The following is a 60,948-nucleotide window of genomic DNA, read 5'->3' on the forward strand; positions in this document are numbered from 1 at the left end:
AGAAATGCTATCGGCGGATGTCTCCTCTTGCTGCAGTCTTGGGCATGGTATCGATTGCCCTTTTTATGTCCCGTTGTGAAGAACTCATTCTTATTTCCGCTGTGAAGAACTCATTCTTATTTCCGCTACTCTTGAGGTAATTATAAAACTGATTTCGTATATTAATCATTTTATATAGCGTATAATAAAAATAATTCGTGAATAGGTGGTCGACTGATATGAAAAATCATCAGGAGCTACCTGATGATTTAGAAAAAATTAGGGTGCTCATTGATCAGAAGGCTGGCACACATGTATGAATTTTAATGTTTAAAAATCGATTTTAGATTATCGTTATATAATTAGATTATTATTTTGATAAAAACTTATATATTGTTTTAGTGTGAATGGGCTCCATATTCTAATGATGATGTGAGGACGGTGATCCTACCTGAGTTTAGGGCCCATCAGATGTTTGGATAGTGATGATCCATTTGATATGTTATGTGACCGTCGAGTGGCACTCCACTGATCGCGTGCTCCGGCAATTTGGTTGTTTTAAACCAATTCTGGAAGCACGTCGCAATATGGACGAGTTGCATAGCACAGATAGAAGCGGCAAGACCGATACAGATTGGCTGGTGAGGCATCATGAGTGGGTCGTGTTGTGGGAGGATCGACATCGGCGCCTTCCCCATAGAGAGCGTATTTATGTTGATGACTTAACGGTTGGTGATGATTATTATGAGTGGTTCAACAGAAACGGGAAATCGTTTCTACTTCCCGATGATACACGAGGGATAGCTTTCCACGACGTCGATAGAGACGTTCACCGACACAGCACCATCGTTCCCCGACTCGTGGACGGATAACAGGTGCTTCCAGTTCATCCTCAAATACACCAGCATGACCTTCACAGTAGCCACCGTCCGCAACGACTTACATACCGCAGCCATATATAATGTCGTCACCGCCTTTCCATTACCAGATGCCGTTGCCGCCTTCACCTGGTTTTATGACCTCGTCGTCGCCACCTTCACAGAGTTTTATGTTTGTAGATCTGACTTAGGGTTCATATGCTGGATATTCGGCAGGTTCAGCCTCATCACCCATGGTCGCAGCACAGACACCTCCTGTACAATTTTCACACTCAGCGATGTCTAGGTTTTATGAGTTTTCCCAGTTTTCGTAGGCCGGTGGGATAGTCAGTCATACACCTCCAGGGTCCTCATTCTATGGAGGTGCTGCATCGTCATCAGCTCCTCATCAACAAAATTTAGATGCTCAGGACGACGACGACGACGATGATTATGGTGATGATGATGACAGCGAGGAGTCACAACCAGTGATACGAAGAAATCCTCCTCGAGACCAACAGCCACCGCCCTGCGGAACACATTCGCATTGCAGGCATCGATAGATTTTGTTTTTTTATTATATTTGTATTTAGTACTTTTTATTGTAGTTGTTTATTGGACTTTTTATTGTAATTTTTTATTATTTATCATTTAATGCTTACTTTAATTCGTTAATATGGTTGGATTTATTTTAATTTATTTTGATAAATTTGTTAGACTTTTTGTTAATTTATTTTGTTTATTACCATTTAATATTAGTTATTGTAATTTGGTTATCATTTACTATTTAATACTTATTGTATCGTTAATATCAGTTATTTGTTAATATAACACCAACGTCCAATCTCGTATAATTGTATCGTTTTTTTAATCTTCGTCAGCGGTTATCGAATAACATTAACTTGAAGTAAATGTAAATTAAAGTACAATAATTATTAATTGATAAACAACTACATCATTTCCTCATCAATTGTTACTTGATGACAATAGAAGTGGACATGTTTTTCTAGTGTGTCCTGGGTTTCTACAATGCCCACATCTTTTGTCTTGTCTAGATCTTTCTCAAATATCTAATGAATTCGATTGGATTTTGGATGATCACGCTCCCTCAATAAACTCAGATTTGGTACAATCGGAAGCCAATCTTGAACCTCATCAGGGTCTTTGTCATTACCTATGGGGGGAACTCAAATTCGTATACCTTAAAAACTTCAGATAGTAGGTATATGTTATCCAAAAAATGGTTATAGTCTTGACGTGTATGCGAGCAAGCTGCTATCACATGAGAGCATGGATATTTCAGAGCTTTAAAAAACCCGCAGTCACACGTTCTATCCCTTAGATTTACTCTTAACGACACAACTTAAATCCCTTGAAGAGGTCGCGGCAACTCTGTAACACGAAACATTTCATGCCTTCTAGAGAAACTTGTTACAGACATCCCATTTGATGCAATAATTTTTTTCTATAGATCTGCAACTAATCTAGGGTGATACACATGACCGCCTTGCATTCAGGTTTGAGTTTGTCCCTCGAGCTTTGCAAAAAGCGCCCCCAAACTAAAATATGTAGTCTTTAACAAAGCTGCTACAGGTAAGTGACGTGCACCCTTTAAGGTTGAATTGATTGCCTCTGCCAAGTTGGTCGTCATGTGTCCATATCGATATCCACCATCATATGCGTTCGACCACATTTCATTATCGATGAGGCTAATGTAATCGCATCCTTCCTCGTTATTCGCCTGCAAATCTTGAAGCATTGATTCAAAGATTCAAAGGAAGTAGTTCGTAACCTGATCAAAAAATGTATAACTTACTAACCTGATCAAAATGATCGAAAGAAAATAAACTACATCAGTTTCATTTACCTATGCGCACAAGTAATTGACGCTCATCATTCTTCTTGTATCTTCCATGGTAGTTCGCAGCAATGTGTCGGAGACAATACCTATGTTGGACAAAGGGTGGTTGCCACATTGGACCCAAAGACTCCATTGTTGCTTTGATCCCAGCTCCGCGATCTGAAATGACGCATATTTTTTCCCTCGTGATGTCGGAACCGTCTTTCGGTTGGACCCCGAAATTGGGCTTCGACTTAGGAAAATGTATTGGAGTCGCCACCGACCACTTTAAAATGAATTTAGGTGGGTCGGATACCATCTTACATGATCTGCGTTTTACCAGAAATGTGTCAGGTTCAGGAGTCGGTTACGGTCAACGAAGGATTAGCACCCTTGAACCGCCCTTTCGGTACCAATTAATTTGTCAGTTGTCTTTATGGCGTAAATTTAAATTTAAATTAAAACTTAAAAACTCGATTTAAATTACTTACCTTCGATCAATTAAAATATCCCTAAAAATCAGAAAAATGTTAGACAAGGAAAAAAATTAATGTTAAATAAATGAAAGAAAAAAAATAAAATAAAAAACAATAATAATTGATGATCCATACAAGTTGTTGACAAACCATTCTTTGAAAGCAAACCACACTTTGAAAACAATAATAATAAAATAAAAATTAATGGCGTGAACCTGGCAAGTTATTTGGTATTGGCCTACCAATGAAAGCAAACCACTCTTTGAAATTTTTAGCACTGGCACTAATAAATTCCATAGCTATTTGTAAATGATGACAACCCATCAATTCAAAACCTATTACAAGTCTAAAAGCATATTTTTATATTTTCCTTCCCTACTAGTTTTCAACACGCATACAGGTAGTAACAAGGCGTTTGGGTTTTGGTCCAAGTGTGACTCCAACCAAATCAACAAGCTTGTTTACGCCAGTTTGCAGTTTCTTTATAGCTGATCCATCCTTGTTGAAATGCAGCTCTTTTGCTGCACAAATCTTGGGCAGACGAGACCTTCTAAGAACAACATTTCGTCTACTACCAAAGGAGGACGAGGAAATGGAAGCAAAAGATGACAATCTGTTTGAAGAAGATGGAAGCTTCTTGTCCATGACCAGACCATTAGGTGCAATGAATGAGCCAACTGAAGACATGGCTGTGAAAGTCGATGCCATCTTACGCTACTATCAAGCTTCTAGGGTTTTTTTTTTGAGAAGGTTCCCTTTGGAGAAGATATCGTGAGAGAGGTTATTGGAGAAACTGGGAGTCTTAAAAGCACTGAGATTTCGATGCAAAGCATTAGTTGAAGAGTTCATATTGCTTTTGAGTGAAAGGGTTTTGAGCTTAGATTGAAGAGTGAAGCATGACGAAGACAAGGAACAATTAACTGCTGCCATCGCCTTTTTTCCTCCTCCCCTGATTTTTGCACGTATTTATAGTACTTATGGAGTCTATTTTTAGAGCTTCCCATTATAACTAGAATGCTAATATATTTTCAGTTTTCTTGACTTGTTATGGCCGGATTTCTCAGGTTGTTACTGTTGGTGTATGACTGCTCTGAGAAAAATGGGTAGTTGACTGAGGAATTTAGGACACCACCGTATGCGCGCCGAGGCTATGGAGCTATTGGGACCACCATTACTGCTCACATGGGAAGTTGATATGGAGGCAGCAGCTAAACGTTTGGCTTAGGGTTTGGTGCCTCTCAAATGTTGTTAGACTTCAGTTGGTAGGCTTGTATTCGTTGGACCTGACCTGTAAATGAATGAGAAAGAATAAAAAAAAATAAGTTAACATATATGTAATTAACGTGCATAACGTAGATATATCATATAATATAATACATATATATTGTATACCATAAATCATAATACATCAACATATAAATGTCATCTAACAAAAATCGGACGAAAATGCGTGTCTACACGTGATAATATGTGCACGTAAATTTCAGAGGAAAAAAACCCAAGAATTTGTATCTTCTCAACTGGAAGAATGTTGCGATTGCCATCTTGGACAACTGCCAATAATAAAACTTGCTTGTATTTTTCATACAAGAAAGTCCCGTCGATTTGGACCATAGGCTTGCAGTATTTGACAGCATTAACGCACTGTGGGTAAGTCCAAAAAACCCGGTAGAATTGGCATCGATCGCGGAGAACTCGATCATTATGTTATGCATAGGATGTTTCGAAGTCCACAATTGTCCTAGGATTCAACCTCCGTACCAACCTAAACCAGCCTGGAAGTTCGTTGTAAGATGAATCTCATTCGCCATGAAGTTAGACAATGGCATTTTGTTTTGCCAACCAAGCTTTTTTATAGGAGACAGTTACCCATACTGCGATTGTATAGCTGAAATCAACACAGCAACAGCTATATGAGAGCTTGCTTTTACCATGGGCATGATGGCTTGACATATCACTTCAAAGTCCAAGTTGGGATGATCTTGGTTCACCCCTCCAACACCACATGTGTAAGGACCGTTGTATACTGTTAGTTCCCATCTGTTGTTTTTCCTCTTCCTATTCGATACACGAACCATCCAATTGCATCCGTTTTCGCGTCGGGCACAGTAGCATACATATTTTTCTGTCGTGGAGCGGTCAACTCTCGATTGAACAGAATTACGGATATTGTAATTTTTTATAGCCATCATCGCTTCTTCTTTGCTTGAAAACTCCATGCCTAAATATAAATCACCATTATTTATTGATGATTAATATCCATAGTCACCGAGATGAGGCATATCCGAAAATTCTGGCCCATACATTGCACCATAATCAGCTTCATACATGTGTGCTGGAGGGTTAGTTTGTGCCACATTTGCTGGAACTTCATCCACATCATCATCATCATCGGAGTTGAATTGCGGTTATTCTGGGTGAATGAATAGTCCAGTCTCAGCACCATCCGTACCAAGCTCACGAAGCGGTTCTTCTGGTGGAGATGATGGTTCTTCCATGCTCTCCACATTTAGGTCGAAGAACCTACTACTTGCACGCCTTCCCCTTGAACTGGAAGGCATATCGACATTCAGATCGAAAAAGCTCGCAGTCGAATGCCTCCCCATGGAGCTTGAAGCCATCATGTCAAATGGAAATTGCACAGATTGTTGCATCGATGGCATCTCCATATTAAGGTCAAACGGATTTGCAGATGAATGCCTTCCCCTTAAACTGGACGCGATGTTGCCATACGGATTGTTCGTCGACCCACCTCGGTACATATCGTAAGGAGTTGCGGATGAATGTCTTCCCATTAAAATCATTATACATTACTGTCGTCGGGCTATCAACTTGTTCAGCCAGCCCATAGTGGGAGCTTAATGATTGACCCCGAACAGCACACACTTGAATAAAATTTGCATACATCTCAATATCGATCTGTACTGCAACGACGACATTCTTCTACTACTTCCAACATGAATATTCATCGAAATCTTCGTTATCAGCTCCTCAAGAGTTATGTTTCTCTTCAATGATATTTTAACACGCTCATTTGATACGAAAACAACGCCGGTTTCATCTTCACGAATTTCACCATCATAATAAAAAATAGCTGAAAGTCGGGCCATTCTTTGAGTTTAAAAGTGCGACAATATTATATCTGCAAAAAAATAGCTGAAACAATGTTGATTAAATAAATAATATATGAACGAAAATATAACAGAATAAAATTGTTACACATAAAAGTAAATAATTTAAATAATATAATTTTATATTATTATTTGTACCGCAAAACTATTTCGAAGTATATTCCCACTTTCTAATTTTACAAACACAGAAATTAATTGACAATAATTAGTATAATATTTTTTCAAATAATCATAATAAACAATAAGTATAATAAAAAAATTTATCACAAAATTACCTTATAACGAAAAATCGCACGAACTTCTGAATCAAATATGAGAAGATTGTCGGATTGTTGTATTAATTTTTTTCTAATCGAGAGGAGATGTGAGGAGTTACCCCGGGGGAAGGGTATTTATAGTTGAGAAAAGCTACAAAACACGGTACTTGCACCGCGTCTTACATAATTATATCAGATAAAGCTAAGGCGCAGCTCCTGTTCTGCGCCTAATATAATTGTGTTAAAGGTAAAGTGTGGCCCTTATCCTGCGCTATATTCCTAGGTGGCCTAAGGAGCGCTTCGGGGTCGCGCTTTACACATGTCAACGTAAGGCGCGTTGCAGGGGCGCGTCTTACCCCACGTGACACCAAATCAACGTAACACGCATTACAGAAGCCGCATCTTTTGCAAAGAGTATTAGATCGAAAATATAATCTGAACGGTACCTGATCGATAATTATACTATTTAACGGTGATATATAGGGAAAATTGCCCGTTTTACACTTGTTTCTTGTTTAACATTTTTTTCTTTGACAATAATAATCACTCATTTTCCACGGTTAACGAGGCTTTTCTTCTAGACTGCAAAGTGGGGGAAGGTACTTGCGAGTTGACTATATATGCGGCAGCTCCACCCACCTTCTACCCGGCAGAGACAGACTCATTTTTTCAGAAACTTTTTTTTTCTTTGAAGAGGTTACCAATGGAAGAAGAACAAGTGAATCTAGGTAGCTCTATCCTGGTCCCATGCGTTCAAGAGGTGGCAGAAGGAGCCCTCAACCAAATCCCACGACGCTATCAGCGTCCCGATCAAGACCCCATTGAAACACCGTCGATGCCACAGCAAGTCCCGGTCATCGACCTGCAAAAGCTGCTCTCTGGAGATTCAATGGATGTCGAACTAGAAAAGTTGCACCATGCTTGCAAACACTGGGGTTTCTTCCAGGTATACTTTATAAATGTTTGTGTGAAAACTGAAAACCATCTATTTATAAAGCTCAAGGTAATTAACCGTTCGTCACCATGGATGAACCTTAGCTGAGGAATCATGGGGTGAGCAGTTCGTTGGTGGAGAAAGTGAAGAAAGGGATCGAAGGATTGTTCAAGCTGCCGATGGAAGAAAAGAGGAAGCTTTGGCAACGTCCGGGGGAGCTTGAGGGATTCGGACAAGCTTTTGTTGTGTCTGAAGAACAAAAGCTCGATTGGGGAGACATATTCTTCATCGCTTCCCTGCCAACCCATCTCAGAAAACCTCACCTCTTTCAAAACCTTCCTCTCCCTTTCAGGTTAGTTTTATTATCTAACCTCACCTCTTTCAAAACCTCGCCTCTTTCTGGCAACTCTATTCATATGTATGTATATGTATACTATATGTTTCGGTTGCAGAGATGACATTGAAGCATATTCGGTAGAAGTGAATAATTTGGCTTTAAAAATACTTGGTTTCCAAGCAAAAGCACTGAGGATGGATCCTGAAGATATGAAAATTTTCAAAGGAGGATACCAAACATTTAGGATAAACTATTATCCCCCATGCCCACAACCAGAACTTGCCATAGGGCTCACCCCTCACACCGATGGTGTCGGCATCACCATTTTGCTTCAGATTAATGAAACGGAAGGTCTTCAAATCAAGAAAGATGGAGCTTGGATTCTCATCAAACCCTTACCCGATGCTTTAGTTGTTAACGTTGGCGATATCATGGAAGTAAGCTTTTGTTTTATTATCTAAGACCCTAAAGCTTAAACCCGAAGATGTCGATGTTTAAGGAATTGATTTTGATATTTGCAGATAATAACGAATGGAACATACCCAAGCATTGAGCATCGAGCGGTGGTCAACTCGGACAAAGAGAGGCTATCCGTCGCCACATTTCTCTGCCCCAGACTGGAAGCACAAATGGGACCTGCTCAAAGCCTGATTACTTCTCAGACTCCACCTCAATTCAAAACATTGGTCGTATCCGACTACTTAAAGGGGCTGTTTAAACGTAAGCTCGAGGGAAAATCATACCTTGATGACTTGAGAATTGAAAATTAACTGGAAATGAAGAAAATAAATTACTAGTTATAATTGTTATAAAAAGGGACGAGAAAGTAAGTGAATAAGGGCTTAGTCAAGTGAATAAGGGCTTAGTTACCATGTAATTTGATCAAGTAGCAAAAATATACAAATATCTAGAAGAGAGATAAGTAGGAGGGATCTCCATTTAAATATAAGGGGCATCCTCCTTTTATATTCCTGTTGTTGTATTCGATGTCCCGCGATAATTCTTGCTAAAAGGATTATAACAGTGGCGGAGCTTTATATAATTTAAGGTGGAAACATGTTTATCCTGATATTTGAAATTTTTTAATTAGTTTTTTGTTGTAGTGATAATATCACTTTAAAATTTTATTGTGTCCACATAATTTAGACTTTTTTGTGTTATTAATTCATATTTATCAACTCTTCAAAAGTATTTTTGAATGCACCACTATTATATATATAATACTCAATTATTGGTGACCTAAAATCATTATGGGTTCTACACACTTGTTTATTGTCTAGCATATTTGTTTGACAATGAAGTGATTAATTTGAATTCGTCCTTCATTATCTTATATATTGACTATCAAATTGATACAAAATCCTATTGTAACGAAATGTAGTGCGAAACAATATCTACGAGTGGTCGATTTAGAAATATTTTTTAGGGTGGATACATATATTTACAACATAAAATTTTTAAATGAAACGAAAATAAATAAAATTTTAGAATAAACACCGTATGTAAAATAAATAAATAAATAAATAAACAAAGAAAATTTGAATGGCAGTGCTCACCCTCACCAAAGTATGGCTCTGTCCCTGCCTACAATGATGGCTACTTGTAATGTTGGATGTTTGTGATACCATAATCTTATCATTTTAAAATAGCTTAATGTAAAAAAAACTAGGGTAAATTATACATTTAGTGCCTAAACTATCAGTTTTGATTCGTTTTAATACTTAAATTTTCAATTTTTTAAAATCATATCTAAAGTTTAGTTTTTGTTTCATTTTAGAACATGTTCAAAATTTAAACCTGAAAGTTTAGGTATTAAAACGAACCAAAATTGATAGTTTAGGTATTAAACGCGTTAAGTTTTTACTAGGGATACTAGAATGAAACAAAAACTAAACGTTAGATATGCTTTTTAAAAAAAATTAAAAGTTTAAGTATTAAACGAGTCAAAACTAATAGTTTAGATACTAAATGTATAATTTACCCAAAACATTATTTAAAATCTCTTTTTCTGTTTAGTTGTTAAACTTTTTTTATTAATATTGGTGTTTAATATTGTTAATATTATCATTTTAAGTATCTTAATCATAATAGATGTTAAAAAAAATCGTCAACCATTCAAAATACAACATGTGATAGATTTAAAAATTTTATTTAAATTTTTTAAAAAAATTAATTTTTTAGAAAACCCCTAGATTTTTTAAAATTATAAAAACACCACAATCCTTTAAAATCCTTTCCCAACAGCCCTTTTCTTTGGAGGCACTTGAAGAATCCAATGAAGGCCAAAGTGGTGGCTCCGCTCCCTACGGCAGATACCAACTTCGACAACTCATTTTCAAGCCCTCAAAGCTCTGGCGACATTCTCTAATTATCGTTGATTGAATGTCTATAAGAAAATCAAATAGGAAAACAAACTGCTCGGCAAATTAAAATACACCAGGAAGGCTTGTCTTCCTCTTCTGATTTGGAATTCTTTTTCCAATTGAAAATGACAACTTTTCTTCAAATGGAGCTCCCTATGGATTAAAGGATACTCATTCTCTTTCTGCTCATATGGTGATCTCAACGACGTCTCTCACGTAGTCGGTTCTTCGTCGACAGTCTCTTTCGAGTGGGATTCGAAGCAGACCCCAAAAAGAAAAGGCTTTGATGGCAGGGATCAAAGCAACGATGGTGATGATTTCGAGTTTAATTTCGGTTTCATTGTCGGCTGACGAGATTTTCGACGGCAAAAAGATTAAGCCTCTTAACCTTCGTCGCCTTTGTTCGAACAAATGGCGGAGAATTATGGTGGCGGCTTCTTCGATAGTGAAAGAAGCACCACGAGATTGAAGAGTGAAAGGGAGGAGAGGAGAAGAAGTGGTGGGGTAGAGAAAATTTTGGGGAGGGGGAGGGGAATAGAATCATAATTTACACTTAATACAAAAATAAATGTCAATAATATATTTAAAATTGATTTAGTGCTTAAAGAAAATTTTGTTAAAAATAACTGTCCAATGTTATCTCTGTCACACTTTTAGGTACTTACCGTTAAAAAAATCGTTAAGTGACGTGTCATGTTTATATTTTTTATTTTTTTAAAAATATAATATTATTTAAAAATATTTTTTAAAAAGGCTTAATGTAACGTCCTAATCCAGTACGATCCGAAGATCGACGAACCATGATGTCACATGGACTATCGAAGTAGTCGACCAAAATTTTTCGTTTAAAAGCAACACATTCATTTGCATAAATCCATATTTTGACAATCATAATCACATAAATTCATAATACATGTTTACAAATCGGGAGCCCGAAAAAATAACTTGAAATTAAAGTTTACAAAATAATTTACATATAAGTTTGACTCGAAATACATAGATTCATTTACAATACATGTCCACTATTACATAAGCCGAGATGTACTCAAAAGTTGGCAACTGATGCTAAATGGTCTAGGCAAAGGCTCCTTCAAAAGCTTCTATATCTAACCTGTGTACGAAAACAAATTATGAACGTTGAGCTCACAAGCTTAGTGCCAAACTAATAACCAAATTACAATACATGCATACTCTAATATACATACTTAAAACATACTTAAAGCATATTTGTTAGCATATGAATAATCTAACCCAACATACATACATAGGTAGGCATCATGGTGCGACTAAGAGGCTACATCTCAGAGATAATGCACCCATCTATCCTACCTACGGTGGAAATCTGGAATTCTACATTAGATTGTGTCACCCGCTAACTTGCTCTATCAAGCCTTAGGGCATCTAAGCCCAGTTATCAAGGATGTGCCTAATGCAATATCTTAGGGTTGGCCATATCTTAACATACAAACGTTCTCTTATTCTAAAATGATTCAGGTGTTCGATTCGTTTCTCAAACACCATACAAGGCAAGTCTTATAATTCCTTGGAGTATAGGGTTTCTAAGTGAAATTAACTTTATTAATATTACTCTCACTTGATATCTTATTGAATGAGTAAAGAGTGGTTTGGATCCCTCAATCATATTTCTAAATTCCCTGAATTTCTTATCTTTTCACATGAAGTGGCATCGATACTGACTTATCAGTATGGATACTGACACAAGAGTATCGATAACCCATAGAAGTATCGATACCAACAGCTTAAAACAATCTTGAGAAAAGGGGTAGTATCGATACCCCTATAAGGAGTATTGGTACTCAATCCTTGGTATCGATACTCCTATGAGTATCAACACCAAAATTGTATTATGGAAAATCAGTATCAAAATCTCTCCTCCAGGTATCGAGACTGAACCTAGAGTGTCAATACTCCATACATGAGTATCGATACTTCCACCTAAAAATGTATATATTTTTTGCTCAGTATAAGAACAGTATCGATATTGAAACATACAATATCGATATTGGTACCTGAAAATGCCCTATTTGGGCATCTTTAACCTTTCAAAACCATTCTAAATGCCCTAAGGAGGTCCCCAAACATTATTAAAGTCTTATTTGAATTTATTAGGGTAATAAAGAGGCATCATATAACAATAAAACACATAAATATGAGATTTACCATGAACATGCTCTTAATCCTTAAAAAGCTAATGCAAGCTACATAAATGCATGGTGAGGCTTATAAATGGTATAGGAAGGTTAGAAGGGTGTTACCTTACTCTTTTAGTCGATGAAAACTCCCCAAAATCACCCAAGGGTCAACTTCTCTATACCCTTATCTTAGACCCTTCTCCAACTTCTTTCACTAATGCATGAGAAAATATGTTACTAACTTATTTATGAGACTATTGAGAACTTAAAAACATTTCTTGAAATTCATCCTACCCCCAAACACAAGCTAGAATCCTTAATTTCATAAACCCTCACTAAAACCTATTTTTGGTTTAAATCTTAAAACTTGACATATGGGGCTTGAAATGAAGCTCTTGAAATAGAGAGTGATTTCCTTACCTTAAATAAATTCAGCCAAATGATGAACTCCTTAAAGCTTCACTTGAATGAGAAGAAAAATAAAAAGAGAAATGGGAGAGATGAAGAAAGGTGTTTAGTGAGGAAATATGAGTAGTTCACGCTATTAACTTAGAAAATAAGAGGGTTTTAGTTCTTGATTTGAAAAGGGAAAATCACACTTTAGGTCTTCTTCCTTTTTACTTTTTAATAAACTTATCCCAAAAGTCCAACACTTGGGCCAAACCAAGCCCAATTCTTACTTAATATGTATCCAACAAATCTAATGGGTGTTTCTGGGCTCGAATTAAAGGTTTCGGGTCAATTCAAACTACTAACCTGGGGTTTGGGGTATTACACTTAATACACTTTTAGGTATCTAAACTATATCTCAAATTGACTTTTGGTGCCTAAAGAATTTTCGTTAAAAATAGGTGTCTAACATTTTCTCCATTAAACTTTTAGGTGCCTACTGCTAAATTTTTTTAAGCCTTAATACACGTTTAGGTGTCTAAACTATACCTCAAAATGACTTTTGGAGCCTAAAGAATTTTTGCTAAAAATAGGTGTCTAACATTTCTAACGATACACTTTTAGGTGTCTGGACCTTTAGGATCGTCAAATTTGAGCAATATCACGTCTCATGCATATAAAATTTAAAAAAAATATATTATAATAAAAAAAATTAAAAAAGCCTACAATTTCACCGTCGATTGCCCACCGTCAGTCCATGACTATCACCGTTAAGACCATCAGAACCATCTCGCCACCGCAACCAAAAGTCAGTCCTCCACCCACCATGAAACAATGACGATCGTCATGAAAAGCACTGCAAAAGGTCACTAGTATTTCTAAGTTTTCCTTTGCTGTTTTCCAACGATTCTGATGACTACATCAAGTTGTACGTTACATAGAGACCACCATTGAGTTCTTCTCCCTGTATCGAATAAAACTCAGTCGCTGGTGATCCTTCATTATCGTTAAAGGTAAGGGGATGTAAGGAATATGGATGGCGAGGGGAAGTGTTTATTTATTTATTTATTTTAAAAAAATACGCTTAATACCAAAATAAGTGTCCAAACTATATCGTTTTTTACGAATAGGTACCTAAACTATTTTTTGACTCATCTAGGTGCCTAATGTTGCAAATGTTATCACTTTAGGTACCTTGTCCGTAACGGCCGTTATAAAACCTCGTTAAGTGACACATGTCACAATCTTAAAATTTTGAATTTTTTATTTTTCTTAAAAATAAAAATAGTATTTAAAAAATTAAGAAAACAACAACAACAACCTACATGCATCCCCCTCCCATCTCCTTCCCCTCCACTGCAATACTCGTGATTTCAGTTTCCATGGCCAAATTGTTGGGACCTCGGCGCACCCCATGGCGCAGCGAAAACAAAACTCGACGGTCTCCCCAGCGATCCAAGTATGAAAAACCGAAATCGGGAGGAAGAGATGCGAATACTAACAGTGGGTTCCTTGAAAACAACAAGAACAGTAGTGAATACGGTGGTGTAGATCAATCCGAATCGAAAGCCTCCACGAAATCACGTCTCGGCCTCTACTCAGTTCACCCGATTGAGAGCAATATTTGTTTTCCCCAAAACTGTTTTAAGAGAAAATGGCTGAAGGGTTTGTGTGTTTGTTGCAAAAACGGCTGCTACCTAACACACCCTTTTATAGCCAAGTTACCCTAATCATATTAGGGTTTTATTATTTCAAATTAATTAAATATATATTTAATTAATTGGAATTTAATAATCCTCTTATATCCAAGTTACCCTAATCATATTGGAGATTTTATTATTTCAAATTAATTAAATCTGTCGTAACCGGTTTTCGTCCGAGCACGAATTTTTTACTTCGGCGGGAAAAGTGATATGAATAAATAGTTTTAAAATGTTTTGGGAGTCGCCATCGGCCTTTTGGGTCAGGTAGGTCGAATACCTAAAAATTATCTTTTAAAAGAGTTTTTAAGAAAACATCAGTTAAAAGATAAATTGATCTGCGTATAACCAAAAATTCATTCTTTTTTAGAAATAAAAAGGGATTCGTGGTCGGTTACGTTTAGGGAAGGATTAGCACCCCTATAACGCCCAAAATTGATACTTTTTAATTATAAATTGTCTCTATTATTGGAAATTTAAAAATTCAAAGATATATTTAATTCATAATTATGTTATTTCAAATAATTTAAAGAAAATATATTAATATGTATAAATAAAATATTTATTTATTTAGAAATATCATAAAAGGACTTATAGGTGCTTTAAGACAGCTCTTTTCTTCGATATTAAAAAAAATAAAATAAATAATTAAAAATATTTTTTTAAAATAATTTATTTTAATATAATAATAATGAAAATAATAATTTAAACATATAAAATTAAAATATAAATAATGAGTAAGATAAATAAATTTTAAAATAAGTATAAAAAAGCAAGCAATAAGACTTATAATTAACATTAGTGACTAAAACATATAAAATTAAAATAATAGGATTAAAATATAAAATATTAAAATTTATAGCCCTTATTTATAGTATTATAAAAATATAATTACTAATGATGTAATTAACCCTAATTATTAATAAGTGATTAAAATTATAATTATTAAAATTAAAGACTCTAACTCGAATAATAAAAAGATCTAAGTGCTAATAATTTAATTTAGCCTTATTTAATTAATTCGGGTTAAAATGATAATTACTAAACTATAAGGGACTAAATTAGGTATTTATCCTAAATATATATATATTATATTATGTAAAGGACTAAAATAAAATGAAATAAAATTACTAGATCAAATTATAATATATAAAAACATGCTATAAGGATCAAATTGAAACTTTTTAAAGTTACAGTAGCTGCGGGAATAGTTTATCCGAAAGCAAAATTACAGATATACCCCTCCCCAAAACGTGTCGTTTAGGAAGGGGTATATACTCCCCTTCCAGCTGGCCCGAAGGGCCAGCGTTTCATTTCTCTTCTTTCTCTTCTCTCTCTAACTGAGAGAGAAGAGAATTCTCTCTCGCTTCTCTCTAGCTGAGGAAAGCCGGTCATCGGCCGGCAGCCGTCTGCTGCCGTAATCCCCACCGCCGGCCACCGTTTCCGGTGGTCGGAAAACACCAAAATTTCCCAAACCCTAGATCCAAGTACCCTAAACCCGATTTCACCCTTCTTTTATCCTAAAAAGTTATGGATTTTCCTAGATCTAAGGAAAATACCTTCGGTATTTTTGGTTCTCAGGTGACGTTTGGGGTTCTCCAGTAAGGTAAACTCTTCCTTCTCTTCTCGATTTGATTGATGGTTGTTGTGAGTTGGTCTCTATTTTTTTTTTGTATCTTTGCTCTCCGTTTGGTTGCTCTGTGGCTGTTGGTTGCCTCCCTGTTTTGGCTATCTCCGGTTCTTCCTCCCCTCGTTTTTTGTTTGCAGGTGAACCGAGGCTTGATAGCCACTCCGGTGTCCTTTTCGGACCGGTCCCAAAGAGGGGTTTTGGTGAGTCACCGAACTTCCAGTGGTGACTCACCTCTAGAGCAGCGACGTGTATGACCTCGGAATGCTTTTGGAGCATTCTGGTGAGGTGGTGTCAAGGCAGCAAGGCGTCGCCAGCTGCTGGTTGGGTCACCTGGCATTGAAGGTGTCGGCTGGGGTTGGTTGGCTTCAGGGGCGCCGTCGCGTTGTCCCTAGGGTTATCATAACCCTAGGGTTTCTTGATGGAGTCTCTGGGGACCGTTGGATCAAGGACAGATCCAACGGTGGTGAGCAATGGCGGCTGGGAGTGATAATACAAACCCTAATTGGGTTTAGGGTTCTGTTTTGGCCATTTCTGATCGGGCCTGGTTGTAATCGGGCCAGAGTTGGGCCTTGGGTTTTATAATAATAATAATATTAATAATAAAAATAATAATAATAGTAATAAAAATAAAAAACCAAATGTAAAAAACTAGTGTCTTCAGCTGCCCCTCTTTGCTCATTCTTGTGTTAACAAGAATAGGGAAAAGACGAAAAGACAATAAGTTTTTTTCATTTGACTTCATTTGATTATGATGGTAATGTTGAACAAAATCTTCTTTGGGATTAGTTCTTCTCATTATGAACTTTTCCACTGGGGATGATAATTTGTCTCCTTTTGTAATATAATTTAGCAAAAAGTTAACAAGTTCTTCTCATTATGAACTCTTTCACTGGGGATGATAATTCATATCCTTCTGTGATGTAATCTGGAAATGTTGATGTTGATCTATCTCCTTCTGTGATAGAATCATGCAAAAGATTGAACAAGTTCTTCTCATTATGAACTTCTTCTTCCTTCTTCAGATGAGTTCTTCTCATTATGAACTCTCTCTGGAAAAGTTGATCCATCGAGTGATGAATTCGAGCAAAAAGTTGAACAAGTTCTTCTTCTTTCTTCAGATGAGTTCTTCTCATTATGAACTCGCCCTGGCAATGCTGATCCATCGAATGATAAATTCAAACGAAAAGTTGAACAAATTCTTCTCATTATGAACTTCTTCTTCCTTCTTCAAATGAGTTCTTCTCATTATGAACTCGACCTGGCAATGTTGATCCATCGAATGATGAATTCAAGCGAAAAGTTGAACAAGTTCTTCTCTTTATGAACTTCTTCTTCCTTCTTCAGATGAGTTCTTCTCATTATGAACTCGACCTGGTAATGCTGATCCATCGAATGATGAATTCAAGCGAAAAGTTGAACAAGTTCTTCTTATTATGAACTTCTTCTTCCTTCTTCAGATGAGTTCTTCTCATTATGAACTCGACCTGGTAATGCTGATCCATCGAATGATGAATTCAAGCGAAAAGTTAAACAAGTTCTTCTCATTATGAACTTCTTCTTCCTTCTTCAGTTGAGTTCTTCTCATTATGAACTCTTCCAGAAATGTTGATCCATTGAATGATGGATTTGAACTTTGCTAAAATCTTTGAAATTCCTGTCAAATATTCAACATGGATAAAATGAATGAAAATGCTCATATTTTGCAAATGTCTAAATATGATGCATGAATGTTGATGTAATCTTCATTTGACTTCAAAATGGTGAACTCGTTTTCCTCCACTTCATCATTTATGGCCAGGGTCACCTCTGGATATCAGTGTAGTAACTTATGCTATCAAGCTTGCATTTCTGAAGAACCATCTGATCAACTTGTATCTTTATGTCTTCTTTGCTTCATGAAAGTCTAAGAAGAATTGTTTCATTTGTGGAACTCTTGTCGTAGTCAGAACTATGAACTTGATGCTCCATTTTGTCTTGGATAAAACCAACTTTCTTTGCTTGGAGTTGTGCAGAAATCCGATAAAGCTTTCATCTTTGAAAAGAGAATCTGTCATCATTAAAAAGGGAATCTATCATCTTTGAAGAGTGTAGATGTAGATAAGCCTGACTTAGCAGGGATTAATTAGGAGAGTAGAGTCTGTTCTGATTTGACTCTTGAAACATATCACAAGGAAGATTTATCCCAATTCCTTTCATGTATCAATATATAATCAGATCTTGAATACGGCAACTTGGACCATATCATATCGAGATGCTTAACAACAACATGTCGTTCAACCATAGTTGGCTCCACTAGTTTCTTGTTGTTAAAATTTCTGTTTCCCTTCTGTGGAAAGAAATCTTCATTATATCTCACTTCTAATCTTGGGGTTGAAGAAGACAGACTTCATCTTTGATCAATAAATGGAAACCATATGATCGCAACATTGGTTCAGCATCAGAATAGCAGGTTCGTAAAACATTTGACAGCGCATTCATCCTTTCTTGTGGCTTCTGCTCAGATGTTCGTAAAACATTTGACAACACATTCATCCTTTCCTGTGGTTTCTGCTCAGATGTTCTCAATCATTGAAGCTCTTTGCCTAGTGTTCAAAGCTTTTGAATGGAGTCACAAGACCACTTGAGAACAAAAATTAATAGGAATACAAATGAGATGCTGGTGTGACCAAAAAGTTGATCAAATTCTCAAGATATGCTAGTGATGAATTGAATAAGAGATACCAATTGATCTTGATATTATCTCAGGCAAGGGTAAGTGTGATATTGATCATGTTTTCTTCTGTAATGAGCGTTGTAGGAATTAGAAACACACCCACTATAAGAGCCATGTATGGAAAGATATCTGTAGAATTCTTGATGCTGGGGATGAAACGCACATGATAAACCAAATAGATGAAAACTCGGTTTAGTCTAGCTGGCAATGATAACCCAGTAACATCGGGAAAGAGCAATATACATGAGCTTCTCTCTTCAATGTCATCAAGTAAACAAAACTGATGTGAAAAACAGCTTCGTAACCTCAACAGTATGGTTGAAACTAACTGACAGGAATCTCAAAGAAATATTTTCAATTATCACCGACACATAAAAGGCCAAATTTAGATTTCGAGGTCTCGAGGAACTGATCTTTGGATCGAATGGTCTACAAAGGGACCATCTTTATTCATGCAACCATGATGTAGCTTATCAAAGAACACACTGTCATGTGATACATGGTTTAAGAACATTGGGTATTTGAAACCATGCTTGCTGAATAAATATTTGTTCAACAACAGGACCCTAATGCAACTGCCTGATGAACGAAGTAATTATGTGTAGTCAGATTGACTGTTATTGTTTCACCATTTTCATTCTTCATATTTTTCTGTCTCATTGGAAATATCTGCTCAAGTCAATGATTTTTAACACATGATGATGTGGGCCTTCAGCATACCCCAGCATTTGCTGATACGATCGTTCAAAAATGCATCAATAGTCCTAATTCTGATTGAAATGGGCTTTCAGCATGCCTCGATATTTGCTTCTTGTTAATCTGAGCCTTCAAAATGCCCCACATGGATCTGTCTGAAGAACCTTTAAAATGCCCCAACATTTGCTGATACAGATGTTAACAGTGTGCTCAACATTACTTCTTGTTGAGATGAGCCTCCAAGAATGCCCAAATAGTCATATTGTTGTGAGCCTTCAAAATGCCCCAATATTCTGTTCCTGGTTGAAAATGGGCCCTCAAGATTTCCCTCTAGATCTGTCTGATTCACTTTCAATGTCTATTTGACTGAAATGTTATGATCCCCACAAGGTTCAATTTTGACAATGCACTGTGGTGGATACTTGTGGCTTTATTCGTGCTCCAAATCTGTTTATCTTGAATACTCTCATTCTGGTGTCACTAAACAGCAGTGTTGTATGGTAACTGGAAGAATTCTTTTCATATTGTCACAAACTTAAGAAGTACTCAATCATTCTGACAGAAACGTCTGAGATATGTGTCTTCTAAATGAGGTGACTATTTTCTGTATCTGGAGGGATTTAGTCAGACAGAGCAATATAAATAGCTTGATAATCCGTTCCAGGCTGACACAGTGGCTTATCATCTTTCAGTGAAGGCCATCTCTGAATTATACTTTTCTATGGGAGAAAAACCAATTTATGCGAACAGTAATCTGATGCAATAGCAAGACTACATATACAGTGGTACAGCTCATCAAAAATCCACACACATGTAACATGTTGATTCTGATAACAACTCATCTGATTATGAAGCGATCTTTCAGGATGATTTCACAGATATTGATAGTTCTTCTAATACCGAGGAAATCTTGAATTCTGATTCTGATGAGGAGAATAAACGGTTATACTTGACAAAAACAGGATATTCATAGGTTGAGGCTTCAATAGCCATGGAGAGATGTGGTTCGAATTCATCAATTACAGAGTTGATAGATTTTATATGTGTTGCTCAAATGGCTAAGGCTGCTGACGCACTTCTTATGGTAGAAGATAGGAAGACATTATGCAATGATCCCAATTACAAGCAAAGGCAAAACTTGGGCTATGATTTTTGAAAAGGAAGAAGCAGAGGAAGCTTGAAAAGAAGCTTCTTAATGAAGACGATCATGCAGTTCATCTTTCAATTCCAATGATTGGTTTTGGGGTTCCTACCAAATCAGATTAGATAACTCAAAGAATACTTCCAGAAGATGCTATTGGGTCTCCTTATTTCTACTATGAGCAAATTCATCTTTCAAATTTAATGATTGGTTTTGGGGTTCATACCAAACCAGATCAGATAACTCAAAGAACACTTCCAGAAGATGCTATTGGATCTTCTTATTTCTACCACGATAACGTGGCACTTGCTCCAGTTAATGTTTGGACTGGAATATCACAGTACTTATTCGATGTAGAGCCAGAATTTGTAGATTCGAAGCATTTTCATGTTGTTACACTGAAAAGGGGCTATATTCATAATCTGCCAATTGAGAACAAATTTCCTCTTATCTTGTTTTCTCCACGTACTATACATGATATTTTTCCATTGACAAAGAAATGATGGCCTTCCTGGGATCCAAGAACAAAGTTGAACTGTTTACAAACATGTACAGGAAGTGCCAAATTGACAGAAAGGATCTGTAAGGCTCTTGAAGCTTATGACGATGAACCACCTTCGAGTGTCCAGAAGTATGTTCTTGATGAGTGCTGAAAATAGAATCTAGTATAAGTTGGAAGGAATAAAATTGTTCCACTTGAACCTGATGAGGTGGAAATGCTTCTAGGTTTCCCTAAAAACTATACATGAGGAGCTGCTAGAGACAAGTTCCCCAATAATATCAATGTTCTGTCTCTTTTCTCTGGAATCAGTGATGCAGAGGTCGCCTTCTACTGTCTTGGAATACTTTTGAAAATAGATGTGCAAGAACTGAATGATGATCGGTTGGAGCAATTGATGAGTAGTTTTGTCGAATTCGACCTTGTTGCCGATAGCATCCAATGTAACAACCTTACTGGAAGAAATAAACATCATCAGGATGAACTAGAAGATTTTTGTTGGTGCATTTTCTTGCAATGATTGCTACGAAAACTGTCCCTTCTGCTGCTCCAATATATCCCACTCTTTTCAAATCATGGAACGGTTTAGTTGACAGTAAAACTGGTCATCTCAACTTTTGGAATCCTGTACGGCATACAAGTGTAGAATCTGTTCCAATGTCTTATTCTGTGCCATAAGTTCTCAATTTCAAATTCAGCAATCTTTTGAAGGACATAATGGATATAATCCTGACAAGGAAAATAATCGGCATGGAAGAAGTAGCAATGATGTATCAAGACTTGAGCCAGCATCACGGTATAACCAAAGTGCAGGTAGTGACTTGTTCATGGCTCTATGATGTAATCTTCTAAAGAACATGAATTTATGGTTGGGGAAAATAATCTGTCTGGTGATGCTTATCGCCCTAAACGATAATCTTTCTTGATGACCTCAAATAATGTTATAGGAGAGTGTCACAAGTTCAATTCTCCAGACTTTCTGGCTTCTTGGACCACTTGCCTTCAAAAATGTGAAGTGCTTCATTATTCTGGCCTCGTTCATTGTTTTTCTACAACAGAGGTAGAATAAGCAACAATTGCTTCAAGGACCTTCCTTATTTGAGATTGTCCTGTTTGAAAATGTTTTTTCTCCTTTTTTTATTGAAGAATGAAAGAATTTCGCAAAGTATTACCCCTTTCAGGTTCACAATATAATCGAATCATAAACAATGAGTTTAATGAATATTCAATAAATCAACTACACTTTTAAATCATTCAAAAATCATAGTCCTATGGCAAGTGTCAAAATTATTGACTGATTTGAGGTGTAGGTTGATTTTGGTAAAGTAGGTTCTTTCAAATTGGTTCAGTATGTCGCTTCGGTTTCCCCTAACTTGAAGAAAAGGTTGTTATGCTCATCTTGTAAAGATGCTTCTCGTTTCCAAAATCTCAGGAACGTCTTTGGGATGTGTGATGCTTTATTAAGAGCTTAAGATCGTCTCTTATGTCGTTGTTGCCATTCAATATTCGAGCCGTCTTTTCAGGTTTTCAACTCGAATCCTCCTTTGGTTCTAAGATGTTATTTAAAAATTTATATCTTGAACCCTCCTTTTATCATTTTTCATATCATGCATTAAAGATTTTAAAAACCAATTTTTGCAAATAAAAATCAATCTTGAGAGGTGAAATGAAGTCTGAAGATATTCTCTTTAGATGCCTTCAATCTTGCTTTGCTTGACTTGGATCTGCCTTGCTGGGGATTTTTCTATCATCTGGATCCCTCTAGACTGCCGAATTTTGGGTTCATTTCCATTTTCTCATATCTTCATCATTTCTTTCTCTTCTTGTTGAATCTGAATTAATTGTACTTGATCTATCTTGTAACTTGAGGCTTCCTGGAGTCACCCATCTTGATTCAATTTCTCCCCTTCTTCTTTTTTCCTTTTTTTTCTTTTTTTTCCCTCATTTTTCCTTTTTCATCTTTTTTTTTCTTTCTTTGCTGGATTTTTCTTTTTTCTTTCTTTGCTGGATGAGTATAAGACTTCAACTGTTTTGAATACCTCTGTTTTCTTTTTGTCATTTTTCCTTTTTCAAGTATAATATTTCTTGACAGAATCTAAGTTTATTTGGTTTCTCAAAACTTTCCCATCCATTTCTGCCAAGATCAACGCTTCTCCGAAAAAGGTCTTTTTTACAACGTATGGCCCTTCCCAATTAGGCATCCATTTTCCCCATAAATCTTTATGTATAGGCAAAATCTTTTTCAGCACTAGATCATCCTCTTGGAATCCTCTTGGATGTATTTTCTTGTCCATTTCTAATGCATTTGCTCATGGTGAATAGCTTTCAATTGATTCTCATCAATAAGGTTTAATTAATTAAATCGAGCTTAGATACATTCAGTATTCTTCAATTTGTCCTCCTTTAGGATAAAAATAATGGGATCTCAACTTCAATTGGTAATACTGCTTCTATCCCATAGACTAAACAATAAGATGTTGCCCCAGTAAATGTTCGTACAATAATTCAATATGCATATAAGGCAAAAGGTAGCTTCTCGTGCTAATCCTTGTAAGCTTCAGTGGTCTTTGTAATGATCCTCTTAATGTTCTTATTTGCTCCTGCAAATGCCCCATTCATCTTTAGGTGATATGACACTGAGTTGGCGTGCTTGATCTGTGCGCGAAGTTAGTCATCTCATACATAGAAGTCTTTGTAAAAAGAGGTATCTCTAGGGGGATGAATATTCAAGATTAACTTTACTTACAAAAAAAATGTAATTAATGCATGATATATTTATTTCAATCAATCATTTTTCTTCTCTGAGTATGCTCCAATCACTCAAAATTATGTTCGATAAGCTGGTCCATAATGCCTCATCTCGTCTCCTCTTACAGGAAGATTCTTGGATAATTAAAAGTTTGGTTCTTTTGAGGTTATTTGGTTTATGATGGTTTTGTATTTAGAAGGAAAAATGTGTGACTTTTGAAGTCGTATATATGGTGGAATGTAGTATCATCAATCAACTCTACCCGAAAAGGTAAACATCTGGAGTAGGTGTCTCAAAAACAGGTGGAGACATTTCTTCGGAATCTTTGTAGTGTTAGGATTTGGTTTGAGTAATTGGCATTGGATGGGATATTGAAGATATAATTTTACCACTTGCCAATAGATCTATAACTCTTGAAAAATTAAAAAAAAATATTTAATCTACTTGATACTCAATAATCTCAAGATTAAAATTTGACTCCTGGCTCATAACCATAAAAGAAACACATATTTATTTGTTGCACAAAAGACGGAGAAAGGAACAAAAAACATATTTAAACAAGATGCTGAAAGTAGAAAAGTACTACAGTGGTAGATATCAACTTCCACTTGTTTATCTATCATGCCTCATTATTGTTGGGTGTGTACTTGGCCCAGGATTTTTATCTTTATTTTCCTCCATTTCTTGATCATTTCTTGTGTCAAGACTCCCTTGCCAACGAGCGTCTCTATTTCCTTTAACAGTGACCAACAATTCCCTGTTGAATGTCCAGATACTCCCAATTGAAAATTACAAAAGCTATTTTGATCATAGCAATGGGCATAAGGCTTTGGTGACACCTTCACCAATCTTGGTGTAATGTATTGACCTTTAACCAAATGAGGGTACATGTCTGAGATAGATTCTTGAAACACCTTCAGAGTTTTTCTCGATCGCGAGGCTATCACTTTCTTTGATCGTTCTGAACGAATGAATGCTCTCATGTTATCGAGGGGGTTCTGAATGCTCATTTCAGCTATAACTGGGGTAATATTAACCAGATTTCTTAAGTTGTCCTTTGCCTTACTGGTTTTCGGAAAATTGATACATGTATCTGAGGTGTCTTCTGGGTTATATCTGCCTCATTCTTTCTTAGACTTATAGGCCAATCTTGAATTACATCCATGGAAGCCTTTTGATTTATTTTCCCATATTCTTGTGCCCGATATTCTTCGTAGGATTTGGTTACATTAGTTTCTGTTGCAATAACGGTTTCTGAACATTGAAACTTAACCCCTTCTTTTATCTTGCATTTTTTTAATTGCTTGCTCTAAAGGGTCTTGGAAATTTTCCTTAAGGTTACCAGGGACCTTAGCTGAACAATTTGGAATTCCAGTCTGATTTATCCAAGGAACTTCCTTATAGGTCCAATTCTCATTTGGAGGCCACTGTGATTGATCAAGTTGTGGAGTAATTGATCTGGCTGAGAGCATTTTTGGATGCAATTTTTCACTCGAACCGTGGAAAGGAGGAAATTGAAATCCCTGCACATTTTTTTTTCTTTTTGATCACTCTATAAGGTTTGGCACCATGTTTAACTGAATAAGACCTCACTGTATTAACCCCAGCTTATTTCTTGACTTTAGTATTGTCAGAGCCTCTTATCTTGCCATTCTTGATAGCCATTTTGATGATTTCTCCAATTATGATGATGTCAGAGAAATTATTAGGGACAACCCCTATCATATGATTAACATAAGGAAATTTTAATGTGCTGATGAACAAAGTAGTGAACTCTTTTTCAGTTAATGGTGGATGTATTTGAGAAGCAACGTCTTTCCATCGTTGTGAATATTGTCGAATGCTTTCATTGTACTTCATATTCATGCTTTGCAACATTGTTCGATCAGGGGCCATATCAGTCATGTGCTTGTATTAACCCAAACAAGCTTGAGCTAAATCCCTCCAAGAACGTATTTGAGTACGTTTTAGCTGATTATACCATCTGGATACAGACCCAGATAAACTGTCTTGGAAATAGTGGATCAACAACTTTGCATTCTCTACATAGCCAGTCATACGACGACAATACATAGTGATATGATATGAAGGGCATGTGGTCCCATTATACTTCTCAAAATCTGGAACCTTGAACTTTGGTGGAATAACCAGGCCATGGACCAAACTTAGTTCTTTGGCATCAAACCCATAAAATGACTCAACTGTCTCTATAGATTTTATCACATTTTCTATATTTTCCAGTCGTTGAGTGAATTTTTCCTTCTCAACTGATTTGTTTAGGTCAAGGACCTCATTACTAATACAAAATTCATCAAGCTTCAACTCAGAAGTAGTAGGACAATCAGTGGGGAACGATGCTCCTGCTTGATATGGTGAGTTCTTAACAGCGAATAAATTGGTGATTGAATTTCCTGGGGTACAGAGGTGAACTCAGGAATATGAACAGGTGTAACATCCAAAGAATTTATGGGGTTTTCAACAAGACTCTTTCCAGCGGTCTGGTGCTTCTCAATCATTTCTTTCATATTGTTCAGTAGATCGATATGAGAATTTGTGATATTAGCTTCAATTTGTGCCAACTTGCTCCTTAATTCCTCTTGTATTTCTTTATGCTCTATCTCAAATTTGGCTAGCCTATCCTCAGTTTCTTTAGACATTTTTCTTGTGTCGTGCTGAGCGTTCTTGCTTCAAGGAAAAACCAAGATCACTTCGTTTGAAATCCTTATTTTAATGAATGAATGTTTTAATGTATTATGACATAAAAAATGCAAAGATGCCAAAGGCAAATGTAAATATGTGAATGTAATAATAAGAATACAAATTGTGCAATACAAAAGCAAACATAAAAAATACAAATGCAAAGATGCAAATGTAAATGTAAATGTAAAAATGTAAATTATTTAAAATACCAGAATAGGACATCTAGTTATATTAAGACTGCCATTTTTCTTTGATATTGAAAATAAATAAACATTATTATTTAATTAAATATGTTTTAATGCATGATGTAAGTTTAAAAATGTAAATATAAATACAAACGTAAAAATGTACAAATGCAAAATACAAATGCATGTATGAAAAGGTGTTACTCAAGAGTGATCATCTTAGAACAGATTTCATTGAACGCAAAAGTTTCGATACATCAAACAAAACTTTACATATAAGGATATCTTTTACTCCTAACTTTTCCAAAGCCCAATTGGTTTCCATTCATGCTCAAAAAGTTGAGTCTTCAGTCTGCTTCATCTCCATGTAAAATCAGCTAAATCTATCATTTAAGAACCGTATTGTTTGTCTGGACTGCAACTTCTTCTATGACATTCTCTTTCATCTTCTGTGTCACTTCTCGGAGTTGCTCATTTTCCCTTGTAAGAGATCCTTTCTGTCCAAGAAGTTCTTGAACAAGATCTTCATATATGTTGCAGTTCTTTTTCAGCTTGGTGACCCCTGTGATCCACTCTTCTGGGGAACTTCCTAGGCCAGTATTTTGAAAGGCTTGATTGATCTTCTGAAAATCTTCATTTATAGTTTTCATTTCTGTGCTCAATTTCTTGTTTTGGTCGTTCAAGTCCTTCAAATAACATGCTTGAGCTTCATAAAAACCTCCACTACTCTGAATGCCCTGACTGATGCTCTTACCATAGACTGCTTTTGGTATCAATCTGGCAGGATCTTTGTGGAGTAAGTTTGGTATCAATATAACAGGATCTCTGTGTGCATTGCTTGCTTCTATCCTCGGAGTTTTCTCAGGATGTCTTTCCTTGGTCGCATCATATTTTGTTTGATCATAAAACGTTTTGTCCATTTACGATTTCTTTCCAATTTGATGAACAGTCTTTCAAGTCAACCCTTTTGATTATGCTATGATCATGCAATGCAAACAAAAGAAATCAATATAAATAAGTTTAGAGCAATTTAACATGCATGAAAAAATAGAAAAATAGAATAGTTAGTACCAACTAATGAAAAAAATATCTATCAAGGTATAAATCTTAACCTCATGCTTTCTAGTTCCATGCTTTGTTTGGAAAAATTAACCTAACTGCATGATTTCTAGTTCGCATGCATTTATTCAGAGATGAAAATAATAAATTAAAAGCTAGAGCTTATTTCTCCTTTGTGTATACCTGCTAACAGAGGTTCAGTACTGTCTTAGATCAGGTGAATTTCTAGGTTTTATTATATGCAGAGTTTCAGTTCTAGGAGTAAAGGTACTCAAATTGTCCTTGTTGATGCCCCCTTGGGCTGTCAAACCCTCAATCCTAGTCCATTACAACTTAAGCGGATCGAGTTCAATTCGAGGGGACACATTTCTCTATGCCTGACACGGAGAATAAATTCTCACGAAGACATAGAGCATATGAACCCCGAAAGTTACTTGCTAGGTCTGACACGGAGAATAAATTCTCACGAAGACGTCGCTTTCACTCCCACTTAAAAAGGACAAACTCAATTATAGAGCTTATGTTATGCAATGCAAGTGTTGTGTGTGAGGAGAAATGTTCAAACCTCTAACAGAAAAATAAATAATGAAATAATATGCTTGCAAATAAAATGAAATAATATATATAAATACTATAAAAATAATAAGTATATAAAAAATTTGAAAAGAAAGAATTATAAATTAAATATATGAATTTTTAATTTATAATTAATAGAGACAATTTATAATTGATTTTAAAAGTTTGCCCAGAAAAATCCCCAGCGGAGTCGCCAAGCTGTCGTAACCGATTTTCGTCTGGGCACGAATTTCTTACTTCGGCGGAAAAAGTGATATGAATAAATAGTTTTAAAATGTTTTGGGAGTCACCATCGGCCTTTTGGGTCAGGTAGGTCGAATACCTAAAAATTATCTTTTAAAAGAGTTTTTAAGAAAACATCAGTTAAAAGATAAATTGATCTGCGTATAACCAAAAATTCATTCTTTTTTAGAAATAAAAACGGATTCGTTGTCGGTTACGTTTAGGGAAGGATTAGCACCCCTACAACGCCCAAAATTGGTACTTTTTAATTATAAATTGTCTCTATTATTGGAAATTTAAAAATTCAAAGATATATTTAATTCATAATTATGTTATTTCAAATAATTTAAAGAAAATATATTAATATGTATAAATAAAATATTTATTTATTTAGAAATATTAGAAAAGGACATCTATGTGCTTTAAGACAGCTCTTTTCTTCGATATTAAAAAAATAAAATAAATAATTAAAACATTTTTTTAAAAATAATTTATTTTAATATAATAATAATGAAAATAATAATTTAAAAATATAAAATTAAAATATAAATAATGAGTAAGATAAATAAATTTAAAAATAAGTATAAAAAAACAATAAGACTTATAATTAACATTAGTGACTAAAACATATAAAATTAAAATAATAGGATTAAAATATAAAATATTAAACTTTATAGCCCTTATTTATAGTATTATAAAAATATAATTACTAATGATGTAATTAACCCTAATTATTAATAAGTGATTAAAATTATAATTATTAAAATTAAAGACTCTAACTCGAATAATAAAAAGATCTAAGTGCTAATAATGTAATTTAGCCTTATTTAATTAATTCGGGTTAAAATGATAATTACTAAACTATAAGGGACTAAATTAGGTATTTATCCTAAATATATATATTATATTATGTAAAGGACTAAAAAAATGAAATAAATTACTAGATCGAATTATAAATACTACGAATTATAGCTATAAGGATCAAATTGAAACTTTTTAAAGTTACAATGGCTGCGGGAATAGTTTATCCGAAAGCAAAATTACAGATATACCCCTCCCCAAAACGGCGTCGTTTGTGAAGGGGTATATACTCCCCTTCCAGCTGGCCCGAAGGGCCAGCGTTTCATTTCTCTTCTTTCTCTTCTCTCTCTAACTGAGAGAGAAGAGAATTCTCTCTTGCTTCTCTCTAGCTGAGGGAAGCCGGTCATCGGCCGGCAGTCGTCTGCCGCCGTAATCCCCACCGCCGGCCACCGTTTCCGGTGGTCGGAAAACACCAAAATTTCCCAAACCCTAGATCCAAGTACCCTAAACCCGATTGCACCCTTCTTTTATCCTAAAAAGTTATGGATTTTCCTAGATCTAAGGAAAATACCTTCGGTATTTTTGGTTCTCGGGCACCGTTTGGGGTTCTCCGGTAAGGTAAACTCTTCTTTCTCTCTTCTCAGTTTGATTGCTGGTTGTTGTGAGTTGGTCTCTTTTTTTTTGTATCTTTGTTCTCCGTTTGGTTTCTCTGTGGCTGTTGGTTGCCTCCCTGTTTTGGTTATCTCCGGTTCTTCCTCCCCTCGTTTTTTGTTTACAGGTGAACCGAGGCTTTATAGCCACTCCGGTGTCCTTTTCGGATCGGTCCCAAAGAGGGGTTTTGGTGAGTCACCGAACTTCCAGTGGTGACTCACCTCTAGAGTAGCGACGTGTATGACCTCGGAATGCTTCTGGAGCATTCTGGTGAGGTGGTGTCAAGGCAGCAAGGCGTCGGCAGCTGCTAGTTGGGTCACCTAGCGTTGAAGGTGTCAGCTGGGTTTGGTTGGCTTCAGGGGCGCCGCCGCGTGGTCCCTAGGGTTATCATAACCCTAGGGTTTCTTGATGGAGCCTCTGGGACCGTTGGATCAAGGACAAATCCAACAGTGGTGAGCAATGGTGGCTGGGAGTGATAATACAAACCCTAGTTGGGTTTAGGGTTCTGCTTGGGCCATTTCTGATCGGGCCTGGTTGTAATCGGGCCAGAGTTGGGCCTTGGGTTGTATAATAATAATAATATTAATAATAAAAATAATAATAATAGTAATAAAAATAAAAAACCAAATGTAAAAAACTAGTGTCTTCAAAATCTATATTTAATTAATTAATTGAAATTAAATATTCGGGATTATTAAAATATATATTTTAGTAACGTACAACAAATTGTACTTCTTTGCTCGTTTCAATCCTAGGGTGTGACCTTGTAGGTTCTTGTAATGTTAGCAGTAATTATTAGAACAATTCTAATATTACTTACAATGAGTGACATCTAGCAATATATCATTGTCACCTAAGTTACAAGAAAATATGATTCGACATATCATCTTGTAATTACTCTTTTATGTATTACATCCTTATGTCCTTTATATCTAGAATAGGCACAAGTCTTGGAATAGTCACACTTGTATAGCCCATCTATTGTTTCTTGATATCTAGAGTAGACTTTAATTAACAAATAGTTTATGATATCTCATATCAACTTATTCGAGCATGGCCATGCATTTCTAGTCTTACTCAATCAAGTGGCCTGTGATATATTTCCTATTATGTACGAATGACAAATCTTATCTTAATCATACACACCCACTACATATATTGAGATACATTCAATAACAGTCTTTATAGAGCAACCATTTACGGAGCTTGTTTAGCTGCATCAAAACATACAACAATATATGTTGGGATAGTATTGATCTCAAGTCTGAGGATCATACATATAGTCATCACCATGAACAATGTTATGACTGTCACATAATAATCCAAGACATATGTTCATGGTCGGTCAATCCAATACATTGTTCTCTAACAATATAATCATGTATCAATTCTGACATCTCTATGTCAATGACAACTCATTGTCATCAATCAATAACATGTTAGTCTTAAGCGTATTATTATTGTCCATGCCCATAATAATACTTGACTAGGAATCTTTTAATAATAACAATTATGTCATTATATGGACTTTATTATCTTTCAGTTTATGTTAAACACATATATATAAATGAAAATAATAGCGGCAATGCATTTATTCAATAAAATCGGTAAATAAAATTATTATTACAATCATCATATGATTGGTCTTTGAGCATACTCTAACAAAATCGCCAAAGTTCAAACGGCCAATCAAATGGCCAAGGGGTCGACTGCCATTGTAGGATAAAAGATCAATTACCATGATCGACCAAATTTTGGGTTTTGAGATGATAACAAGGGTTATGATAGGTTAGTGGGTGTTGGCGACGTATGAGTGATCGGTCGTCGGGGAATAGGTGGCTGGAGATGACTAACAGTTGAAGTAAAGAGGACTAGAATAAGAGACTAATGGAGTTTGGGTTTTTTATATTTTAGAAAAAAAAAATTGAGGCTTTTTCAAAAATAAAATATTTTAAGCTATTTTTTCAAATAAATTTTCAAAATTACCATATTCTGACATGTGTCACTTAACGGGTTTTTTAACGGTCGTTATGACCAAGGCACCTAAAGTGGTAACGTTCGTAATGTTAGACACCTAGATGAGTCAAAAAAGCGGTATAGTTTAGACACTTATTTTTGTATTAAGCCAACAAGTAGTATTTTATTGTTAAAAAATCAAAAAAATATAATTGATGTGATTCTGTCAAGCACCAAATTCAATCGGAACATGATCACAACTTTAAAGTTCTTCCAAGTTGATTCTAAGGAGTTTTGTCTTATTTCCTTGCTTATTTACTTATTTATGTATTGCATATGACATAAACATACTTAATCTATGCATGAATATTCATATGTTGTCACTTACTTGCACTCTATATGATATTCATACATATCACATCTTTACTTAGCTTAATTCATGCATTTATTATGTTTCACATTGTTAAATTAAGCTTGCATATAATTTGCATATTTATTTTAGACGTATATTATGTTAAGATAGCTTATCCATAATTCCATGATTTATATAGGTACAAGACCTCTCAACCATGTGAAGAGTCATAAGCATACCAAGAGACAAGTACATTCATCTAGACGGCTAAAGGGGATGAACTGGATGCAACTGGTCAAAGCATGTACAAGAGCCCATTCAATTAATTCATGCACCATTACAATGGATTTGAACCTTCAAGTACATGTACACCCAATTAAAGACAAGGAGAGGAATAGACAACATACATGGATCATTACATATTTTGACCAGATTCATCCAAGGACGCCAGTCAGATTATTCTCATTTTTGAACAGGTTCCAAGCATCATTAAAAATTAATTTTAAATTTTACTCATACACTAAATAATTAAATATCCAATCATGTAACTTATTCGATACTTCTACTATATTTTTATATATATTTAATTATTCATACACAATAAATAATTAAAAATTCTAATTTTTATTGGGCTAGAGTTTTAATGGATCAGTGGATTAGAGCCTAATTTTTCAGATTTTCGAATAATCTAAAATTGAAATTTATTTGATTTGTATCTTATTGATTATAAGAATTTTTTTTTTAGATATTTGATCTGAATTATCTGAAAATAAAAAAAATGGATCAGATACCTGAATTTTTGGATCGAATCTTTTTGTACACCCCTAGTTAGGATGAAAATTAAGATTAGATATTTATGGGTTCAGATATTTAAGGATTTGGGGTGATCGGTGATAGGTCGATGGCAGGAGTGGATGCACTAAGTCACTAAGGGGCACGTGCATCCCCATTATTTAAAAAAAATGTGAAATTTAGTTTAATATGTTAAAGAAAATAAAATAAAAAAATATACATACATGTTATTTTTAAAAAAATATTAAAATTTTGGACTATTCTTAATTTTTGGATCAGTCGGTGGCCTTTTGGGCACGAAGTGGTGGCCTAAGATGTCGACGACTACTAGAAATGGAAAATGGCGCTCCTTGGGGTGGGGGTTGTTCACAACGCTTAGCGCCTATTGGGATGGATATTAGGTTCTTTTTAATTAAAAATGTTTTTAAAAATATAAATAATATTTTTTATTTTTTAGAAAATTAAAAAAATGAATATCACATGTGTAGCTAATGGTTTTTCTAATGGTCATTACGATGCAATCAAATCACCTACGAGTGTAATGTTAGAAAAGTTAGACATATTTTAAACGGAAAATTCTTTAGACACCTAAAATTAACTTTAGATATAGTTTGAACAATTATTTTTACATTAAAACATTTTTAACGTATGTTATGGTCGAGACACTTAAAAAAGTAGTAATGTTAGACACCTCTATTGACTGAAAAATTCTTTAGACACCTAAAATTAACTTTAGATATAATTTGGACACTTATTTTTATATTAAACTATTTTTAACGTCTGATATGGTTGAAGCACATAAAATAGTGAAACATTAGACATCTCTATTGACGAAAAAAGTTTAGTCACCTAAATAAAAAATATATAGTTTAGGATTTTTTTATTAAGTCTTTTAAAACAGTATTTCTAAAGATGTGCATTAGAGGGTTCAACCCAATCCAACACAATATGGTCGGCTTGTAAAGAAATAGTATTCAGGTCAGGTTCGAGTCGTGTTTTATATATTACGTTGGGTCGAGTGAAATTTCGGTTGAGGGTAAAAACTTGTGACCCGACCGAGAGATAATAAAGTAATTTTTCATATAATTTATAAATAATTGTTATAGTACTCCTCTCTATAATTTTTTAAGGGTAAACTAGACCATATACTACAAAATTTTAAGCGTTGTCTCGTTTATACCAACAAACTTTCAATTTTGCTAATTTTAGCACTAATGTTTACTTTTAAATGCAATTATGTCACTCTGTCGTTAATGATCTAACATGATGATTTTCGTGTGCCGTGACGTTACTGATGTGGCCATCTCAGCAAAACGATGTCGTTCTAGCACGACTATTTTTTATGTTCATAAAGCCCAAAACGACATCGTTTTATTGATAGAAAAAATACTTTCCATAGGATTTAAACGAGAGATTTGCTGGACCGAACGAGGAGTAACCAACCACCAAGCTAAATTAAGAACTTATTATAATTTTAACAAAACTAATATATATGTTAAACAACAGTTTGAATTAATACCATTTATTTAATATTATTTTTTATTTTTATATTATTTTATTGTATATATGATTTATAATAAATAATAATAATTTTCAAAAAAAACCCTAACTTTTTTAAATTCTCAAATTCCCCCAAAACCCAATGCCCTAAGTACCAAATCCATAATTTCATCCATTGTTGTCACCAAATCAACAACCACTGCCCACTACTTCTGTTGTTAGACCCTTACCACCAATTACCCTACTCTGTTGTCACTGGAAATCAGTGAATGATGTGCTAATCAATCGTTAAATATTGAATGTGAAATATTTTAATCAAACCATGAATGATGATCGATCGACTAGAAAATGGCGAATGACATGCATAGCGATAGGAGGCTTTAGTGTGATAGTAACAACGTGTTATCGACATGATGGTGGGTGAATTTAAGGATTGTAATTTAGAGTTTAGTGTTTTTTTAGATTTTCAAGAACTTAAGGGGTTTTGGGATTTTTTTGGATTTAGGGTTTTTGTTTTGGAATTTTACCAAAATTTTTCAAACAAAACTACGTCGTTTTGGGATTTTTTAGCACCGAACAAGTCATGCCAAAATGAAGTCGTTTTGGTGAGGTAGTCACGTCAGAAACATCACGACGCACGATTGTCATGTCATCATCCCGTTAGATCATTAACGACGAAGTGACATAATTGTACTTAAAAGTAAACATTAGTGTCAAAATTGACAAAATTAAAAAAATGATGATATAAACGAGTCAACGCTTAAAGTTTGATTGTATCTGGTGTGGTTTATCCTTTTTTTTAATTATGTCTTTAATTTATGTTAGGTTTGGTTAGATCAAGTTTGGTTTATACTCCAAAAAATTGAGTTGTCAGGTTCAAATGGATGGCATATATTTTTTGGGTTAGGTGGAAAGTATATATTTTTAGGCTAGGTTCGAGTGGAGGGTATATATTTTTTGAGTCAGATCGAGTTAGTCAAAAACAAAACCTGACTCATTGCCATCTCTAGTTGTGTTTGGACTCTGTATAGTGTATGTGTATTATCAATGATTAAGAAAGATTCTAAACAAATGCTATTTTATAATTACTTCATATTATCAAAAATATAAGATAAACTACGCATTTAATACTTAAACTATCAATTTTGACCAATTTTAATACCTAAACTTTTAACTTTTTCAAAATCATACATTCCATTTAGTTTTTTGTTTCCTTTAAGAACCCTACCGTTAAAAACTTAACGTGTTTAATACCTAAATTATCAATTTTAGTCCATTTTAGTACCTAAACTTTCAAAAAATAATTCAAAACTTAACTTTAAATTTTGAACAGAGGTACTTAAATGAAACAAAAACTAAACTTTACGTATAATTTTGGGAAAATTGAAAGTTGAAGTACTAAAACGAACCAAAACTGATAATTTAAGTATTAAATACATAATTTTCCAAAAAAAAATACTCCATAACGATGTGCATTAGAACAGCATAATATTGACGAGTTACTCCCCGTAACATGATAAACTATGAATTCTATATTTAGATTTACGATTATTAAAAAAAATTACATATAAAACAATCCTCATAATATAACTTATTAGTTTAACACATATAATCAATTAAATATATTTACTTACATCATTTGCTTATATAATCAATTTGATAAATTTTAATATTATACCAATTATGAAGAAAATACAACAGCAAGAGCAGAATAACATTAAAATCATAAGTGAACGAATGACAGCAGCAGCATAGTTCCATAATCCAAATAATTTCAAGATTCGATAAATATAATTTACAATAAATTTTATCCTATGCTAAAAGGACCAATGGCTTCATTCCCTATTCCAAACTCGGAAGTAATGTCAATCCATGATTTCCAACAATACGCTGCATACGTAAGTCTTCTGCAACTTATGCCGGACCAGTAACATAACCCCGCTAGCAGGCATCGGCTGCGCTGTCTGCGGACCTAACATTGTAAAGCAAACACAACAATAAGCAAACTTATGCAACTTCGTTAAAGATGGCTGCATTTTGACAGTAAAAAAGGGAAGATGACACCGGAAAATGGAAAAGATGTAAAATCGGACCCATCCGGAGATAACAACAAAATGACGTAAGTTTTAGGATTAACAGACGAAGCCAGCATTAGATAAGCGAAGTTTGCAAAGCCTTACTTCATGATCCTACAAGATTCAAATATCACACCAAACTACTTCATGATCCTACAAGATTTTTCTGGTCACTATCACAAGGTTCATTTCAATATGTTATCTAATAAAGTTTTACAAAGCTAAAGCGAAGAGGTATAACTTTAAAGCCATAAAGCGCTTCATCCTTTCACAATCTCATTCAAGGTTCTCCCTTTCAGGAAGCATACCCGTAAATTCCCGTCGAGTAGAAATGCTTAAAACTAACACCGTTCCATACCCTTTTATAGAATCACTTAAAATCCACACCGACATCCAATCGGCTCAACCACTTGGTTCACCAGTTAATAGTCAGAGGTAGGGAATGAAACTGGGGCACGCCAAAGGAGATTCAAGTAGGGACTCAGCATGATTGAAGAACCTCTAGTGGCCGAGGATTCGGTCGGGTAAGGGAGAATGAAAATTGTGAAGCAAAAGCTTTAAAAATGGTCATTACGAGTACCATTAGGGGGGGGGGGGACATTCTTTGCACAGCCCACTTCCGATCTATTTTTATCTCGTCCACCAATTAGTTTCATGAACTCTCGCATACATTCAACAAAAATCTCCCTTTTCTTTTCCAGAGAATCATTAGGGACGCATCCTACGTACCACAATACACACATCTTTATTCCATACTTCTATGTGCGCATTTTGATCATAGAATCATTAGGGACACATCCTACATACATGGTTTCCCACGATATACACATCCGTATTCCATACTTGATAATACATTACTTCTATATGCACACTTGTTACTATCCTAGTTACGAAGGAAACTGAAAACAATTGTTCATCCGGAGAAGAAGGCAGAACAGAGCAAACAGAATAGAAGGAGGAGGAGCAGCCGAGGAGGAGAGAAGGAGAACTACCTGGTCGGAGCAAACAATTGTTCTTAAAAACATAGCGTACACAAAAATGACAAGAAAAACAATGAAAATGAGCTAATCTACACCCACACAGCTAAGAGAGAATGAAAAGATGGAAAAGGAGAAACCTTTGTGGCAAAAACAAGCTCCCAGGGAAATGTAGCGGCATGAGCAAAACACCAGTGCCCCAATAGGCTACTTCAGACCCCGTAGCCGAGAACATCTTAAACCCTAAAGTTCGTTTAAGAGGAAAGGCAAAGCCGATAGCTTTAAACTTAAAAATAAAATGGGTTTAAGGCAAATAAAATACTCGAGTTTTGGGTATACAAAAGCTTAAAACTGGAGTACAGATGTTAAGAAAGACAAAAGATTTAGACTTTGCACTAGTCCCGATGAAAGAGAAATATGAAGTTTTGAAGGGGTGGGAATGTAAATTTTGTGTAATATAGTATAGGGTAAAGTACTCGAACAGTCAATTAATTATAGGAGGAGTTCTAATTTGACTATTGATCTATTAATTTTATTAAAAGAGTCACTTAACTATTTAAACGATATAAATTGTCATTAACATTATAACATTTAACCGAGCGGTGAATTTTGTTGTAATAGGATATGATGAGACATCACCATATAATTGTGAGATTAAATTTATTGACTTAAAATAAAATTAAGACTAAGATAATAGAATATGTAAGTAATGGAGATCAAATGTATAATGATATAAATTTGTTTAACTATCATGTCAGTATTCTCGTTAATCTTTAGCGAAAATTGATTTAATTGATATATTTTTAAACAATTAAATGATATGGTTAATAAAATTAATTGAAAATGATCTAAATAGAACCTAGTCCATAATTAAGTGACTATCAATGTAGTTTACCTGTAATAAATTGCGTATCCGAGGTCTTTTGTTGTTGGTGCCGTTTTGTTTTGAAAGCAGTATGAATGCTCTGTGGCTGCTGAGTGCTGAGCCTATCTGGTTGCCCGCCGCAGTCTCCTTTTTTTCTTTTTGTTTTTCTTTCTTCTAACTGCAAATTTAACATTTTATGATTTGTCAGGTTAAACTTTTATATATTTCAAATAATTTTATATATTTTTTAAAAAAATTAAAAATTGATTTTTCTAAAATATTATAATTTCGTTTCCGTATAAAATTTTAGATAAAGTACACAGATGGTCTCTCAACCATACGATATTGTTTTGTTAAATCTCTCGACTATTAAAATGTATAAAATGATCATTGAATTAGAAGACACTTGAGTCATTCTGACTATTAAGGTTACAAAATAGTCACTTAATTATTCATATATTTCAAACTCGTCATTTTTTGTTAAAAAGTGACGGTTTTCTAAGTTGGATGTTAAACTGTTGAATGAGATATGATAAAATCTTGTCTTGTTAACTGTTTGAGTTGTATTTTGTATTGACTATCTATTTATATGGCGCCATCAAACCAATACTTGAAACATTAAGTCGTCGAACTAGTATTTGGAAGCAACATCAATGACAATAGATATTATTAAAATATGATTTTATTATATCTCAATCAGCATATTAATGTTCAGCTTAGATGTCTGTTAATTTTTTAATGAAAAATGATGAGTTTGAAACATATAAATAATCGGTGATTGTTTTTGTAACTTTTAATAGTCGAGAAACTCCATTAAATAATATTTTATAGTTGAAATATCATTTTATAAATTTTAATAATTAAAAGACTAAGCAAAATAATAATCTTTAATGATAAAAATATTTTTATACTTTACCCTAAAATTTTATATCTTGTGCATACAAACTTAAGGGTAAATTATATCATTCCTCACTGAACTCTATCTCCTATTTTACTCACCTTACTTTTAATTTTTTTTATTTTACTCATTAAACTTTACATGTTAAATCATTTTGCTCACTCTGTTGTTATCTCTCTAACGGTGTGATGACATGTCATTTTATTATTATTTAAAATAAAATAATTGAAAATATAAATGATAAATTACACCGTAACTTTACTCTCTTTTCTATTTTGTTCACCCAACTATAAAATAAAAATAGAAGGTGGTTAGATGCCACCGTCGACCGCCGTAGTTGGTGGCCGTTCGGTCCCAAATTCATGGGTCGCTTCGTCTTAATACCATGAGTTTGAATCCAACCTCCATTTGTTGGAACTTGCTTCGAAGTCCACAAATCGGAGATTGAAAGTGAGGAAGCCGAAACATTTAAGTCGTGATTCACTAATTTTAGAACATTTTTCGGTGAAACAACCATCGGATTTAGACTCAGGGGGTCGAGACGAACCGACCAATAAATTTTGGGGCCGAACGGCCACCATTAACTACGATCGACATTGGCCAGAATGAAAAATGAAGTGGTGGCTAGCGACAACAATAGGGGGAAAGAAGAATATTCGAAATGACATCATTTTGGTGTATATTTGAGTTGTTCAAAACGACGTTATTTTTATGCTTGTGCCATGTCATAACACTGTTAAAACGTTAACGACAGAGTGAGCAAAATGATTAAGTTCGTAAAGTTTATTGAGCAAAATAAAAAAATTGAAAGTACGATGAATAGGAGAGATAGTAAAATTCAGTGAGGAACGGTGTAATTTACCCAAAAATTAAACATTTAAACTTATCAGATTATAAGAATGTGAAGAGGAAAAATAACAACAAAAAATGCAAAAAGTAACATCATGAAACATATAGACACAAACACGTTTTTGTTTCCTTATATATCAAACACTGATTGCTTAGTCTCAGCGCTTTGCAAATTGGATTTCTCCACTAAGCATTGATGGAAACATGCTTCAAAACATGACTATCTTTTTAGCAAGGAACATGCCGGTGTTGAATCCAACGAGTAATATTAGTAGTTAAAAAAATATTATTTTTATAAATTTTATATTCGAATGTTATGTTTATAGATCAGAGACAAACCTAGGCGGGGTGGGTGGGGAGGTCGCCCCTAAAAGTCTAAAATTATAATGTATTTAGATTTTTTTTCTTTATATTTTGTATTGAAAATTTTATTAGTAGTTAAAAAAATATTATTTTTATAAATTTTATATTCGAATTGTTATGTTTATAGAATCAGAGACAAACCTAGACGGGGTGGGTGGGGAGGTCACCCCTAAAAGTCTAAAATTATAATGTATTTTAGATTTTTTTTCTTTATATTTTTTATTGAAAATTTGTTTTCGACTCCTAAAATTTTATAACTTCAAGTTCGTCCCCTAACATAATATCTCACGTCCGTACCTGTGTAGAATGTATTTATTCTTACTGTCAATTAATTAAGAAATTTTTTAACATATCATAATCTCAAGAGCATATGCCTAAAAATTCTTAGTTGATATCTCCTTTCTCTCCTAGATTATGAGTTTAATACTCATTACGAGTTAAATTCCTCTCTCCCTTCCCCTAATAAAAATTGTTTAAAAAAATTCTCGACATGTACTTTTTTATATTCACCCTAAACTATTATGATCAAAAGTTTTTATTTTTAATAATTTAATTAATTATTAGAAGTACAAAATTATATTAGAATTATTACTTCTTAAAAGAATTATTTTATATTTATAATATTTTATTTTATTAATTTTAAATTCATAATAATTGTTTAAAGTTTAATATGAATCTTAAATAGATATGTAATTAAGACATGCTTCAATTCGGAGACAGTATATATAGAAGTGATGGGCCTGAATACCATAGCTACAAGCCTTTGTAAAGTCGGTTTTTGCAGCCAATGCAGTAGAAGCTTCTTTACCCAGAACTGCCATATTTGCTTTAAGTTCCTGCATCTTCGCTTCAGCAGCATGCAACTTTGCGCCGTTTTCTGTTATTGGAGCTTCTCTTATTCGTGCTTGTCTTCTAGAAATCTCTGCTGCCTGTTTATTAATCATATTTAGTATCGATTATGCAGATCTGAAAGCAATCCTAAGAACGGGGAACTTAAACTGATGTTTAATGTATAGGAAATAGTGCACCGAGAGCTCGTATAATTACTTACCAGGGCCTCTGATTCCTGCCTCATTCGACTCTAGCGTTGAGCAAGATGACGAGCATCTTCCAAAGGAGCACCAACGGTCATTGCTCTCAAGGGATCCATGACCTTTTGTATTTCGAAACAGACGGATCATGCTTCTAGCGGCACTAGTTATTCTCAAAAGAATTAACTAAAGCATGCAGTAGGACAAATTTCACTGGATTATGAAACAGGACATTCCGTAGTCACATAACATTTAAAAAGGAGTCCGATGAAAGCATCATACTCATACTTGTTTTGGATTGAATGTGTTTACAATTACTATAACTAAAACATATTTTGTAACATGAAAAATTCAAAACACATTACATACAAATTCCAATAAACGTCAACTTGTTGGGATACAGCATAATATAATCATCTTGCTCCTTCTCTACATGTTTACGGCCATCACCATAAATAGCTGCAGCTTTGGCAAGAATATTTTCGTTGATGTTATCACTGTTCTCGGTTCCATATCGGCAGCATTCTTCAGAGAACTTGGTTCCTGGTTATCATAAAGATTGAGAACCATGACTAAAAGATTTTTTTTATTTCCCTCTAGTTCAAGGCTTCACCTTGATTAATCTGGATCGATCCGGGTCGTACATTTGGTTTTAGTCGGCTGCTTACCACTTGAACCAACCCGTTGGTCATGAGTAAATGGTTTCATCTCCAAAATATATGTTATTTATTTCAATTAGACATAATTTCATGATAGGACTTCGAATTGCTTTATTACAGCCTGCAAAAAAATTATTTTAAACTCAATAGGATAAGATATTAATTGAGGACTTAATTCAATCAACACTCATCCATCGTTTCATAGCACTACCCACCTCGCAGATCACTCATCTTTCAGGTAAAGGTTGAAGCTTTGCAATAACAAAAACTTGTTGAAACTCTACATGTACTCTCTTCCATATGTTAGTAACTTCGGGGTAATGTCAAATAATTGAACTCAAGGGACTTCGAATTTGTAATGGAACTAGCTAATACACAGTTGAATTAAGTCCACAATTCAATATTTAGTTCATGAAACATATACCTTAGACCTACCTAGATTTCATCCATTATCCTTGTTGAAATTTGGCACACCAAATTGCATCAATTGTCAACATTATGGGTGGCAATTTGGTGACATTAATGGGGTGGCAAAATTGGTCAAATTTGGCCACCAAATTGTTGAAAATTTTGGATGGTAAAACTATGCAATTAGTCATAATTTAGGGTATTTACAAATTAGTCCTTAAAGCTTCAACTATAAAACCCTAGCTCATTTAGCTTCAAAATCATCCCAAAGCATTCTAGCTTTCTTCCAATACTAGAGAATTTAGAGAGTTTCTTGAGAGTTGTTTTCTCCTTTTTATCAAGAGAGAATTATCATTGTTTTCTCCTTAGTAGATCGAGAGAGGTTGTAATTCCTATTTTCTCATAGTGAAATTCTTCTACCGTTGCCTGTGGTTTTTACCCTAATAATTTTAGGGGTTTCCACGTAAATTTTGTGTCTTTTATATTCATTTTATTTTCTCAAATTATCAGTTGCGATTTTGCTCTATCGGTAGCCGTCTTCCGCAACAATTGGTATCCGGGCCAGATTTGAGTGTGTAATATCTGCTTATTGTCTTTGTGGTTGCCACCAAAAGGTGGATCCTCCAACATAAGAAAGTAAGAAGGTATTACCCATTCTTTGAAGGTTCCAGAGAACTATTCACGATAGTGAAATAGTGGGAGCTATCCGTAAAAGAAGCTATGGCAACGAAATTTGATATTGAAAAATTCAATGGGAGAAATTTCTCATTGTGGAAATTGAAGATGAAGGCCATCCTAAGGAAAGACAGGTGTCTAGCGGCTATCAATGAAAGGCCGGTGGATTTCGCAGACATCAAATGGAACGAGATGGACGAGAATGCTATGGCAAACTTTCATCTAGCATTAGCAGATGAAGTATTGTCAAGCATCGAGGAGAAGAAGACAGTTAAGGAGATATGGGATCATCTCACCAAATTGTATGAGGCCACATCGCTGCACAATAAAATTTTCCTTAAGAGGAAATTGTACACTCTCCGTATGCCAGAATCTACTTCAGTGACGGAGCACTTAAATACACTGAACACCTTATTTTCTCAGCTTACATCCTTAAGCTGTAAAATATGAGAACAAGAACGTGCTGAACTTCTACTTCAAAGTCTACCGGATTCGTATGATCAACTCATCATCAACTTGACAAACAATAATATCACTAGTCTAGTCTTTGATGATGTTGCAGCTGCTGTTCTACAAGAAGAAAATCGGCGCAAGAACAAGGAAGACAGACAAGTAAATCTGCAATAAACAGAAGCGTTGACAACGATGACAACGATGAGAGGGAGCAACAGAACGTGGTCAAAACAGCAGTCACAAACATGGTAGATCGAAGTCGAGGAGCAAGAAGAATTTAAAGTGTTACAACTGTGGAAAGAAGGGTCATTTGAAGAAGGATTGTTGGAGTCTAAATAAAAACTCCAATCCACAAGGCAATACCGCAAACACTTCAGATGATGGAGATGCTCTATGCTGTGAAGCGTCAACCACCGTGGAAGGAAGAAAACGATTTACAGATATATCGCTCATTGATTCGGGAACAACATATCACATGACCTCAAGAAGAGAATGGTTCCATCATTATGAACCTGTCTCAGGAGGATCTGTGTATAGTTGCAATGATCATGCCTTAGAGATCATTGGCGTGGGAACCATCAAATTAAAGATGTATGATGGAACAATTAAAGTTGTTCGAGATGTACGGCACGTGAAAAGCCTGAAGAAAAATTTATTATCCTACGGATTGTTGGATAATAATGTAAGCAAGATTGAGACACGGAAAGGAATCATGAAGGTGTTCCGTGGAGCGCTTGTGGTGCTGAAAGGCGAAAAGATAGCAACAAACTTGTACATGCTGAAGGGAGAGACTTTGCTAGAAGCAGAAGCCTCTGTTGCCTCATGTAGTTCAGATTCGGCAATGCTATGGCATCAGAAACTTGGACACATGTCAGAACAAGGAATGAAAGTCCTTGTGCAGCAAAAGCTACTTCCAGGCTTAACAAAGGTATCACTTCCTTTGTGTGAGCATTGCATAACAAGTAAGCAGCACCGGTTGAAATTCAACACATCAAATTCTAGAGGCAAAATTGTTCTAGAATTGGTTCACTCTGACGTATGGCAAGCACCAGTAACGTCCCTAGGTGGAGCAAAATACTTTGTCTCATTTATTGACTACTTCAGGAGATGTTGGGTGCACACTATTAAGAAGAAGTCAGACGTGTTTTCAACTTTCAAAAACTTCAAGGCGCGGGTGGAACTTGATTCTGGAAATAAGATCAAGTGTTTCAGAACAGTAATGGAGGAGAATACACAAGCGAAGAATTTGATGACTTTTGCAAGAAAAAAGGCATCAAAAGACAGTTCACAGTGGCGAACACTCCTCAATAAAATGGAGTGGCAGAGCGGATGAATAGAACCTTGTTAGAAAGAACAAGAGCAATGTTGAGGGACGCAGGCCTAGAAAAATCATTCTGGGTAGAAGCAGTCAATGCCGCTTGTTATTTGGTGAATCGAGCTCCATCAACTGCAATAGAGCTGAAGACACCAATTGAGATGTAGACTGGTAAACCAGTTGATTATTCAAACCTCCATATATTTGGAAGTATTGTGTACGTGATGTACAACGCCCAAGAAATTTCAAAGCTGGATCCAAAATCCAGGAAATGCAAATTCTTGGGGTATGCTGATGGAGTAAAGGGGTATCGCTTGTGGGATCCCACTGCCCGTAAAGTGATCAGCAGGGATGTTATCTTTGTAGAAGATAAACTACAAAGAAAAGAAGACGATGATAGCGCTGAAAAGTCAGAGACTACTCAGATACATGTGGAAAAGAGTTTGAACAAGGAGATTCTTCTAAAGAACCAGCACATGATGAACAAGAACCAGAGAGTTCTGAAGCCAACAACTCGTCAATCAGATCGTGTGAGAAGACGTCCAAATTGGCACTCAGATTATGTTATAGAAGGTAATATTGCATACTGCCTTTTAACAGAGGACGGTGAGCCATCAACATTTCAGGAGGCAATAAACAGCTCAGATGCTTCACTGTGGATGATGGCGATGCAAGAAGAAATCGAAGCCCTTCATAAAAATAATACATGGGACCTTGTGCCACTACCACAAGGAAGGAAGCCAATTGGTAACAAATGGGTCTTCAAAATAAAGCGAAATGGTGACGATCAAGTTGAGAGGTATCGTGCAAGACTGGTGGTCAAAGGATATGCTCAAAAAGAAGGTATTGATTTTAATGAAATATTTTCTCCTGTGGTTCGACTAACAACAGTTCGAGTAGTTTTGGCAATGTGTGCTACATTGGACTTACATCTAGAGCAGCTAGATGTTAAAACAACTTTTCTTCATGGAAATCTTGAAGAAGAAATTTATATGCTCCAGCCTGAAGGTTTTGAAGAAGAAGAAAAGAAGAACTTGGTTTGCAGGTTGAACAAATCTCTGTACGGTCTAAAGCAGGCGCCGAGGTGTTGGTATAAGAGATTTGATTCATTATGTGCCTTGGATACAACAGACTTAATGCAGACCCTTGTGCTTATTTCAAGAGTCTGGTGATAACGATTTTGTTATATTGTTGTTGTATGTGGATGACATGTTGGTTGCAGGACCCAACAAAGATCATATTGAAGAATTGAAGGCACAACTGGCTAGGGAATTTGAAATGAAGGACTTGGGATCAGCAAACAAGATTCTAGGGATGCAAATTCACCGAGACAGAAGTAATAGGAAGATTTGGCTTTCACAAAAGAATTACTTGAAGAAAATCTTGTCACGATTTAGCATGCAAGATTGTAAGCCAATTTCTACCCCTCTTTCTATTAACTTCAAATTATCCTCCAGTATGAGTCCTAGCAGTGAAGAAGAGAGGATGGAGATGTCTCGAGTACCGTATGCATCAGCAGTGGGAAGTTTAATGTTCGTTATGATATGCACAAGACCAGACATTACACAAGCAGTGGGAGTGGTTAGTCGGTACATGACGAATCCAGGCAAAGAGCATTGGAATATTGTGAAGAGGATCCTAAGATACATCAAAGGGACCTCAAATGTTGCATTATGTTACGGAGGATCAAACTTACTAATCAATGGGTATGTAGATTCTGACTATGCAGGGGATTTGGATAAAAGCAAATCTACTACATGATATGTGTTCAAAGTTGCTGGTGGAGCTGTAAGTTGGGTTTCAAAATTGCAGTCAGTTGTGGCTACGTCCACAACAGAGGCAGAAAATGTAGCAGCTACACAAGCCAGTAAAGAAGCAATTTGGTTGAAAATGTTATTGGAGGAGCTTGGGCACAATCAAGAGTATGTCTCTCTGTTTTGTGACAGTCAAAGCGCCTTGCATCTAGCAAGGAATCCAGCATTTCATTCAAGGACTAAGCACATACGAGTTCAGTACCATTTTATTCGTGAAAAGGTGGAAGAATGAACGGTAGATATGCAGAAGATCCATACCAAAGACAACATAGCAGATTTCATGACGAAGGCAATCAATGCTGATAAATTTACCTGGTGTCGATCCTCCTGTGGCCTGTCAGAAACGTAAGCAACATGAAAGGTACAAGGTAGAAAGAATGATGTGAAGATATGATTGTTCCAATCAAATCTTCAAGTGGGAGATTGTTGAAAATTGGCACACCAAATTGCATCAATTGTCAACATTATGGGTGGCAATTTGGTGACATTAATGGGGTGGCAAAATTGGTCAAATTTGGCCACCAAATTGTTGAAAATTTTGGATGGTAAAACTATGCAATTAGTCATTGTAATTTAGGGTATTTACAAATTAGTCCTTAAAGCTTCAACTATAAATACCCTAGCTCATTTAGCTTCAAAATCATCCCAAAGCATTCTAGCTTTCTTCCAATACTAGAGAGAATTTAGAGAGTTTCTTGAGAGTTGTTTTCTCCTTTTTATCAAGAGAGAATTATCATTGTTTTCTCCTTGGTAGATCGAGAGAGGTTGTAATTCCTATTTTCTCATAGTGAAATTCTTCTACCTTTGCCTGTAATTTTTACCCTAATAATTTTAGGGGTTTTCCACGTAAATTTTGTGTCTCTTTTATCTTCATTTTTATTTTCTCAAATTATCAATTGCGATTTTGTTCTATCCGATAGCCGTCTTCCGCAACAATCCTAACAACCAAATGAATAGAACCCAATTCTCATGAAACCCAGAAAAACAAATTAAAAGAGAGAAAGAGAATGAAGGGTAGTGATTGAATTACTGTTGCTGCTTGGCAACTTGATCTCTGAGCTTGCTGGCTTAACTTGTAAAGGCATCCATTGCTGCCTTTTCTTGTAAAAGGCATCCATTGCTGCCTTTTCTTGTTTCTTTCAACACAACGAAATATATTTTGCCAAGAGGAGGAAGAAGAAGAAGAAGAAAGCTTATAGTTTCTAAATATCTGGATTTATTTCGTTGATGGATTGGCTTGGCAGATCAGGCAGCTGGCTGTGCATGAGAGACAAAAGCCTTCCGAGTTTTCCTCCTAGCTCTATACTTGGCTGTCGTAAATTGTGTTCTTTCGGACATTAGACCGTTGGATCGATTGATGCAGACTTCTTTCTCTCATGAAGCTTTCGTAGTTCCAACTTGTAGCAATCTTGTAATAATTTGGGAAAGAAAAAAATAATGGGGCAGTCTGTCAGACAACTGTGTGACCATCCCAGCAAGACAAGGCGAACTGGGAACGATCCTCTGCGATCGAGGTTAGCCGATATTCAGTAACCCAGACCAATAATCACGCTCTGATCACACAGCCTCAGTTCATCAACCAGACTTGGAATCCTGTCTCCTTAGAACTTAAGGATACAGAGGTACGAGCCTATAGAACAGATCCTGTTCAAGTAAGGTCGTGCCCTATTATCTCGCGGTTCTATTTTAAATACCATTTGCCTTAGTATCCCCTTAACGATGTGGGATTTTGTTCAGCTTCCAACCAGTCGGTGTTTAAAGGAACAGGTAGTTTATTTACCTTAAACAAAATGATCATAGTTTATTACATCATCCCGGAAGAAATAAAATTTCAAGAAGCAAAACTTAAGTTGTACGTTTAATAATATTGTTGATGGAACACATTGATTGTATCCCTCATTTTCTGTTTATTCTCTAGTTTGAATGCTGAGTTGTGATTAGTAATAATGCAATAGTAATAATATTGTTGATGGAACACATTGATTGTATCCCTCATTTTCTGTTTATTCTCTAGTTTGAATGCTGAGTTGTGATTAGTAATAATGCAATAGTTCATTTGTGATGGATTTTATATCTTGAAGTAAAATGATTAGTGAAGAGAAATGTCCTAATTTTTCTCTTAATCTTGATCGAGAAATTTTATAACAGGTGATGTGAAACATAAAGTCATGATATTTTTCGTAGGCTAACAATATATTTTAACTCTAATAGAAGACATAAATATACCAATGATCATGTCAAGTAACAATATTTTAACTCTAATAGTTGACATAAAATACCAATGATCATGTCAAGAAGTCGTGGCATTTCGAGAGAGGTGCAAAGGCTCTGAGTCATTGTATCCAGACATGGTCTTCAATGGTTTTAACGGCAAGAAGTTCTCTAGAAATCCTGAGATGCAAAGATAATTATACAGAAATCAATCTTTTAGAAGAGTTACAATATTTTGTTCCCTCTTAATCGAGAGAATATTATAAAATAATTTTATATGAAATTTATTGGTTAAAGTGTCACTGGCATTCAATAGGTTGATGTAAACCAGAAAAACAAATTAAAAGAGAGAGAATGAAGGGTATGTAAGCAGTAAATAGAACTGCTATAAGCAAGTTAATGATATTGCTGCCCATTAAAGTGGTTCATAATCATGCCTTGCACATTCCCACGCTGTGCAATTCCATTTTTTATCGACATGGGATATGACATGAAATTTCATGGTTTTTGATGAGCAAACCACACTATAAAATGAGATACAGCTAAAGTCTCTAAGCACAAAATCATTAAGCATTTTTATATTCAGAGAGTTGGAAAACAATAAACCATTTAAGTGAGGTTTTGAGTGTTAAAAGATCCTTGGCGGTTTTAGATTTCGTATAATTAAGTGCGAAATATCGACGGTGGTTCGTGCTGGTTCACGATGATTAACGATGGTCTGACATATTTAACGGTGGTGCATTCAAATCCCGGATTTCGACGTAGACCATGACTGAAGTTATTTATAACTGTTTTTTTTTTCGCTGCGTGAATTGCCTGTTGCTGCTTGGCAACTTGTTCTCTGAGCTTGCCGGCTTCCTTCTAAAAGAATTTTCTATTCTCTATTTGCCAAGAAGAAGAAGAAGAAGAAGAAAGCTTATAGTTTCTAAAAATCTGGATTTATTTCATTAATGGATTGGCTTAGCAGATCTGGCAGCTGGCTGTGCTTGAGAGACAAAAAGCCTTGAATTTTCCTCCGAGCTCTATACTTGACTGTTAAATTATGTTCTTTCGGACTTTGGACCGTTGGATCGATTGAAGCATTCATCAATGGACTTCATTTAGGATTGGCTCTGAGCCAGACCATACGAAGGGCTTAATTCAACAAAAATGATCATTTGAAGGTTCAATTGATTGTGTGATAAAATGATAAATAGTTGAAAGGTTGTTTAATTTTAGGATAAATTATTTTTACACTTATTAAATTAGGATAAAAATATTAAAAAAATATTTTCAGTTGGTAATATTAAGTATTTTCGTGCTTGTACTATGAGCAGCGAGCAAATTCAAGTTTACTATTAAGATATTGGATGGATATCGGAGTACTAATTAGGAGGAGCTTCAAAACTTGGCAATCTCTTTTCTTCAAGGATTTATTTACAAGTTCCGGATTGGAGGGTTATGGTTATAGCATTTGAGGCCATTTTCATTATGTCAACAATGATAATATATGTTATTGATGAAAAAACTCGATATGTGATCTTTAATATGACTTTAGTATGATGACGTGACACGTTTGTAAAGTGGTTTAATTTTTATTTTAATCTTAAAATTTTAGATAAAATATTAATTATGATTTTTTTATAAATCCAAAATGTTTTAACCCTGAAATTTTCAGTGAGAAAAAATATATAAAATTTAAACGAAAATGATCAATCATTAACCTAAAAGATTTTAAAACGTGCGATCACATCTCAACCCTCTCTCAATCTATTCCTAACTAGGTGGTGAGGATGTAATAGGACGAAATGATAAATATATACTCTAGCTTATAATTAGGGGTGCTTAAATCAGGGTATTCGTATTTTTGGATACTCTAAATGTCGTGTACCCGAGATTCTCGGGTCAGAAAAATTCAGCCCATGACCCGGTCTGTAAGAGGCAGGTACCCTTAAGTCGGGTATACGTATTTTTGGGTCTTAAGTTCGAGCACCAGAAATATTATGGGTGTGAGCATTCAATGTCAAATGATTAAGAGTTAACTTTCAACAGAAACTCAGATTAATAAAAGAAATAATTTAAATGTTAAAGTGAAATAATTTGAAAAAAAAATATAGATTTATAATATTTGGATAAGATAATTTTAAAATTAGAAATGAAAAATCTAATTTAAAATAAAAATAATAATAAAAGAGAAAAGAGAAATCGGACCGATGGATCAGCATTTACCCTGTTAAGAGTAATTTTGTAACTGGAGTCTAACCCAAAAGTCAGTTAAAAATAACAAACTGGGTACCCAACTCGCAAAATCAAACATTTAACTCTAAGATATCTAATAATTTTATATCGAATCAATGGGTCTGATACTTCGGAACGGGTATTTTTCAATACTCCTACTTATAACATATCGAAATGACATTTTTTTTTGTTGAGCGGACAAGCGGTATTCCTGGGAGAAAAAAAACGAGAAGAGTAGGGTGGGTGGAGCATAACGTGGAACCAACAGAGGCACAAAATTGAACATTCGCTCTAAGTGGGATTTGTACGATGCCCATTTACTACTGTTGAAACAACCACTCCACAGATATTTATGTCATTGTTAATATGGTAAATGTTGACTCTTTTTACCAAATCGTTTTACCTTTTTAAAAGTAAAAATCTTACATGCTGCCTTGTGAATTATGCTCATGCCGTATCAAATAGCAACTTCATTTGTAGGAATGGCAACGGGTCGGGTTTGGGGCGGGTTTTGTTCATCCCGTCCCTAAACCCGAAATGAATCATCGATCCGATCCTCGACGAGTTTTTTATCGGGGTGTCCCGTCAGAGATTTTTTTTGTCCCGTCCTCGAACCCGACCCTAAATATTATATCCAAATCCGAACCCGAACCCGAACCCGAAAATATTTTATATATAATTAATATAAAAAATATAAAATATTATATATATAATTAATATATAAAATATAAAATATAAAATATTATATATATATATATATATATATATAATCGGGTAGGGGCAGTGATACCTTGCCCCGAACCCGACCCGAAAAAATACTCGAAAAAAATTCTCAAACCCGAACCCGACCCGATATCATTCAACTCGACCCGAACTTGACCGGATTTCGAGTTTCCCCGTCGGGTTCGGGTTATATTGCCATCCCTATTCATTTGGTTGGTGGGGATATTTTAACAATTCAATTGTTATCATTGAAATAAGGATAATTACATCGTTCATCACTAAAAATTTTTCTTTTTTATTTTATTCAACGTACTTTTTAATATGTAAAGTTCAATAAATAAATTAAAAAAATTAAAAGTACGATGAGTGAAATAAGAGAGAAAATAAAGTTCAGTGAAAAATAATATAATTTACCATGAAATAATAAAGCGTAATAAGTTATCATCAACGGTTTTTAATAATTCATATTTTTTTGAATACAAGGATGGCCGAAGGCCACTATGTCATATGAATCGCCTCAATCTCGACATCCATTCGAATTCCCGCTGGAACATCCTCATAAAGGATAAGATCCGTTGTATTGGTCCAAGTCATCCTTGCGAGCCCATATGCAACTAATGGTTTCTCTAATCATTACTACGTAGTCACCTACAAGTGTAATGTTTTTTACATTAAACTATTTTTTAACATCTGTTATTGTCGAGGCAATTAAATGGTGGTAATGCTAACTCTCTATTGACCGAAAAATATTTTAGACACTTAAAATTAACTTTAAATATAATTTTGACACTTATTTTTATATTAACACATGTTTAACGTCTAATATGGTCGAGACACATAAAATGATGGTAACATTAGGCACCTCTATTGACCAAAAAAAGTTTAGGCAGCTAAATAAGAAAATATATATAGTGTATGAATTTTTTATTAAGTCTTTTAAAATTGTATTTCTAAAGATGTGCATTAGAGGGTTCCAACTCAATATGGTCGGCTTTTAATAAAATCGTATTCAGGACGGGTTTGAGTTGTGTTTTATATATGATTACATTGGGTCGAGTGATATTTTGATGGAGGGTAAAAACTTGTGACCCGAACAAGAGATAAAAAATATTTTTTTCATATAATTTATAATAATTGTTTAATACTCCTCTATAATTTTTAAGGGTAAACTACACCAAATACTACAAAATTTTAAGCGTTGCCTCGTTTATATCAACAAACTTTCAATTTTGCCAATTTTAGCATTAATGTTTACTTTTAAATGCAATTATGTCACTCCGTCGTTATTGATCTAACAGGACGATGACATGGTTTTCGTGTGCCGTGATGTTATTGGCGTGGTCATCTTAGGAAAATGACGCTATTCTAGCACAACTATTTTGATGCTTATAAATCCCAAAACGACATCGTTTTATTGATAGAAAAAAATGCTTTCCATAGGATTTAAACTAGAGATTTGTTGGACCTAATGAGGAGCAATCAACCACCAAGCTAAATTAAGAACTTATTATAATTTTAACAAAACTAATATATACGTTAAATAATAGTTTGAATTAATACCATTTATTTAATATTATTTTATTGTATATATGATTTATAATAAACAATAATAATTTTTCAAAAAACACCCTAAAATTTTTAAATTCTCAAATTCTCCCAAAGCCATAAGTACTAAATCCATAATTTCATCCATTGTTGTTGTCAAATCAACGGCCACCGCCCACTGCTTCTATTGTTAGACCCTTACAACCAATTACCCTACCCTGTTGTCGCTGGAAATTAGTGAATGGTGTGCTAATCAATCGTTAAACATAGGATGTGAAATATTTTAATCGAACCATGAATAATGATTGATCGACTAAAAAATGGCGAATGACATGCGTAGCGAGAGGAGGCTTTAGTGTGACGGTAACATCGTGTTGTCGACGATGATGGTGGATGAATTTAGGGATTATGATTTAGAGTTTATCTTTTTTTTTGGATTTTCAAGAACTTAAGGGGTTTTGGGGTTTTTTTGGATTTAGGGTTTTGGGGTTTTTTTGGATTTAGGGTTTTTTTGAAATTTTATCAAATTTTCTCAAACAAAACTACGTCTTTTTGGGTTTTTTAGCACCAAACACAATCATGCCAAAACAAAGTTGTTTTGGTGAGGTAGCCACGCCAGCAACATCACGACGCACGACTGTCATGGTGCGTCTGTCATGTCATCATCCCTTTAGATCATTAACGACGGAGTGACATAATTGTACTTAAAAGTAAATATTAGTGTCAAAATTGACAAAATTAAAAAATTTGTGATATAAACGAGTAAACATAGGAATTCGAATTGCTTTATTACAGCCTGCAAAAGAAATTCTTTTTAACTCAATAGGAGAAGATATTAATCGAGGACTTAATTCAATCAACACTCATCCATCGTTTCATAGCACTACCCACCTCACTGATTACTCATCTTTCAGGTAAAGGATGAAGCTTTGCAATAACAAAAACTTGTTGAAACTCTACGTGTACTCTCTTCCATATGTTAGTAACTTCGGGGTAATGTCAAATAATTGAACTCAAAGGACTTCGAATTTGTAATGGAACTAGCTAATACACAGCTGAATTAAGTCCACAATTCAATATTTAGTTCATGAAACATATACAATAGACCTGCCTAGATTTCATCCATTATCCTAACAACCAAATGAATAGAACCCAATTCTCATGAAACCCAGAAAAACAAATTAAAAGAGAGAGAGAATGTAGTGATTGAATTGCCTGTTGCTGCTTGGCAACTTGTTCTCTAAGCTTTGCTGGCTTGCCTTCTAAAAAGCATCCATTGCTGCCTTTTCTAGTTTCTTTCAACACATCGAAATATATTTTTCCAAGAGGAAGAAGAAGAAGAAAGCTTGTAGCTTCTAAAAATCTAGATTTATTTCATTGATGGATTGACTTAGCAGATCAGGCAGCTGACTGTGCATGAGTAGGCCTGTAAACGAACCGAACTCACACGAAGAGAGGTATGTTCATGTTCGTTCATTTAATAAATAAATGAACATAAACGAACAAATTTTTTTGTTCATGTTCGTTCATTAAGGAATATAACTTGTTCATGTTTGTTCATTTAATAAATAAACGAACATAAACGAACACGAACATAAACGTTGGAGACCCTACCTTCCATTGTTTTTTCATGAAAAATAGTCGACAATGCAAATCAACCAAATCTACAATGATAAATAGCGTAAGAGCTGACTAGCAGTGATGAAATGTTTGAAGATATCAGATATTTTGATCGATCTTTTAAAGATATTAAATGATTCACAAGACTTTAATTTAACGCTATAACATTTATCTTAGTGGTCCATGATTACATATGAACAATCATTTTCCACTACGTTATTCTAATAAATTCGTCGCCTAAAAGTTTTGTGACATCAATGTCAGACTTTAGTGAGATTTGTTAATAATGGTCCTTTCCGTTGGTAGAGTAGAAAATTTAACAGCATGAAGATTTCGAACGGTACAAATTGGACTACAAGGCAATAACATATATCCGAAATCCCTCCGATGCTACATATCGTAACTGATATTATTGCTAAAACCACCATTCAAAATTTTAACGTAACTAAAGTCTACTCAACAACTAAAGATCACACAAGAACTATAAAAGCAAAAGTTCATTGTCAAAGTGTATTTTCTACTTATTAATGGGTTCTTCCAGGAAAATCCATTATTTCCACTATTACACTCTTTTTCAGAAATTGCATAGAAACTTTTGTTTTGTTTTCTGGAAAATTCTATATATTTTTCTCTTTACTGATGCTAATATACTTCCGATTGTTACATTTATCTTCCCATCTATTTCTAGAAAGAAATATGATGTTTTCTTGAGTTTTAGATGTAAAGATACCCGCAATAACTTTACATATCAACTATTAAGTCAAATAAAACAGAGAAAGAGATGAAAACAGACCTGTAAAACTTCAGATTGTACTATAATATAACTTATTTTGAAGCTTTCACCGATCGTCTCCATTCTCCGGTGAACACTAGGGTTTGGGAAAAAAAGGGGGGAAATGAATATAGGTGCGAAATGCCTCACGAGTTAACATATTTGATTTAATCTCCAAATAAAATTAGGTTAATTATGGAATTTGTCATCAGAATATCAAATTAATTAATATTTTTAAGATACTTACAAATTTGTCACCAAAATTGATTTAAGAAGATTGGGTTAAACATAAATAAATGAACATAACCGAATGAACATAATCGAACGTTCACGAACGTAAATGAACGAACGAGACCTATGTTCGTATTCGTTCATTTAATTAAACGAACACAAAATCTTATTCATGTTCGTTCATTTAATAAATAAACGCACATAAACGAACTTCCCGCCGCATGGTTCATGAACGCTGAACGTTCAATTCATTTACAAGCCTATGCATGAGAGACAAAAGCCTTCCGAGTTTTCCTCCGAGCTCTATACTTGCTGTCGTAAATTATGTCCTTTCGGACTTTAGACCGTTGGATCGATTGATGCAGACTTCTTTTCTCTCATGAAGTTTTCGTAGTTCCAACTTGTAGCAATCTTGTAATAATTTGGGGGGAAAAAATCGATGGGGGAAAGTCTGTCAGAGAGCTGCGTGACCATCCCAGCAAGACAAGGCGAACTGGGAACGATCCTCTGCGATCGAGATTAGCCGATATTCAGTAACCCAGACCAGTAATCACGCTCGGATCACACAGCCTCATTTCATCAACCAGACTAGGAATCCTGTCTCCTTAGAACTCAAGGATACAGAGATACGAGCCTATAGAACAGATCCTGTTCAAGTAAGGTCGTGCCCTAATATCTCGCGGCTCTATGTTAAATACCATTTGCCTTAGTATCCCCTTAATGATGTGGGATTTTGTTCAGCTTCCGACCAGTCGGTGTTTAAGGGAACAGGTAGTTTATTTACCATAACAAAATGAACATAGTTTATTACATCATCCCGGAAGAAATATAATTTCAAGAAGCAAAACTTAAGTTGTTGATGGAACACATGGATTGTATCCCTCATTTGCTGTTTATTCTCTAGTTTGAATGTAGAGTTGTGATCAGTAATAATGCAATAGTTCATTTGTGTTGGATTTTTTTTATCTTCGTAAGGAAGTAAAAGAAGGATTAGTGAAGAGAAAAGTCCTAATTTTTCTCTCAATCTTGATTGAAATTTTTTTAACATGTGATGTGAAACATAAAGTCATGATATTTTTCGTAGGCTAATATATTTTAACTCTAGTTGATGACATAGACATACCAATGATCATGTCAAGAAGTCGTGGCATTTCGAGAGGTGCAAAGGCTCTGAGTCGTATCCAGACATGGTCTTCTATGGTTTTAACGGCAAGAAGTTCTCTAGAAATCCTGAGATATGAAGATAATTATACAGAAATCAATCTTTTAGAAGAGTAACAATATTTTCCTCCGAGCTCTATACTCGACTGTTAAATTATGTTCTTTCGGACTTTGAACCGTTGGATCGATTGATGCATTCATTAATGGACTTCATTTTGGATTGGCTCTGAGCCAGCCCATACGAAGGGCTTAATTCAACCAAAATGATCATTTGAAGGTTCAATTGATTGTGTGATAAAATGATAAATAGTTGAAAGGTTGTTTGATTTTAGGATAAATTACTTTTACACTTATTAAATTAGGATAAAAAGATTAAAAAAATATTTTCAATTGGCAATATTTAGTATTTTCTTGCTTTTACTATGAGCAGCGAGCAAATTCAAGTTTAGTATTAAGATATTGGATGGATCTTGGAGTACTAATTAGGAGGAGCAAATTCAAGTTTAGTATTAAGGATTTTTTTGGAGTTTCCGGATTGGAGGGTTATGGTTACAGCACTTGAGGCCATTTTCGTTAGGTCAACAATCATAATATATGTTATTGATGAAAAAACTCGACATGTGATCTTTAATATGATGTTAGTATAATAACGCGACACGTTAGTAAAGTAGATTTATTTTAATCTTGAAATTTTAGATAAAATATTAATTATGATTTTTTTTATAAATCCAAAATATTTTAACCATGAAATTTTCAGTGAGAAAAATATATAAAATTTGAACAAAAAATATCAACCATTAACCTAAAAGATTTTAAAACGTGGGATCACATATCAACCTTCTCTCAATCTATTCCTAATTAGGTGATGAGGTTGTAATAGGACGAAATGATAAATATGTACCTTAGCTTATAATTAGGGGTGTTTAAATGAGGGTATACGTATTTTTGGATACTCTAAATGTGTGTACCCGAGATTGTCGGGTCACAAAAATTCAGCCCATGACCCGGTCTGTAAGAGGTGGGTACCCTTAAGTCGGTATACATATTTTTGGGCCCCAAGTTCGAGCACTGGAATGTTAGGGGTGTGAGCATTCAATGTGAAATGATTGAGAGTTATCTTTCAACATATACTACCGTGTACTTACTCTAGATTAATAAAAAATAATTTAAATGTTAAAGTGAAATAATGTGAAAAATAGAGATATAGAATATTTAAATAAAATAATTTTGAAATTAGAAATGAAAAATGAAAAATCTAATTTAAAATAAAAATAATAATAAAATAAAAAGGAGAAATCGGATTGACGGATCATCATGTATTCTGTTAAGAGTAATTTTGTGACCGGTGTCCGACCTAAAAATCATTCAAAAATAATAAATCGGGTACCTAACTCGCAAAATCAAGTATTTAACTCTAAAATATCCAATAATTTTATATCGAATCGATGTGTCTGATAGTTCGAAACGGGGACAATACTGCTACTTATAACAGATCGAAATGACAATTTATTTTGTTGAGCGGACAAGCGGCATTCCTGTGAGAAAAAAACTCGAGAAAAGTTGGGTGGGTGAGCTTTGGAGCATAACGTGGAACCAACAGAGGCACAAAATTGAAACAACCACTCCACATATGTCATTATTAATATGGTAAATGTTGACTTTTTAACCAAATCGTTTTACCTTTTTAAAAGTAAAAATGTTACATGCTGCCATGTGAATTATGCTCATGCCGTATCAAACAACAAATTCATTTGGTTGGTGGGGATATTTTAACAATTCAAATGTTATCATTGAAACAAGGATAAATCACATCCTTCCTCACTAAATTTTATTCTCTTTCTTATTTTATTCATCGTGTTTTTCATTTTTCTAATTTGTTCATTTAACTTTTACATATTGAATCATTTTGCTCACTCTGTCGTTAACTCTTTAACGTTGTGATGACATGTCATTTTTATTACTATTTAATATAAAATAATTGGAAATATAAAGGGTAAATTACAACTTTTCTCGCTGAATTTTACTCTCTCTCCCCCTCTATTTTGCCCACCCAACTATAAAGAAGATGATTCAAAACGACATTGTTTTGGTATATATTTTGAGTTTTTCATAACGAATTTGTTTTGATTCTTGTGTCATGTCATAACACCGTTAAAAGATTAACGACTGAGTGAGCAAAATAATTCAATCTGTAAAGTTCAATGAGCAAATTATAAAAATTGAAAGTACGGTAAGTGAAATAAGAGATAAAATAAAATTCAGTGAGAAACGATGTAATTTACCCTTGAAATAATAAAGTGTAATAAGTTATCATCAACGGTTTTTAATAATTCATATTTTTTGAATACAAGGCTGGCCGAAGGCCACTATATCATATGAATCGCCTCAATCTCGACATCCATTCGAATTCTTGCTGGAACATCAACATAAAGGATAAGATCCGTTGCATTCATCCAAGCCATCCTTGCGAGCCCATTCGTAACTTTATTCACTTCCCGTGGAGTAAACTGAAAATCCAACTGCCAATATAAATCAATCAACATCCAAACATGCAGCACCATTGGGGAGTAGCATCCCGCAACACCCTTCTTTCAGAACATCTCAATTATTTCCTTATTGTCACTCTCAACTATCAATCTACGAATGTTCCTCTCCCATGCTATGTATAAACCCATATATATTCCCCACAATTCTACATCATCGCTGAACAATAGCCTATACACTTTGAAAAACCCACAACCCAATTACCCAAGTGATTTCGGATTATACCTCTGTCGCAACCGTCTTTCGGTTGGGCCCCGGAATTGGGCTTCGACTTGAAAAATGTGGATTGGAGTCGCCACCGATCATTTATTTAAAAATAAATGGGTTGATCGGATACCCTATTTCTTACCTGATCTGTGTCTTACCAGAAATATGTCGGGTTCGGGAGTCGGTTACGGTCAAGGAAGGATTAGCACCCTTGAACCGCCCTTTCGGTACTACGTAATTTCCAGTTGTCTTAATTAAGAAAAATAACAAGTTAAATTAAAAGGTAAAGTTTCGATCCTAATTACTTACCCTTGATTGATTTGAAAAAAAATCGAGAAATGTGTTAGATAAACAAGGTAAAGAAAACAAATAAGATACAAGGGAAAAATAAAATAAATAAAATAAGTAAGTAAGATAAGAAAAAATAGTAAAGTAATAATTATATATAGTAATATTGAAAAAAGGAAAAATATAAATATATATATATATCAAAGTATTAATAAAATAAAGAAGCTATATGTACACCAAATACTTAAAATAGAAAAACTACCCTCCCAATTCACCGAAAATAGGGGGCTCTAATAATAAATAAGACAAAAAAATGGGCCCTCTAGGTTAGTAGTATATAAATAATGTTAATAATGATAATGATAAAGACACAAGGTTTTTAAAAAAAAAAAATAAAATATAATAATA

At 34.7% G+C, this 60,948-nt stretch overlaps 1 protein-coding gene, 2 long non-coding RNA genes and 2 other non-coding genes across 5 annotated transcripts; 1 reads left to right on the forward strand and 4 right to left on the reverse strand.

Moving 5' to 3' along the window:
* The first annotated feature begins 7,067 nt into the window (after positions 1-7,067).
* On the forward strand, positions 7,068-8,880 carry LOC120218092 (protein SRG1-like). The gene is made up of 4 exons (XM_039215071.1): positions 7,068-7,486; positions 7,579-7,826; positions 7,927-8,248; positions 8,333-8,880. Exons 1-4 carry the CDS (start codon positions 7,244-7,246, stop codon positions 8,579-8,581), a joined length of 1,062 nt encoding a protein of 353 aa, XP_039071002.1. The 5' UTR covers positions 7,068-7,243; the 3' UTR covers positions 8,582-8,880.
* A 27,445-nt stretch (positions 8,881-36,325) lies between these two features.
* On the reverse strand, positions 36,326-38,072 carry LOC120217652. The gene is made up of 2 exons (XR_005525163.1): positions 37,832-38,072; positions 36,326-36,611 (listed from the first exon to the last, which is right to left on the reverse strand). It is a non-coding gene; the product is annotated as an uncharacterized LOC120217652 (long non-coding RNA).
* Positions 38,073-41,452: 3,380 nt separating this feature from the next.
* On the reverse strand, positions 41,453-42,240 carry LOC120217657. Its single transcript, XR_005525168.1, has 3 exons — positions 42,087-42,240; positions 41,718-41,819; positions 41,453-41,595 (listed from the first exon to the last, which is right to left on the reverse strand). It is a non-coding gene; the product is annotated as an uncharacterized LOC120217657 (long non-coding RNA).
* Positions 42,241-48,465: 6,225 nt separating this feature from the next.
* Positions 48,466-48,683, reverse strand: LOC120218314. The gene has a single exon (XR_005525226.1). It is a non-coding gene; the product is annotated as a small nucleolar RNA U3 (small nucleolar RNA).
* Positions 48,684-56,788: 8,105 nt separating this feature from the next.
* Positions 56,789-57,006, reverse strand: LOC120218321. Its single transcript, XR_005525227.1, has one exon. It is a non-coding gene; the product is annotated as a small nucleolar RNA U3 (small nucleolar RNA).
* Positions 57,007-60,948: the final 3,942 nt, after the last annotated feature.

The sequence above is a fragment of the Hibiscus syriacus genome, unplaced genomic scaffold (genome assembly GCF_006381635.1).
Source record: "Hibiscus syriacus cultivar Baekdansim isolate YM2019G1 unplaced genomic scaffold, ASM638163v2 tig00000773_pilon, whole genome shotgun sequence".
Taxonomy (NCBI): Eukaryota; Viridiplantae; Streptophyta; class Magnoliopsida; order Malvales; family Malvaceae; genus Hibiscus; species Hibiscus syriacus.

What these genes read in the sequence shown, in the direction of transcription:
- LOC120218092 (XM_039215071.1), top strand. Translation starts at nt 7,244, where the DNA reads ATGGAAGAAGAACAAGTGAATCTAGGTAGCTCTATCCTGGTCCCATGC. An exon ending in AACACTGGGGTTTCTTCCAG is followed by an intron (nt 7,487 to 7,578) that starts GTATACTTTATA and finishes GATGAACCTTAG; the next exon opens with CTGAGGAATCATGGGGTGAG. An exon ending in ACGTTGGCGATATCATGGAA is followed by an intron (nt 8,249 to 8,332) that starts GTAAGCTTTTGT and finishes TGATATTTGCAG; the next exon opens with ATAATAACGAATGGAACATA.